At 36.7% G+C, this 72,089-nt stretch overlaps 2 protein-coding genes and 1 pseudogene across 3 annotated transcripts; all 3 read left to right on the top strand.

Moving 5' to 3' along the window:
• Nucleotides 1-13,102: 13,102 nt before the first annotated feature.
• Nucleotides 13,103-15,608, top strand: LOC149183692 (vignain-like). The gene is made up of 4 exons (XM_089417217.1): nt 13,103-13,630; nt 13,849-14,081; nt 14,934-15,080; nt 15,175-15,608. The coding sequence occupies exons 1-4, from the start codon at nt 13,156-13,158 to the stop codon at nt 15,439-15,441; spliced, it is 1,122 nt and encodes a 373-aa protein (XP_089273343.1). The 5' UTR covers nt 13,103-13,155; the 3' UTR covers nt 15,442-15,608.
• Nucleotides 15,609-23,731: 8,123 nt separating this feature from the next.
• LOC149183691 (vignain-like) lies at nt 23,732-40,114 on the top strand (annotated as a pseudogene). Its single transcript, XR_016257199.1, has 4 exons — nt 23,732-24,206; nt 38,563-38,795; nt 39,529-39,675; nt 39,770-40,114. The product of XR_016257199.1 is annotated as a vignain-like (transcript).
• A 15,822-nt stretch (nt 40,115-55,936) lies between these two features.
• On the top strand, nt 55,937-61,947 carry LOC149183690 (cysteine endopeptidase RepA-like). The gene is made up of 4 exons (XM_089415033.1): nt 55,937-56,085; nt 56,294-56,324; nt 61,326-61,472; nt 61,568-61,947. The coding sequence occupies exons 1-4, from the start codon at nt 55,937-55,939 to the stop codon at nt 61,715-61,717; spliced, it is 477 nt and encodes a 158-aa protein (XP_089271159.1). The 3' UTR covers nt 61,718-61,947.
• Nucleotides 61,948-72,089: the final 10,142 nt, after the last annotated feature.

Raw genomic sequence — 72,089 nt, 5'->3', positions numbered from 1 at the left:
GGTCGCCATTTTTTTAGTGCATGTAGTATTGCCAACATTTCCTTCTCATAAATAGCTTGCTTGAGATGTAGCAGTAAAAATACCCATTCACCTACATCAAAACATTTTTCACTACGATGTTGATCTACCTGTTGTTTCGTTTGATTTTGCACCGAAGTGGCATTATCCTTTAAAAGTTGGAGAGCTTGTTGTTGATTCTCGATGTGATCTTTCACTACTTGAACCTTTTTCTTCTTGATACGTCCTTCTATCTCTAGAGTTTGAGTAGTGGTAATATCTTCCAATCCTTTACAAGATATGGTCGGATTCATTTCTTGATGCTCGATGTGATCTTTCACTTCTTGAACATCTTTCTTATTGATATGTCCTTCTATCTTGATAGTTTGAGGAATGGTAATTTTGACCAATGAATTACAAGATATGGTTGGATTCATTTCTTCTTTCTCGATGTGATCTTTCATTTCTTGCACCTTTTTCTTCTTGATATGTCCTTCTATCTTGAGAGTTTGAGGAGTGGCAATTCTTGCCAAAGCTTTACAAGATATAGTCTGATTCATTTCTTCTTTCTCTGGGGTGGGGTCTTGGCGTATATCTTCTTCTTTTGATGTTTCTTGATATTTTTCTTCCTCCTCTTCATATTCTATGTAAAATAATTTCTTCTCAGCACACTTATGACCTTTATTGCATTTGCTATCACAATTGTAACAAAGCCCTTTTTCTCTTTTTTCTTCCAATTGTTGTGGTGTAACCCTTGTAGGTTGTGGAAGGCTAGGAGAAACAACACTTCCATCTTAATAGTTGTGAGGGGTATGCTTCCTGGTTTCCATAATTTTTCTTTCCACTATGTCACAAAGCCCTTTTACTCTTTCCAATTGTTGTGGTGTTTCTCTAAAGAAGGTGTTGCTCTTTGTATCCTCATAATGTGCTATCATTTCCTCCATGAAAATTGACCACGTAACAATTTTTTTACGAGAACAAAGCCCTTCATACCATAAAAATTGATCCGGTTCTAAATATGAAGATGCAATACATACCTTTTGTAACAGTGGTACACCATGTAGATCAAAATATTGCTCCATTTGAAGTATCCAATTTACCAGATCCTTGCCATCAAACTTCCTCATCTTACTTTTTCTTGATTTTAGGAGCTCGATCTTGAAACAACTGTAACTCTGTACTTTTGGATCTTTAAGTTCTAAAATTGCGACTTGTAGTAGCCCTCTGTGTCCTCTTTCCAATGCCACCAGTCTGATCCAAATTGGATTCTCCAAGAAAGAGTTATGCACAATCTCCCAAGATGACCTAATTATAGACCTTTCCAGAAGAGCGAACTTGTATGAAGTGCCACGTGTCACTGTTTCGACCTTTGGCTCTGAAAAATATATAAAAGAAACTAAAATTTGTCCTATTTCTGTACCTTCTTACGAAATTTCAATCCGATGCTCAGAGAGAAAGTTATGACGATTTTCCCTAGGTCACCTGTTTGGAATGTAATTTAGGAGTCTGCAAAAAGACCAACTTCCTCAGATCATATCTCCGCAAATATAGTGCGAAAAGCTCTGAAATTTGGACCCAAGGTTCAGCGCAATTTCTTCTGAAATGGATTTTGTTTTTAGCTTCTGAAACATCACAAAAAAAAAAAAAAAAGAAAAAAAAAGGAAGAAGTTATAGCGAAAATTCCACGATGACCTGTTTGGAGTAGCGAAACCCTAGAATCCAAAGCTCTGATACCAAATGTTATGAAACCAGTTCAAGAAAAAGATAGAAAAGATAGATCAATGCCTTAAAATTCAACCTCTTCGAGGGGGCAACCTCCTTTACATTACATAAATGAACAATTCTTGGATGATACAAATGAAAAGACCTCCTTTCTACATATAGGAGTCTAAGGGGTCATAACATAATCAGAGCCGACATAACAATAATAATGTAAGGGCACAATAATAACAATAGTGGGCTTCCATGGGGCACAATAGTAACAATATGGGCACTACATGGGTACATCAATATAATAAGTGGGTTGTAGTAATAACAATAAGGGGTTACACTAGTAGTATAGGGGCCTAACATCATCACGTTCCAGGTACTTTAAGGGATATTGTTTTGCTTGCAATATGTTTGGTCACAAAGCTATTGATTGCAATAAAAGGAATATGAAACATGTAAGATGTTAAGCATGTAACAAGTTTGGACATAAAGTAAACGAATGTAGGAGCAAAATTCAGACACCAAAGCAAAAGGATCATACATCATCGCAGTTCCAGGTGTTGAAGAAGACAGAATTAGAACCAGAAAGATGTGGCGTAACTCAGTTAGCAGACATAACAGACACAGGGGAAACTGAAAGTGTATACCTTCAGTATTCCAATTTACATATGCAGATATTATAAAGATAAATCACGTATATATGCGAGTTAGAGGCTACAGAGTCGCGTATATGGAGCTCTGAAGAAAAATTTGCAGGGTAGACTCAGGGAAAGAAGTTTGATATGGTTTAGTCATGGTATGTGTTGGTTGGTATAAGTTCAGGGGGAGCATATGCTTCGAATAATTGTTGGCATTGTCGGCATTATGGTTAGAAGACTTTGGTGATAATGCTTATGTGGCTAAATGATACATCTTGCTACTTACTGTTGGTTGGCCAAGAGAATGATATTATAGGTTACAGGTTGTTGATGTTGATGAGAGATGCTTATAGTGCAGATCATATGGTGTATGATAGTTGCTGATGATTATCATGGTCTTGTTTAGATTCGGCATATGCTCAGGGGAGCATGGACGGATTGATACATCTTAGCATATACAAAGGGGGAGCTCAATTAGAGATTTCAGCATGTACTCAGGGGGAGTATGGACAACAGAATGTATATCAAGGGAGAAAATATCTTGGTCTGCCCTTTTCCCTTGATGTCAAAGGGGGAGAGTGACTTGGTGTGGTTGTTGCCATCAAGTACAAAAGGGGAGATTGTTGGCATTATGATACAAGTATGACTCAAGTGTTGTCCTTGATGGCAACTCACTCAGATGACAGATCACAGTTCAGACTCACAGAATGAAGAAAGAAAGGTATATGCAGGTTCACTATATACCAACTTGTGTATATACGTAGGTTCACTATATACCAAATCGTGTACACACACAAGTTCACTATATACCAAGTCGCATATATACGCAGGTTCACTATATACCAAGTAGTGTATACATGCAGGTTCAATATATACAAAGGTGTGTAGAATGTACACATGCACTTTCATAGAAGGAAAGGTGCATACATGTCGGAAAACTAAGTTTTGGTCTGTGGTATTTGGTCCATGGTATTTGGTCTGAGGTATTGACCCCATGTGTTGGGTCCAAGGTATTGGTCCTACATGGTTTTGGACCATTGAGAGAGGCCTAAACCTATATAAGGAGAAGAAGATCATTAGGCCAATGGGAAAGTATTCAAGTAATGAATATCTGATGAAGTGTGAGATCTAGTATGTTAGTTATGGGTTTGTGATGCTTTGCTTGATCTGAACCAAGGGTGCACCTATGTGGTTGATGAAGGTTGATGGACAGGGATCATGAAGACTAAAATGCATTATCATTATATGGTATGATCATGAATAGATCTAAATACTAATGCATGTCTTATCCTTTATATCTTATGTTCTGAGTATATCTGAAGTTGAAATGCAGCGATGGTATAAGTAATTATTTTCAGATCTGTACGCGGGTTCCTTTTGGTGAAAGAGCATATACATGCTGGTTTGACACAGTCAAGTAGCATATACATTATGAGATTTGATATTTGAGGTTGATGTTGGTTCTAGTGGTTATTGCAGAGTTTTGGACTCTGCTCTGTGTTCTGGTGACTGTGTTTTGATGACAAGGTTTCAGTGATTCAGTTGTTGGATGATTTAGAGTTGATGGTTGTATTGCAATGGTGATTGTTTTGTATTGATGGATCCAGTATGAAAATTTATGAAACGTGGTCCCTAGAAGAGAAGAGTAGGTTGTAGCCTTCTGTAGGTCAGCACCTACGTACTAGTACATCAGCTAGAACAAGAGTTAGGGGGTTGTAGCTCCCTTCCAGTAGTAGCTGGAGAACAAGAGAAGGTTGTAGCATTCTGAAAGTGGGTGCCTGCGTACTGGTATGAGTCTGTTCCAGTACAAAATTGTAAAAAGAAGTTTCTTAGTAAGAGGAAGATAGAGATGATTGCAGCAGGTGGTTTTCACCCACACTGGGTTTCCACCTTATATCATGGTGTTCATGTGTGCTTCTTATGTGTGATGATCTGTTCTGTGTTACTACACCTATTTACTGTTTATATGGTTAATAATGTTCAGATGCACCCATTAAAGATCAACTAACTGAATCATAAGTTTACTGGATATACGCTAGTTGCATTAAACGCAGTTGCGTATACACACTTGTTGCCTTAACTGAAGTAGCGTATATGAATCTGATAATGGAAATGAAAATATTATTGATTTTCTAATACTGATTCACACCCCCCCCTCTCAATATTATTTCCAACAGATTGTAATAGAGTACCTTAAGAGCCATTAACATCATCGATGCTTTCTCTCGCTTCTGTTAAAAAATTACATCGTTGGCCGGTAATCAGATGATGCCTACCATGTTCGACTCCAGCTCACTGATTCACATGGTTAGACTCGTACATTGGTTGGTTGTGTGAATGATATAAAAGACCCCAGATCTAGTTTCATCCATCCGGGTTGTGATTTCAGGAGTAATACAAGATCGCAATGTATGATAACTATGATCATACAGACAATTATCTAATCATGGGTCCACCATCAGTCATTCATGGATGTTTATTTTGATCATTATACATGTAATGTTAGCTTATGTGTTGAGTATGGGTATGCCCCCCTCAGCAAAGATATCATGATGTAAATGTATTATAACATATGGTTATCTCATGGGTTGTTCTTGATCCCGACTTGTCACAAGGTAAAGAACTTCAGTCATAAGTTGCCATTTCTAACTTTTCACTTTAGGGGGTAATCTATTATAGGTAATTTTGTCACATCTGGTCAATACGCCTTCACCTAGATCAATCAACATCCTTTTACCCCCTTTTCATCATCCTTGCACAAAGCCCTAAGCATGACTCATTCTAATCCATGAGCTTTTTCTTGAAAACACCTTGTTTCAGTCATTTTAAGGACCAATGCTCTCTAGCCTCCTATTGGACAATTTCGACTACCAGGTTTCTCTACTCTACACCTGTGCTGATCACCAGTAGGTTGATTAGTTTTAGGGGTGCATTGATTCTAGAAATTCAGGAAAAAGAGAGGGAATCCTGAAGCCTCTTCTTCCTGAAGCTTCCAGGATCTATTGTAACCATTTACCTCAAATGAAAGTCTTGAATCATATCTTATCCTACCTTGGAGTTTTCATCCCTTATCCCTTGAGTTAATCCTCCCATCAAGAGTGGATCTCGAGCCCATATTGGTAAAAGGATAAGAATTCATGAACTACCTCCTTCACCTGTATATTTATTGTCATCCATAGGCAAGTGGTTGGCTTCTGGAGAGTGATTCTACCCTTATGTTTCCCATGTGAGAGATACATTTCCATGCATTAGGGTGATCAGAGGTGCACTTTGTGACAAAGAAATGACAAGTCAACTTGGATGATCTTTTTTACAGGATCAACACCTATTTTTTGTTGTAACTCACTCCATTTCTATTAATGCAAAGAGTTCTTTGTTTTCCTATATATGATGTTATGATTTCATATATTTCAATACCATGTTGATCTATAGATGATGTTGCATAGATTATGTGAATCATTGGCTTGTGTTATCTAATTGTGCAAGTTCTAATTATAGCGATCAGAGTGAGGATTGGAGCATTCAAGCCAAGGAAGGAGTGAAGCATATGATAGATCCCACATAGACTTCATCTTGTTATCTATTTACTTTAAGGAAAACTTTAGTCCCTTTGTCTTTCTGTTGTTCTAGGTCAGTACGCAAGGCCTAGGGACGATACTTCTGTCCGTAGTCGCAGATTCTGCATAACATGGATGATGGTCGCATTTCACATTAAATAGTGTTTCCACTTTTTGACAACTTGTACTAGAGTGTAGAGCTATGTGTCATAGGTAGGGTAGTTGAGAACTACTCCATGCAATACTTTGGAATGGTAGCATGCAAGCTTTCCTCCTTGCACTAATAGCACTCCCATGGCATACCCACTTACATCCATATCCACTTCAACGGACTTATGCAATTTTGGTAATGTAGTAATTATTGCCTGATTGATTTTCTTTTTCAACTCTTCAAATCCTTCTATTGACTTTTCCACCACTTGAATCTCTGACTACTTGTTTTTATGATGTGGAGTCATGCAACTACTATTGAAAATGAAACTATGAACTTCCTCATGAACAATGCTACTCCAATGAAAAGATCAAGCTTAGACACATGTGTAGGAATCAACCACTTCATGATGGCCTCCATTTTCATAAGATCTACTTAAGCTCCCTTTCACTAATCACATAGCCTAAATACACCAAACAATAGTAGGAAAACTCATATTTCTTGAGATTTACTACTAGCTAGTGCTTCTTCAATGTCTCTGGCACTTGCATCAAATGTGAAATGTGATACTTATAGCTAGCATTGTAAACAAGTATATCATCCAAATAGACAATAACAAATGTATCTAGATGGGGGCATAATACATCATTCATTAGTATCATAAACATAGTTGGCACATTGAATAAACCAAAGTGGCATGACTAAACACTCATACATACCTTGTTTGGTTTTCCAATATGTCTTCTAGGTGTCTTCTTCTTTGGCTCAAACTTTGTGGCACCTTGATTTGATATCCATCTTTGTGAAGTATTTCCCTTACTACAATTGATTTAACAAATTGTATATATTGGGTTTAAGTGTACATATTTGAGTGTAATCTTTTCTAATTTGTTGTAATTGATGCACATTTTCCAAGTCTCATTCTTCTTTGGGACAATTATAATGGGTGACCCACATGGTAAGGTACTTGGTTCAATCAAACCCTACTTTGGTAGCTATTTAATCTATATATATATATATGTATGTATATGTATATATATATATCTATATATATCTATATATATGTATATATATATCTATATATATCTATATATATGTATATATATATATATATATATATATTTATATATATATATATATATATACATACATACATATAGATATATATATACATATATATATATATATATATACATATATATATATATATATATATATATATATATATATATATATATATATATAGATATAACAATGGCGAGTTTGGAAATAATTGAATTTTTCGCTCCACTTCCCTCTTGGGTGGTAACCCTTTAGGCTTAGGGAACACTCCCCTGTATGGATATAGTAATCCCTTAAGTTGATGTTTCTATTCTTTAGTACACCCATCTAGGGATGCCCTTTCCGTCATTGACTCATCACTAGACCTATTTTCTCTTTAAAAAATTAAAACATATATTTTGCTAGAACTAGTTATCTTCTTAGCTTGATTTAACTTGGAATTGCTTTTTTTTGCATTCATGCTTAAGGATTTCCCGTCCTTGTTGGAGTAGCGCTAATTGGCTCTTTTCATGAAGATTTCATCCCTCATATAAACGTAAGGACTTCCAAACATGACTCCGTGTGCATCAAGTGGTACTACATTCAATCCTACTTCATCAATATAATCAACACTTATAGCAAATTTTACATTGCACTATTTTTTTATCTTTATCTCTGCATCCTTATTTACCCATCCTAATAAATATGGGTGAGGATGATCATTAACCTCAAATCCAAGTTTGTTTACTAGATCCACTACTATGAGATTAGCCCATGAACTTTATTCAAATAGAGCATCTCTCTTAGTCTTCTTGAATTAGATTTTGATGTAGAAGAGCTTTGTTATCTCTTTTTCTTCTTGTTGATGAAGGCTACTTAGATTCACCTCCTTCTATACTAATGTGCAAATAATCTTTTCATCCACATCGTATATCATTTTCACCTAATTGCTCGAATGTGTGGCTAGAAGATTCTTTTTCTTTCCATACTTCTCTCTATTTTTTGGGTTCAATTCGTGATGCAGTGTCCAACACTATTATGTAAATGTGAGTTTGCATAGTAGTTTTTCGTGTATTTAGGCTATGTACTTGGTGGAGGGTATCTTATGTAGATCTTACAAAGATGGAGGCCATCATCTTCAATGGCTAGCCATTGTCCACTCATAGTTTAATATGAAGTGTAAACTCATATCATTCTAATTCCTAAAACAATTATGAGTCACAAACTTTCTTTCTCCTTACCCTGAAAAACCCAAGTAATGGAATGTCCTTCTCTGGCGCATAGTCCCTCAAGTTATCCCATTTCCCTCCAAGGCTCTAGAACAAATTGGTTAACTAATCTCTCTACTATGGACTCCAAAAATACTAACCGTAACAAGAATTCTCACAATATCAACTCACTTGATCACTCAGGTAATTTCTTCAATTAAAATCTCACTCACAAACCTATAGACAAATTCTTCATGCCTTTACTAGCTCCAAAAAAAAATTCGCAATACCCAGTGTGGCTATCGCCCTTCTTCCCGACATTGAGCTCTTGTTTTCTCTCTTCTACCCAACTCTAAAAGTTGTTATCCTCCCTATTTGAATTTAATTTTCTGCCATGTATGTTTGACTTTCAAAATTCCCCTATAACATTGTACTCAACCTATACTTTCAATTATGTGAGATGACTTTTCCATTAAAACTCATACATAGATTCAACTTTTGAAATAATCAAAAAAAGAAATAGAAAGTTCATTAAAAGATTAAAGTGGCTTGAGATTATTAAACATACATAATTTTTCAGTTAGACCCCCTCTTAGCCCACTCTCTTGAAAACATAACCCATAACTCTATCCATATGTATATGCAACCACATATATATATATATATATATATATATATCTATATATATATATATATATATATATATATATATATATATAATTTTATTATTTTCAATTATAAAAATAATATTATTACTAGTTCAAGCTTGTTTACCTACACAATTATATGCTCACATGAAAGTTCATATATATATATATATATCTAATTTTATTATTTTTAATTATAAAAATAATATTAATATTATTTCAAACTCGTTTACATGATTAAATTAATAATAATATTAATCTTTCTCAAAAAAAAATTAAATGATTATACATAATATTGTATAAACTTTATGTTAATTTTTTCCTTAATCAATTTCTAGTGGGGGCCCCTTTTTCCCTAAATATTTCAATAAACCTCCCCTCATTTGGAAAATGAGAGAGGGAAATGAACGATCAACAATAATTAATCACACTTCCATACCCACATTAAAGTCAAACAAATTTAGACTTACAGTTCCCATCAACAACAACAATAATAAGTGGCAACCATAGGTATGAGATAGCGTATGGTGTAGACAAATTGCATTTGAATGAGATAGAGTGTTAAGTAAATAAATAGTATCTAAATGTTAAATGGAAATAAGTTAATAACACTTGTTCGTTTGAATGTCTTAAGGTAATTGGTTTACATGGTTGTGGCATCTTCTTGGTGGTTTGGAAATCAGCCATAAAGAAAGAGGTCTGCAAACCTAAAAACAAAGCTAAAGTAAACCGAAACGCATGGATGTGAACATATTGTCAAAAACTCTTACCCGTACCCAAGACGTAATCTAAGCAAATCAATTTCAATAAAGGGTACCCAAAAGAATCTGATTAGAAAAACCTATCAAATGGTCCAAATCATTGATGGTCTAGGGTGGTTCATTCTATACCTCTTGATACAGATTCCAATACACTCGCCATAGGCCGGTAGCAGTTCAATACACTTTAATACAGACGACATCGACAGGTAGTACGCAAGTGCAAGTTTGGCCAGTTGTTTTATCAACTTTATGTGATCTGTTTGAGTGGTTTCACTTAGATATTAAGTATCGTGCAAGTTTGGCAGAGTTGTTTTATCAATTTTATGTGCTCTGTTTGAGTGGTTTCACTTAGATATTAAGTATCGTGTAGTAAGTTAATGATTAAATAGTTTTTATATTTTGTTAAAATAAATAAAAAATAAAATGATATGTAATTAATAAGATGTAAAAGTAGCTTTATTATTAGATAAAAATAAATTGATATAAAGATAGTGAGTTAATTGTTAACTTATTTTGTCAATTGTATGTGATACTTTAGATGTAATTGTTTCAGTTAAATATTAAACACCGTGTACTAACCGTTTGTATATTTTGTTCAATAGACAATAATAAAGTGATATCCTAGTTATAAGATGCAGAAATACTAAAAAAATCATTAACTTATTGTAGATTAAAAATAAAGTGAGATTCAAAGATAATAAATCAAACATTAACTAATCACTGGCTCACTATCTATACATTATGACGTAGCTACCAAATACGCCCGTATCGGAGAAATAAATACGGAAATCGGCAATTCGATTCGAACATCGAATAATTAGATGAAAATTCGATTCGGTTCATGGTAACTTCGTTTGGATAACAGAAAATTCACTATTTATAGTTTATTGCACAGATTTATTAATTTGTCTTTCAGATAATAGTAAGTTTAGTGATCTTTGTTAATTTGCGTTTTTGAGAACAGTAAAGTAGTAATCTTTAAGCATAAAATAGATAGGTGCCTTATTGCAGGTAGGAAATGGAAAGGCCACCGGATTGTAGGTAGGAAATGGAAACAAATTTTGAGTAGAGAAAATTTCTTATTTTTAATTTGAGTATTGCTTCAAAGGGTTTAGATAATAAGGAAAGAAGCAAAATCTGGAAGAGTAAATCTTATAATAATTAATTGATTTTCTAAATATAATATATTTATATTAAGAGAAATCTTATAAACATATTTTTGAATGTTTAATTTTTAAATATGTATTAATTATAAAAGATTTTAGATAAAATTTGAAATTAAAGAAAAGTAGTTTTGAGTTTAGAATATTTAATTTTTAAATAAATATTAATCATAAAATATTTTTAAATAAGATTTGAAAGTAAGAGGGAAGTTTTGAATTTTGAAAAGAAGAGATATCTTGGAGCTAAGACAAATGTGGTTATAGTTTTGGTAAGTAAACTCTAATTTTAAAATTGTCTATATTGATTAAAATTATTAAAAATTATTTAAATTCCAAAATGAATGGGAAAAATTGAAAGCATTGTTGTTACAAGAAAAAGAGTATATATATTTAAATGTTTAAGATATATACTTTCGAATTTTTTCCGAATTGAAATTTTTCCAGTCGAATTTTTATCGTATCGTATCGAATTCGAATCCGAATTCGAATTCGAACTTGGTAACTATGCATTATGATGTTGACTAGACAAGAATAAAGATATGATGTAAAAGTAGTGAGTCAATCATTAACTTATTGTTGAAGGAAGGTAAAGTGGGTTGTAAAGATCATAATCACTGGCTCACTATCTTTACATTATGATGTTGACGAGACAAGAATAAAGTGATGTCCCACTGATATGATGTAAAAGTAGTGAATCAATCATTAACTTATTGTTGAAGGAAGGTAAAGTGGGTTGTAAAGATAATAAATCAATTATTAACTTATAAGTTAGTGTAAATAGAAGGCTATCTTTTGGGAACTATTTTGATGAAATTTTACAGAATTTTTTAAAAATTCAAATTCAAATTATAAAATTTCTGAATTTTGAATACTCCAAATAATTTTGAAAATGCTGAATCTATTTCCACTGTTAAAAAAAATATTCAAACACTCCAAAAATAAAAATAAAAAAATCACTAAACACCCCAGCTTAATCCCCTTAATATTTCGAGTTAACTCATAAAGATACTTTTCTGTATTATATAATTAATACCCTAGTCAACAAAATTTCCTTCATGTTTCGTTATTGTCTAGTCTTCATTCCTACTGGCTAAAACAACCCCTCTTCTAGCTTGCTTGTAGGGACGAAAGCCTACCTACGTAGACACACATATCTAAGCATTTGCGTGGGACTCGCACTAACTATTGTAAAAAACGCTGCCGTGCCTGAGAATCCCTTACACGTAGGGGATTCATATTCCATATTCATATTCTACTGAAAATTCCTGGGCACAACTTAAATTTGCTGCCATGTTATTGCTTCCCAATTCGTGGCGTGAGTCAAATTTCCTGGACTCTGGCTGCTACTTCTTACAGTTTTCTTGTTGTGACAGATGCCTACCTCTGCAAATCGTATACGTGGCACTCTTACCCACTATTGTAAAGAAAGAAAGTTACCGTGCCCGATAAGCCCTTAAATATAGGGAATTATGATTTTATATTGGATTGAGTTTCAGCATGGTAAAATTTTTATTAAATTTTCTTTATTAAATTTAAATAGAAAATAATGATAAATTAAATTTTGATTTGTGTTATTTAAATTTTATTATATATTTAATATTTTTAAAAAAATTTAAAATACTTAAATATTTTACTTATAATTTTAATAAATCGCTAAATAAATCAACAATAATTCATTTATGAATAGCAACTGTATGACGGATCATTGCGGGTATAATGACAGATGTCCGGGACCAAATAACTATTATCTTCTTTTCTTCTTTTATGTTTAGATTTTTAATTTTCCTCAATGAATGATTAGCCACACAAGAATTTTTTTCAGTGAACATGTCATGATCAATTACTTTTCTTTCCCTTGAAGTAATAAGCCGACTAAAAACACCAAAATAAAGAATAAAATAAAGAATAAGTTAGGAATTATCATAGAACAAGTACCTTACTTAATCAATGAAATGTTTATCCATCAAATCGGAAAATAAACTGTCAACCTTTCAAAAAAAATCACACCCGTATCGATACTTTACTGAAAATACATGACAACAACTTAAATCTTCGGCCATGTTAACGCTTCCCAATTGGTGCCGGGAATCAAATTTCCCGTGTTTGCTTATGCACCACGTTACCTCCCGTGTTTGCGTATGAACCACGGTAGCTCCTAACTAATCGCACACGCTTTCGTATGTCTTACACTGAGTCGGAGGTATTATATAAGAAAATCGTCTTCCCCTTTCTCCACACAAATTCTCATTATTTCTCTCTGTGAGTTTTGTTGTTATTTCGTGATGGCGAGTGTTTCAAAGGCAACCCTGTTACTCTTCCTTGCGACCACCTTGTGGACTTTATCAGCCAATGCTTCGGATTCTTCCCCTGGATTTACAGATGAAGACCTCAAGTCCGAGGAAAGTCTGCAACTCCTTTATGATAAATGGGCACTTCGGCATCGCACCACCAGAAGTTTGGATTCGGATGAGCATGCCAAACGATTCGAGATATTCAAGGACAATGTGAAATATATCGACTCTGTGAATAAGAAGGATGGTCCATATAAACTTGGATTGAATAAATTTGCAGATCTGAGTAACGAAGAATTCAAGGCCATGCATATGACAACTAGAATGGAGAAGCACAAGAGTCTGCGCCGAGACAGAGGAACACAGAGTGTATCATTCATGTACCAAAACTCCAACGACCTGCCAGTGTCTATTGATTGGAGAGAAAAGGGAGCTGTTAACCCTGTGAAGAACCAAGGCCAATGTGGTATGATCTTGAATTTTGCAGAATTAGTTTCAATTTCAAAATAATATCTACTAATTTTTTAGATTGTTTTTTCAAATTTATCACAGTATCAATATTTTGATCGAAGCTTTTAACCAACTAAATTCATTTTAATTTTAATTTATTTAGTAGCTGAGCACATAGGTTTACTTTGGTATATGTTGTAGCTGATATATTGTTTAATTTTTTTTATCTCGCAGGAAGTTGTTGGGCATTTTCAACTATAGCTTCTGTAGAGGGCATTAACTATCTCACAACAGGGAAGCTCGTTTCTTTATCAGAGCAACAGTTGGTAGATTGCAGTAAAGAGAACTCAGGCTGCAAAGGAGGGCTTATGGACAACGCCTTCCAATATATCATAGATAATGGTGGGGTCGTTGCTGAAGATGAGTATCCATATACTGCTGAAGCCAGCGAATGCAGTCCCTCCAAGGTATGTTAAGTGGCAATACTGCTTACCTGTGCATTTAGATAGGATAGTTAAATCCTAGTAAAATGGAAAATGTGAGTGAAATGGGTTTCAATATAAATTTTTGAATAGTTAACCAGTAAAAAGGCCCTCTAAATTGTGTGTGGATTAAGATGCTGTATTTTTGGAAAAATTGTAGGTAGAGATGTGGAATATTTGGAATTTTAGCTATTTGCATGTTTATGTTGGTATATTTTGATTCCGATTAGAAAAGTTTAAATAATATTTGATAGATTAAATTTAGGTAGAAATTTGTGAGAATTGAAAATATATGCAGTTTTATCTATATATAAAATAAAATTTAGATAATTATATAAATTATTAAGATAACACATTCTATTAACTAGAAAGATAAGCTTTTTCCTTGAAAATGACAATATTGATTGTTTGCCTAGATTCCCTTCTTATACCATATGAATCCAAATTTGTGAGAATTGAAAATATATGCAGTTTTATCTATATATAAAATAAAATTTAGATAATTATATAAATTATTAAGATAACACATTCTATTAACTAGATAGATAAGCTTTTTTCTTGAAAATGACAATATTGATTGTTTGCCTAGATTCCCTTCGTATACCATATGAATCCACATATTTAATTCTCAATCAATGTGTGTGTAAACAACCTTGAGTTTTTATTGGCATTGAAAAAAAAACAGTTTCTATAAATAACAGTAAACATCATCATAATATTTTTAATAATGGTGTGTTATCATGTTTGTAAGACTATTGAATTTTTATTTCATTTTATTGTTTTAATAATAATCAATATTATATTTTGTAAGATTATTAAGTTTTGTTTTTTTTATAGGTTAAACCAAATGCAATAGCAGCAACTATTGATGGTTTTGAAGATGTTCCTGCTAACAATGAAAAAGCTCTCAAAGAAGCAGTGGGCCACCAACCTGTGTCTGTCGCCATTGAAGCAAGTGGTAAAGATTTTCAATTTTATTCAAAGGTAAGTGGTCATAATCTATTACATTGTTCTTAAAAATGAATATATTAGAAATGAATAATTTGGCATCTACACTAAGAAATTTTTTAATATACAGGGAGTATTCACTGGTGAATGCGGCACTGAACTTGACCATGGAGTTGTAGCGGTTGGTTATGGCGAGTCTCCTGAGGGAATTAATTATTGGATAGTTAGGAACTCTTGGGGACCTAAATGGGGAGAAGAAGGGTATATAAAAATGCAACGAGATATTGAAGCAGTAGAAGGGAAGTGTGGTATTGCCATGCAAGCTTCATATCCTACCAAGAAAACACAAGACATTGATATTGAATTGGATGTTGATCACATTAGTGATGAATTGTAAAAAACGTCTCAACAAAAGATTAGTCTGAAGATTCCTTCTTCATTTATTAGCTAAATTTGGTCATTATACTAGATTATTGTTGATAGGTACTTCTCACTTGAGAGTTTAAAATACATTATCATATTGCACTATTATTGATGATATTGAATAACTTAAATTAAATTTTCCATTGTTTCAAAAAGTGTGATTGAGATCGTGGATATAATTTTGTTGTATTAATTTGTATGTCTAGGCTATTAAAATCATTCTTAAAATAAATATTACAATTATTAAATTTAAATTCTAGGATTGAGAATAACAATGAGCATTGAAGCACACACAAAAATTATTTAGAAAGACATTCAAATTCTTAAGAAAGATGAGGCACAACTAGCATCATTAGTGGGAGATTCTTGAATCATTTTTAGGCCACTCGATAACAAACTCCATTTCAAAATATTTTTATATCGACACATAATATATACAAGCTAAGCCTAACAATTTAATGCACTTGAATTCTTCCAACTCTTACATTCTTAAAATAAAGCCATAGACCTTTTGGAAAATGGTGGCACAAGTACATATGAGGTGCTTTAAGAATAAGTTTGGGGGAGAGTATCTTCTCTCATCTCCCCTCCCATGATTTTAGTTGAATTTAAGACTTGATAATAAAAGCACCATATACAAGTGTTGTTATTCAAGTTAGAAGGAACAAAGTTATGGGTCATTTCTCTCTAAACATATAGATACCTCTCCTCTTTAATGGTAAGGCTTATTAACTCCATGATGGCTTAGGATTGCAATGCATACTGTGTTTAGAACAATCTAGGCTTTGGAATGTTGGTGTTATTCATATCTATGGGTATCTCAACTATTCTTCATAAATTAGTGATTAGTCTTGCCATCCTATTCTTAGCTATCCTATAATATCATATTTTCTAATCCCACAAGTTTTGTAATGTAATTAAAGTATGATAATGCTAGAGAACCAATATGGTTATATGGCCAAACTGTTTGATGTAGATATCTTTGTTGATTTAAATCACAAATTGTTGAAAATGAAGATGAGGACATGCCTATACAGATCTCGATGTCTAGAAATGTAGCTTTCTTAGGGAGTCTGCGAGGGAGATTGGAAAGTTTGCAATCTTCCCTAAATTTAGTGTTCAAACCCCCATGATTATGTGCTAATTGAGCTATCAACTTCCCTAGAAAATTATAAGGAATGAGGAAAGAGGTATAAGAGATGAGCATGTCTAGGTTGTGTGCCTCATAGTCGCCAGAGTGACTTTGCATCATGTAATACCCCTACCTATTTTGATGTAAATGTTTGCATTCTTTATATTAGGCTTGTGAACTCAGAATACTTTTTACTATTAGGCTGGTGGGCTCGATACTATTTGATGTGGTATGCGTGCCCATGTAATGACATTAGATAAATTTTGGGGCTATTTTCCCAGGTATTTTTATGTCATTTTTGGCTAAGTGGCTAAGAATGCCAAGATGTAAATATTGTATAATTGTACATATTTTTCACTATATTAGTAAAAAATAAGGTTGGTTGTAGAGCCCACTCCATGGAAAGAGTATGGGGGACACAACTCCAAGGCAAAAGGAAACAATTGAGTTTGGCAGAAGTGTGCACTTTGGTGGCCCACGTTGCTTCAGTGAATGCCACATGCCAGTTTGGGCTATGCATTTAAAAAGGATGGTGGCTTTATTCTCAGGATTATTATTATGCATTTATTTTAAGTACGGGATTCAGGGCACTGAGTCTAGTATCTCATGGCCAATGAGTTCTAGGGTTTGACTCTAGAACTAACCAAGGTGCAACTATTAAGTTAACCATACTGGATAGATGCTTTCAGGTTTTTATGTGAGCTCTGATGGCTCTTGTTATCACCCCAAGAAACTCTCCTAGGTTATATCTTAGAGATGCTTAGGAACATTACAAACTCAACAAAAAATGTTGAAAAAATGTGGATGAATCGAAGGAATGATGCATATTCAACCCAGATAACCACTTCTACTAAACTTAACCCCAGACATGGGTGAACACCCCTAGACTACAAGGCCTTAGACCACCAATTACTCATAGTTTGAGGAACAGGTGAAGATGGAGAATATTGACCACACCAGCAGATGCACAGGACCTTGTGATGGCCGGCTGCAACCAATTTAAAAGTCTGTAAATCTATTTCCTAATGCACAGACATGATGACAGCTCTCTAGCATTAAAATAATAGAAACCTGCATACACATTCAATGATACATGTTAGATTCTAACACAGAGGTGGGATGATAGCCTCTCTAATGCTAAACATCAAGAGCACATGAAAATTGCATAACAGGCACAGCTTGGAACAAGAAGAAGTGGAAAGTGAGCAATTAACAACAAAAGAAGCTTGTATTAGCTGAAAATGAAGACCAGACGCTGCAGATATCACAGTAGTTACAGTCTCCAGAAGTTGAATCTTACATCAAAAAAATATCCATCAACCCTCATTACATCTTGTATGTGGGTATATATAGAGGTTGATTACAAAAATATATGCTATCCTATGCGTGGAGGGGTCATAATGGACCACCAACCACATTAACTGTCTGATATGGGTCTCTGCTGCGATCTGTTGTTTCAAATCTGTGAATTTGACATTCTCTGGTATTTTGTTGTACTCCTCGAGCAGGTGGAGTGTTGTATGAATAAATTTCCATAACTGTTGAAGGCGTTTAACTGCTCGAGGATTGTCCTTCTCTCTCTCGGCCATGCTTTCTGTTGAATGCAGTGGTTGAGGAATAACTGTGCTAGGTACAGGTAGTTGATCAGGGTTGTCCTTCAGAAGCACAGCTCAGTCAAAGGTGGTGAAGACTTCATGGCGAACAAATGAGTAGAACCGGGAGTAAACAACAGCCGTTGGATCCAGCAAATGGTTGGCAGAGATCTATCGGTGGGAGGTGTCGGGAGGAAATGGAGGCAAGAATGATTGTGAGCCGTCGGATCTTGCAGATGGACGGCGGAGATTGACTTGTAGGGGCTATCCAGAAGAAGTGGGAGCGGGCGAACGAGGGTCGTTGGATCGCGGGGTGGGCAGATCCAAAGGTGATCGAGGGTGGAAGCTGTGCAGGAATTAATCGGCGGGGACGGGCGTGATGGCGGTAAGCGATTTCCCCGCACCGCTTATCAGAGGTGAGTGGTATCCGTATATGGGCTAACGATCCAAAATAACAGCGACGCGTGGCGGATGGGACCGACGGCAAACCACTTTCCCCGCAGATTAATGCACATGCAGGTTTCGGCAGCGAGGAAGGCGAACGACGTTGGATCGTGCGGCAAGAACGATCGGACGATGGAAAGGGATAATGGGTTAACAAGTGGGAAAAGCAACAGAGACCATTAGATAGGGATGAAATGATCGAACGGTGCGGGTTAAATGGAATGGGTTACCATAGAAAAAGGCGCGCGGTCATGCTACCGTGGTTACATGGGTTTAATCCTTAGTGCCTGGGGGACCGAAAAACAAAGGCTTTCATAGCAATTTAGAGGTGAAATGGAGGAAAACACATGCAGGGGGGCTATGGGAGTACACAAATATGGAGGAACAAGATAAGAAAAACTGATGCACATCCCTTTTTGAGAGCAAACGACCCGATCAGGCCTGTATTTGATCCTCGAACGTTGAAAACAATAGTAGAGCTAACAGCTCTAAGGTTTTGTTGGCCTTGATTATGGCTTGGTGCCATGGAGTTCTGGTGGGGAACTCAGTTCCGAGATAGTCGGTGAGTCCTAATTGGGGCTCTAGCAACAGTGGTCGAGATTTTGGTTTGGTTGTTGACACTTGGACACTAGATAGCAGCAAAGCTCCTAATGTTGCAGGTTGAGACTATTCTAGCCAATCGTAATTTGCCTTGAAAGGTGGGCACCACCAAGGGACTTGGGTTGTGCCACTTGAGTACCGAAGAGGGGATCATGAGCATGTGGCTAGAGACTAAGGTTGTTGGGGTCGATGTCATAGCCATGGTTTTTGTTGCCAATGGTCAATTGTTACCTATGAAGTTGTTGTCCTAGCTCGGGGGTGGCTTTTGGTTGAGCTGATGAACCACACGGTCTAAGGCTAGAAGGAACATGGAGAGCCCATCGTCATTCGTCTCCTTTTAGCAAATAAATACTTGTATTATTGTTTATGGCTTTTATTTGTGCATTATGTATGGTTGATATTTTATTTTAAGCTTTCGTTGAGATGATTAAAATGCAAATGAAGCATGTTGAATAATGTTAATATGTTTTCTGTTGGAATTAATTAATTGCTTATATGTAATGTATAATATTACATGGCATATAGTGTGGAATATCATTTAATTAAATGGTCAGGTCTAGGTTTCAGGATGGTAGAAATGGATATGTATGCTTCAACAATAAATGAATGTTATAATTAAGCAGTATTGTAAGAAGGGAACATTACATATTGGAATCAGAGCCTAGTTTCAACACTAGGTCTCAATTGGGCCAAAACTACAGATCAATTGCCATTTGTTTGATGAAAGTATCAAAGATGAAAATAAAAGAAATTTACAATAACTCTGAGAATAGATAACCTCAGGAAGATAATTGGAAGAGTAATATAGAAGACATTGGGCCCCAACCTTAATCGGTGTGTTCAGGCTTAGCTGGGCAAAACAAGGTTGAGTAGCCGACCCCGACCTTCGTTGGTGTAGTCAGTTGTGCGTATAATTAGTTTGGTAAAACAAAACCAACCTCTGACTAGTTAACTGGAGCCACAAAGGTGGAGTGGGGTAGTGCATGGTAGGTCCTGTTGGCGAAATTCGTGGGCGTGGGCGGTCGATGTGGTCATGGAGGTGGACGAGGAAGGGCCCGTGGGTTACCCTTTTGCTCATATATATATATATATATATATATATATATATATCACCTTTGCACAAATTGGGAATACAAGTGTTTCAAACTAATTTATTGGAAGGACATGCCATTTGTTTATATTATTTGGTTTGTGGAGGGTTTAATGCAGACGCTGACGAAGAAGATATAAAATAAATATTAGCAATATTAGCAATTGTTCTAGAAGTTGCAAAGTGAGGTTAATAGGAGTGCTAAATTGAAAATAAATTGAAAAGAATAGTTTGATTTGAAATAATAATGGTTATACTAAATTTAGAATATTTAGTGTATTTGTGTTTTTGTTTTTTAATTTATAATTTGCAATCATATGCATCTCTCAAATAAATATGATGTTTAATGGATATGAATTTAAAAGTTTTTTTAAATTTTCACTGATTTAAATAATGAAATATTAATTTTGTTCACTAATTAATTATAATTTTTTTACCCTAAAATCATCTATATGAATTTAGTAATATAGAAAAATATTATAATTCTTACTTTCTTGGAAATCAAGGACATTAATTATTCTTAACCAAAATCTAAAAATTCTGCAACAAATTTAGGGTGGGTTTTTCCAGTTTTAAATTTTGGTTTTATTTTTTGTGAATTTTGTTCCTGGTCAATTTTGTAACAAATTTAAAAATTTTACTGTATTAAATTTAGGTTTTGTTTTGGTGAAATTTTTTTTGGCTTTCATAAGGATTTTTTTGGCTTTCATAGATACAGAAATCAAGTTCTTTGTTATGCCAGGCACATACATTACATTATAAATTTGTTTGATATTACCATCAGGTAGAATAACAGAAACTTTCCCACATCCTTTGATCTAATGACTTTTGTCATCACCTAGGTAAATTTGTGCGCCTTCGTTGATTTCTTTAAAATCCTCCAGCCAGTGCTCATTCCCTTTCATATGTGTTGATGCTCCTAAATCTACATACCAGATGTCTGCATCAACATTTTCATCACGATCTGCCATGAACAATCTTAAATTCTGCACTTGATCACCATTTGCAAAATGACCTACATGTCTCTTTATCTTCTGTTGTTCTTCATGATATTTCTTTTTCCTACACTCCCTGGCAATATGACCCAATTTTTCGCAATAAAAACATTTAGTTTCAGAGTACTTTTTTTTCGGATGCATACCTTGGGTCAGATTTGGCCGTTTCTATGACCTTGCTTCGTTTTGTTGTTGTGGACCTCCTTTCCCTTTGTAGAAGTTTTTCCTCGCCATTAATGCAAGATCAACGCTCTGGGGCTTCAGAGTCAATCTCCTCTCTTCTTCCTGCATCAGTATACCTATCAGCTCTTCAAAATGTGGGATCTTCTCTATGGGATTTATCCCAGTGATGAACATTTGATAATCATCAGTGACACCATTCATTGTAATGGTCACAAGATCTATATCGTCCATTCTATGACCAATAACTGATAATTTGGTTTTTAGATCCTTGATCCTTGCTACGAATGAAGCAATTGTTTCATTCTCCTCCTTCAGGGACAGGATCTTACTCTTGAGGAACAGAAGAGGATTTGAATTCCTGATCTCGTACAATTCCTTCAGAATTCCCCAGATCTCGTTAGCTAACTTACCTTCTCTGATGTGCGATATAATGCAGTCTTTCACTAACATTTTTAACGTTGTCCTTGCTCTACTTTCTCGTTTCTCCCAATATGGGATCGATGTTGATCCAGCCGCGGGCCTCGACACATCCATTCACAATCGTCCAAGCACTCTGTGCTTCTAACAGAGTCTGCATCTTGAATTTCCAATTTGCATTATTAATTGGAACCATTGAGCTTGTTATGCTTGTTCATGCATGCTTCAAAACTATTACTATTAATCTTAACGATTTAGAAAAAAAAATCGACAGGTAAAAGATGTTAAATTACCCCAGATCTGTGACAGGTACAGATCACCGATCTTCAATATTGTCTGATCTCGCAACACACGCGCAGATCACTGTGGCTTCCTTCTCAGCCTCCAGACAACCTTCTGTTGTCAGCTACAGCCTTGTTATTGGCTTCTCCACGCAACTTCTCTGACAGCGATAGCCTTGTTCTTGGCTTCCCCTCGCAGCTACAACGTTGTTCTTGGCTTTCCTCATGCAGCTACAGCCTTGTTCTTGGCTACACGATCGTCGCAGAAGTCCCTGTTGTTTCTGCAACGTCGTTGTAGGTGTACACGTCTTTCCTGCGGCAAAAAATATAAAAAAATATGTGCGAAGGAGCTACAATGCACTCGTCGTAGAGGTACACTCAAAACCAGCAACGATTTCAGAATCGTCGCAGTTATCTGCCTTACAACTGCGATGATCTCAGTTCAAATGACCACATCAGCGAGCGTACATGTTCCTCAGCCCTGACGCTCTAATACCATGATAAAAATGGCAATGTTTGTATTAAAAAAATAAAACCCACTGGTCAGCTCTACGAAAGAGAGTCTGACTCTGCAGAACGCTCTACATTGTTCATCCACATTACACATTAAATAGAAAACATGGTTTTAGGGAAGTTAGAACAACATCCTAAGAAATAGAAACTAATTCCTATCCTGAACCAACTCTACCTATTCTAGGATATTCTCCATTATCTTCAACAAGTGCGTGAGTCAAATTTCCTGGACTCTGGCTGCCTACTTCTTACAGTTTTCTTGCTGGGACAGATGCCTACCTCTATATAGATATATCTAATTGTATACGTGGCACTCTTAGCCATTCTTGTAAAGAAAGTTACCGTGCTCGAGAAGCCACTATTGTAAAGAAAGTTATCATGCCCGAGAAGCCCTTAAACGTAGGGAATTATGACTTTATATTGAAGTGGTTTAAAGTGCGATTTGTTTGTGGAGTCATCTAACGAGGCGAAGGAATTGCTTGGACGACCAAAAGTCGCTGAAATCCTGGCAAAAATAATTCAAAAAATCTTGTAGAAGCAGTCGTGTCTTTGATGGTGGAAATGGATTCAGCACCATCAAAAACGTCTAGGACACCTAAAATTTTGAAGTTTAACAACTATAACTTAGATTTACAAAAATCCTCACCGGATTTTCTCTAAAATAACCAGAATTTCCATAACTTTCTGGGCAACTACTAAGACTCGTTAGACTACGCATTTGTTAAAATGTGGTAAATTTTTTATTAGAGTTAAATGAAAAAAAAATTGTGATTGTGAAATTTAAATTATTTATTATTATTATTATATATATACAACACTTTTTTAAAATTGTGAGTAATTCACCTGTAATTTCAATAACTTAAATTTACTAAATTTCCGGCCATGTTAACGCTTCCCAATTGGTGGCGTGAATCAAATTTCCCCCTAACTAATGCCACACGCTTTCGTGTGTCTTACACTGAGTCGGAGTTATTATATAAGAAAATCATCTTCCCCTTTCTCTCTGTGAATTTTGTGATGGCGAGTGTTTCAAAAGCAACCCTGTTACTGTTCCTTGCGACCACCTTGTGGACTTTATCAACCAACGCTTTAGATTCTTCCCCTGAATTTACAGATGAAGACCTCAACTCTGAGGAAAGTCTGCGACTCCTTTATGATAAATGGGCACTTCGGCATCGCACCACCAAAAGTTTGGATTCGGATGAGCATGCCAAACGATTCGCGATATTCAAAGACAACGTGAAATACATCGACTCCGTGAATCATAAGGATGGTCCATACAAGCTTGGATTGAATAAGTTTACAGATCTGAGTAACGAAGAATTCAAGGCCATGCATATGACAACTAGAATGGAGAAGCACAAGAGTCTGCGCCGAGACCGAGGAACACAGAGTGGATCATTCATGTATCAAAACTCCAACCACCTGCCAGTGTCTATTGATTGGAGAAAAAAGGGAGCACTTAATCCTGTGAAGAACCAAGGCCAATGTTGTATCTGGGATCTGTTTTAACAGATTTGTGCAGATTTGCAAGTGGCTCTGTTATAGACAATTTTGTGCCTTGCAGCATCAGGCATGAATTGTCAATAATCCAAGGGATCCAAAGTCCCTAAACATGATGTTCCTACCCCTAGAGGAACAAGGTCAGCAAACCAACAGCTCTCAGATCAGTTCTCCACCTGAAAACACTCAAAAACAAGCAATCCTGAAATCAAAGCAGGTGCTCCACTAGGCTTCTGCGCTGAAACTCAACTCCTCCATGGTGTACCTGCGTTGCAAAGCAGGTAGAACAAAGGCCACCTGCGCTGAGCGAGATGGGACAAGTGGCACACTGAGTCATTGCTCTAGAATCTTCCAAAAATGACACTTGGATCAGGGATTTCGCCTTGTGATGAGTTAGAGGCTCTGTTTCTCCAAGTGGAAGCAAGGTTCTCCAAGTGGACTCAAGAACTGAAGATCAACTGAAGAGAGAGAGGACACAAGGCAGCTACACATCAGTTGCAAGCTGACTCATCCTTTCTCAATTCATCTATATATTGAGCTCTCTCCTATGAGCTCAGGAGGCTGGAATTTTGTGCAAAGTAATGATATGCTGTTGGTTTCACTATAGAACTATTGGGTGATTGCTTGAAGGAGGTGAAGAGGAGAAATTCTTTCTGCTGGGAGGTGTTGCTGGATTGGGGCCTTCAATGGTTGTAACACTCTCAGAACTTTACTTCTTCCATTAATAAAAGCTATTGAGGTTCTTCTATATGCACTTGTTTCAATGATGTATTGTGATAATTGTATATTTGATTTATGCTAATCCTTGAATCAGTTATGATTGCATGCTTCTTGTAGTTTCCTTCTTTGTTATTTTGCAGGATCTCATTGTAGCTGGGCCAGCAAAAGAGCAAGGAGCTGGGAGCAAGCAAGCAAAGAGAAGAGTTTGGATTCGACATTAAGCGCAAGACAACGGTTAGTGCATTTCTTCATTCTCTCTTGCTTTCATAAAGAAGTAAACCTTAAGTAGTTTTCTTTACAGTTGTTGCTGAGGTACTATCACCCTTAGAGTGGGATAGGGTCATCCGAATCAGATTCTTTTCCCTACAACAAACTGGCGACTCCGCTGGGGATCGTATCTGTTTGATTGTTTGTAGTATTTTGCTATTCATTTCCTGAACAAAAGAGTACCAAATCGAAAAGCTTTTGACTATATCAAAAGCGAAGTAGAGGGCAGCTACTCTAGCTCATTTCTGAGCATGTTCATGATTTGAAGAGCTGATCTACAAGGATCCTTGTAAGCTCTTAGTGATAGCTTTTCATCTTCCTTGTCATCCCTTAGTGTGTGCTTGACTGATTGCTTCTGATTTGAGCAAAAACTGTGCATTTTTGAGAAAATTGTGACCCGGAAACTGTGAAAACGAAACTTTCGTTTTCCAAAGCAGGTAGTACACAGGCTACCTGCTTTGCAACGCAGGTCCCGAAGGGGCTACCTGCGCTGAGAGCCAGATTGGCTGTGCAGCACCTGCGTTGGCCCAAATTTGCCTTGTGCATTTGGGGTTTCCTCCCTTTTTCTTGCCTGTTTTCACTATAGATTTTGCAGCCAGTTACCAGTCTTGTACCTGTTCTGAAACCAACCTTACTTGCCATCATTCCGCCTCTGTTATATAACGAAATTGTACTTGTTCTTTTGTATTTCTTACATCATTTACAATTTCCCATAACGAAAGTAAACTAGTCTTGCTTTGGCCTCTTAGATCTGAACCTGTGTTAGGCATTTTGCTGGTCTAAAGAGTTAGCTTGTTTGCTGTCCATAGCTGATTAGTCTTTTTACTTTCGTCATTATGGTTTGATTTCATGTATTTCCAGTGATTAAACAAGTAAATCTTAAGGTGTCTTTTGATTTTGGACAAGCTTGTTTGTTTTCGCTTTAAATCGAAATCAAAGTTATATAACAACTTTCTTTTTGTAATACATCAACATTAAGAAAGGGAAAAGAAAATACATGCATTGTGCATTTTGCATTTGACTGCTTGCATGACGATTTAGGAAATTTTGCATTAGTGTGTGCTCTATGATCTGTGTGAAAAGATTTGCCTTTCTTCTCCCTCAGTAGTTAAGATTTTCAAAGTTGAAAGATTGAAAAGTTTGCTTCTCATCTTAGACTGCATCAGGAATTTGTCATATACATCTCGTGGTGATCCTTAAAGGCAAACTGCTAAGCAAGATCAACATTAAAATAAATCCAATTTACATAACAACACTTTGAAACATAACGCAAACACATAGAGGTCTAGGTAGAGACGTGTTCCGGCGTCGTTAAACGTAGTGACTGTCGATCTCTACGAAGGTGGGTGATTCCTCCTGAGAGTCGGTGGCACTAATACGGACTTGTGCTCCCACGTACCATCGCGTATATATTGGGAGACCCCTATAGGAACAAAGCCTTTATCCATAGGAAGCCGTGTCGGCCGCCCTACTGATCGCGATGCAGTGAACACAGCATTCACGAAGATCGACCACCCGTACCGTAAAACGTATTCTGTGGTTTCGCGAAAAGTTTGGCACACCCTCTGCCTAGAACTCCAGAGTAGTTTCTTTTGGCCTTTTTCAAACTCTATAACTGAAAAAGTCCATTCGAGCATTTGTCACTTCGGGCTCGTTAAAACATCGAAGGAGACTAGAGTCATCTTTAGCTTTTTCTCGACTCTTAAAACATGAAAAAGCAAAATTGTGTCTAAAGCGTCGTTAATAAAATTTATTTTAATCGGAACATAATCACCTGTTATTCCCACGTTGATCTTTCAGTTGAAAAGTATGGAGCCCACCAACCAAGGAAGTCACCTTGGTGGAAGTCCCAATCCCTTCTCCTCTTGGGGAGATGTTGGTGCGCCTCATATGGCCACATTGTCACTTCCAGGACTGACAATTGGCCTACCTGTATGGCTCTTTTCAACTAATGTAGTTCAAATCGCCACTAATCCTGAGCAGTCGAATCAACAGTCAGACCAGTCTCGAGCTACCCACCAGCCTTCCACCTCTTACAATTCTTCCTCTGATCCTTCATCTTCGCAGGGTAGAGCCGGCAGAAGTCAGCCTCCCATGGAGAAGAAGGAAAAGAAGAAGAGAGAAAAGAAGCAGAAGGGGCCTATGGCGAAGGCGACTGGGGGCAAGCAAAAGACATCTGACAAAAATCCACACACTGCACCGACCGGGCGTAAATCACCATGTGTCATTTGCAAAGGGACCCACTTCCATCGTGATTGTCCTTGTATTCCCCGGATACTAAGGGACTGGTCCCCCAGGTTGCACAATCCGGTAGCATCAACCTCTGGTAGTCATGTTGATTGCAGTCCATCAACTAGCGAGAGTGAAGGACGAAAAGGGAGACCAAGATCACCCTGTATGTTGTGTGAAGGCGATCACGCCATCCACCGATGTCCATTCTTAGATGAGGCGAAGAGAGTTTTGGAAGATCGTCCGGTATCACCGTTACGACTTCCTCCTGGATACCAAAAACTCGTGCCTAATCCCTCGATAGTTGAAAATTCAGCTGGCCCGCTCAAGTGGTCAGCTGAAGTGTCCGTCATTGAGAATGAACCTACTGAATCCAGACCAGACGAAAGTCTAAAGGTCGAAACGGCAGTTGACCCGGTTCTTCCTTCAGAGGTCTCATCCTCAAATGACACCGTCGTTGAAGATTCATCTTCGAATGACACCCTCACTGAAGAGAATAAGGATGACACCATCCAGATTCTTTTCATCAACACAGACTCTGATGAGCATCAGGGCAACGTGCCCATTCCTTTATCGCAGGAAGGAACATCGTCAGGGTCGTATCCGACCGTGTATTCGGTCCCACCACCAAGCAACCTGGTTGTGTCCTTTGATTGGAATCAACTAGGCAGACCCCGGTTACCAGCCAGTATCCCATTCAGAATCATCGTCCAAATCTACAGAATGGTGATGGCTGGAACTATCATTGATGAAGGGGCTTCTGTGAGTATCCTTTCCTCTATTGCTTGGAAAGCACTGGGTTCCCCGGCGCTTTTACCTGAGATGAGAAATCTATCAGGTTTTGATAAAGGAACCAGTCGCCCGTTAGGGATTCTCCCCAATGTTCCTGTTACATTGAAGGGGAAGACAGTTCATATGAACGTCATGGTCGTCCAAGGACCCTTGGTGTATAACTTACTCCTTGGACGAGACTATATATATTGCATGGAGGCAATAGTGTCCTCACTCTTCAGAGTTATGTGTTTTCCGCACGAAGGAAGGATGGTCAAGCTCGTAGACCAACTTTCATTTCCAGGATCACGCATCGCAAATAGTCAAATACCATCCCTTAACGGTTTATTCACTCAAGGAATGCCTCCACCCCCGGTTCTACTTCCCGATGAATGCGAGTGATTCGGAAAGATGTAACTGGGACCCAGGGGGCATGCACCCTGGCCTGCCTTGGGCAGAGGAAACCTTGGGTATAAAGTTGATTTCCGCAGAAGAATATGACTAGTCCGTACCCCGTCCGAAGGAAGGAAGAGAGGGTTGTTCTAGAATAAGATTCTTTTGTCAAAGTTATGTGAGTGAGATAATCGGCTTCTCGCTCCCCTTGTCTAGGTAAGTAGGCTCTCCTGAGGAAGGAGATCCATTTGTGGCAGCAAGTAGCCACCATCTTTGAAGGCAAGCCTCACCCATTAAAACATATGTTTTGAAGGATAAGTAGGGGCAGCCTCCAAAGAAAGAGATGAAATTGCTGCAACAAGTAGTCACCATCCTTAGCAACCTAATGATAGACATCGCCGAAAAGAGAGTTCAGTTTGCGGCAGCAAATAAAACCATTTTTCGGATAATAAGAAAGAGGCAGCGCCTCGAAATTATACTTTATACCTGGGGGCATGCAAACCTTTTGGAATGCAAGCACGGGACGACTATTTATTTTTTAAATTTTTAGGTCCTCCCTTTAAACCTGTAGGTCTAACCCGTTAAACTCGTAGGATTAGCCGTTTCCAGCTTCCATAAAGAAAGGATGTGGGGCAAAAGTCAAAACTTGCCAAATAGGAGCATAGCTTCGTGAGATAAAGCTCCTTAAAAAAAATAGCTATCTCACCTGAGGTGTTTCTTGTATTATGACTGGTATATTCGAGCAGTTTTAGCACACAGTTCATGCTCGTTAAAAAATAAACGCAAGATCCGAGCAGTTTTAGCACATAGTTCATGCTCGTTAAAAAATAAACATAAGGTTGAGCAGTGTTCAAGCTCGTTAAAAAACGAACCCAGCCCGGTAAATAACCTTGGTAAATGTAACCTTTGACAGCCATATTAAAGCCCTTGGTCGTGTTCTTGCAGTCTCACCTCCATTCGTTCATTTGGCCAATCGTTCATCTCCATATGTTTGTTTACCCATTTTGAGGAACAGCTGCGAAGAGTGATTTCACTTAGCCATCCTTGTGACACTGCCGTGATTGGAATATTCCAACCTGTACCTGGAATCTGCTGCTATCTCTGTTTATCACTCGTTCCTCAAAAGACGAGTCTTCTTTGAGCTCTTTTCTCCTGACTCGTAAAATATGAAAAGTTTGCCGAGTTTTGGCCTTCCAGCTCGTTAAACGACCGGAAGAGCTATCCCTCCTCTAGATTTTAATCTTTTTGGACCTGAGGGATTATTGCACAAAAAGATCGAGCGCTTGTTTTGTTCGGCTCGTTAAAGCAATCGAAAATTCATCCCTTCTGTATTGTTTTATACTTTTTCGGACTTAAGGGATTAGATGACGAAAAAGGAATTCAGGAGTTGACTTTATGTACCTTTTCAGACTCTCTAAAAATGAAAAGGACCGAGTTATCCTTGTCGTTAGACTCGTTAAATTCATTAAATAGCGACAAACTTGTCTTTAGACGAGAACGAGTTTCCCTATCGCTAGGCTCGTTAAAACATAGCGATGGGCTTGCCGAAGGGCAGGTTATAGAACAAGCATATGTTATCCTCCTCAAGCTTGATAAAAATAAAGAGGTACTGGTCAGCAATGACTGGGGAAAAATTGGGAGAACCTCACAGCTTTAATGGTAGCAAGTCGCTCTTGAACATGACACTTTGTCCTCCGTATCACATCGGGTTGGGTTGTTTCATTCACCGGTCTCATCACCATGGTCCTCGCCACACCATCCACATTTGGGGTAATGCTACCAATCCATCACATCAGTGTCGTTATATGTTCAAGAGATGTTGTTCTGCAAAGAGTCAACCGTGTCCCATCCACTGCCATACATTGTCCTTCATCCATTTCATGACCGCCACCCTGAATCATACATCACAGTTTGTTTTCACCTCATCACAATCACTAGCTCCATTCCGTGTCAATGATGTGGGATTCATTAAGGCCCTCCTTTGACGGATCGCTCCTTGTCGACATCAGCTCATTATCCAAGGAGTTGATCTAGGAACAACCCCTTCAGTACTTTGAAGCTTGCATGCCTCAATGGCAAGTTTCTCACTTCCGGCGACAGGTATACATCAATGACCTTCGACCAGAGGATTTTGCATGGTGGTCGACGCCAAGTCCTTTATTCCCACCATGTGAATTGTACTGTTGTACCTTGAGGGTCATCATCCTTATCGGTGATTCCTCTCGCGCTTGTTAACGGTTTACATCATTGACCGGTAATCAAGCGATGTCTTTCCATGTTCGACTTCAAGAAATTCTCACATGGATCGACTTGTACATCGAGTGAAGATCGAAAGAGATTGAAGACCCCGGATCTAGTTTCATCCATCCGGGCTGCGATATATATTCAGGATATAAAGACATTTGATGTGTACATCATTGCAGCAGATGATCATCCTTCTCAAAGGATGATAATTTCAGCAGAGAATTATCAGTCTACCATCAGACGATCGTCTGTTCTATGTACCAAAATGAATTTATAAAGCTGAGCATGGGAATGCCCGCCTCAGCTAGATCATGAAAAAGTATGAAAAATAATGTATTGTATTGTATCTTATTACAGGACACTTCTCAGCAGATTGAATGAACTTCGGATCCTCCTAATAAAGCATTTCACCCGATAAACGACCTCATACTTTAGGGGGCATCTGTTATAGACAATTTTGTGCCTTGCAGCATTAGGCATGAATTGTCAATAATCCAAGGGATCCAAAGTCCCTAAACATGATGTTCCTACCCCTAGAGGAACAAGGTCAGCAAACCAACAGCTCTCAGATCAGTTCTCCACCTGAAAACACTCAAAAACAAGCAATCCTGAAATCAAAGCAGGTGCTCCACTAGGCTTCTGCGCTGAAACTCAACTCCTCCATGGTGTACCTGCGTTGCAAAGCAGGTAGAACAAAGGCCACCTGCGCTGAGCGAGATGGGACAAGTGGCACATTGAGTCATTGCTCTGGAATCTTCCAAAAATGACACTTGGATCAGGGATTTCGCCTTGTGATGAGTCAGAGGCTCTGTTTCTCCAAGTGGAAACAAGGTTCTCCAAGTGGACTCAAGAACTGAAGAGAGAGAGGACACAAGGCAGCTACACATCAGTTGCAAGCTGACTCATCCTTTCTCAATTCATCTATATATTGAGCTCTCTCCTATGAGCTCAGGAGGCTGGAATTTTGTGCAAAGTAATGATATGCTGTTGGTTTCACTATAGAACTATTGGGTGATTGCTTGAAGGAGGTGAAGAGGAGAAATTCTTTCTGCTGGGAGGTGTTGCTGGATTGGGGCCTTCAATGGTTGCAACACTCTCAGAACTTTACTTCTTCCATTAATAAAAGCTATTGAGGTTCTTCTATATGCACTTGTTTCAATGATGTATTGTGATAATTGTATATTTGATTTATGCTAATCCTTGAATCAGTTATGATTGCATGCTTCTTGTAGTTTCCTTCTTTGTTATTTTGCAGGATCTCATTGTAGCTGGGCCAGCAAAAGAGCAAGGAGCTGGGAGCAAGCAAGCAAAGAGAAGAGTTTGGATTTGACATTAAGCGCAAGACAACGGTTAGTGCATTTCTTCATTCTCTCTTGCTTTCATAAAGAAGTAAACCTTAAGTAGTTTTCTTTACAGTTGTTGCTGAGGTACTATCACCCTTAGAGTGGGATAGGGTCGTCCGAATCAGATACTTTTCCCTACAACAGGCTCAGTTCACGTTTCTGCATTTGCTTTATGCATTTGCTCTATGTAATCTTCTTATATGACTGTTTTTGCATATGCTTCTTGCATTTGTTCTATGTAATCTTCTTATATAAATATATTGTTAAGCTCCATTGATTTTACACAAAAGCTACCTTGATTTATGGAATTGCAGCTTTTCTTAACTTATGGAAACCAACTGCAGTAGTTTCCTTAAGTTAAGAAAATCAACTGCAATTACTAAATTTATAATTGGGAGCTACTAAAGTGGTCCATCACTTTGATCTGATCTCTACCTTGATTTGTGGTTTTTCTAACACATAGCTTTTAGAAGCTTTATGGAAGCTTAGCTATATGTTCATCTGTTTGGTCCCCAAGCTCGGATCTCAACCCCCTTCAGTTTTACACCATCTAGCTGAGATAGTAGAGCTTGGAAGTGCCTTCATAATTCTTGTGTTCTTTTTCTTTTGCTTGGATTGAAGCTATAGTGCTGAAGAAGTAGCAGGCAAGTGGACTGTGGCTTTCATCAAACATCACCAATGGCTGGAGGTAACTCGTATCCCTGGGTATTAAGTTTCAGTGATTCTTTTCAGTTCTTTCCGCATGCAGAGTCGTTGTTTAAATTTATTAGTTTTCTAACAGTTGGTATCGGAGCCTCTATTACCTCTACCTTGGTGTGCTCTCGCCGCCCTTTTGTCTTTCTATGCACCTCAAGGGCGCCACAGTCGAGCTGCATGCGCTCCCAAGACAAGCTGCATGCGCTCCCAAGCCAAATGGCATATGACTTTGGTTTTTGGAATTACCTTTCGTTTCTGTTTTAAAATTTTAAAATTCTCTTTTTTATTTTGTTATATGTTTTAAGGTTGAAAATCATAAAGGGAGAGTTTTTTAATTGGAAATGGTATAGAGTTTTATTCAAAGCCGATAACAGGTGTGTTGGATCTTTCTGTTGATGGGTTTTTTAATTCTGTACAAGCTGAATTCACTTGCGTTAACTTCAGATTTTATTTCCCCCAGATTTTATTTCCCTCTTTTCGGTATGCGATTGCTTTGTTGTGTAATAGGTTGGGTTAAGTTTGGAATATTCATAAAATAACTTATGCTTCTTGTGAGATCGATCAACTCTGCGAGAGTTGAAACCTGAACGTATTTGCACTCATTGCGATTATTTTTTAAAGAAGTGAGGGCATGGGATGGGGTTTGAACATGCAACCTGTGCTATGCAACTGAGCTAAATATTAATCTGCCATAGTATACTATTGATTTAAGATTATTTTGTTTGTGACATTATTATTGTTTAATTTTAAAATTATGGGCACTACCATTGACTATCGAAAGTAAATTCAGAAAGGTGTGGAATGCTCATTGTTATTGTCAGGCATATTCTTCACTGCATCTCCAAAATGTATGAAGTAAAGTTAACTATTAATTTTGAGTTTGCTTCGTAATGATTGGATGTGGGAATCTGCCATCCGCATGAAGTCAGTTATGAAAATCCAAAGCTCGGAAAGCTTGTTCGTGTTCATGGTAATTTAATTGACTATTTAATCTGAGATCCCGAAATCAATTTCAATCACGGAAAGTGGAGCAGAGAGGTGGTCTATGCAATTTAGGACATTATTCATTGCATTATATATATGAACTATGCATCCCACCGTGGAAATGTCGATCAACAGAAATTTTATTGTTTTGTCCCTTTTCGTTCTTCCGTCTGCTTAAATTTGTATTCCACGTTTTCTGTTTGAAATTTATATGGTATTGTGACTATATGGTATGGTAAATTGTTACCTGTCCGATGCAACCATTATTATGTTTATCATAAAACACACTATGGATTATCCAACGTTTACCAAATACGTTTATGGTATATGGTTAACCAAATACGTGGCATGGTATATATTTACCAAATACGTTTACCAAATACGTTTATCCAACGTTTACCAAATACGTTTATGGTTTACCAAATACGTTTATATTGTATTGGTTTACCACTAAGGTTTCAATCAAAAACGATATTGGTAAAGAGTTATAAGTGAAAATTGAATACAATATAGGTTTACCACTAAGGTTTAAATCAAAAACTTATATGGGGGCAGAAATGCCTGTCTTTGTGTTTTTATTTTTGAGTTTATAATTGGAACTGTTTGGAGGCTTTTAGAACCCAATGATATGATAATCTCCTGCCCTGAAGCCCCGGGTCCGGCATGAGATCTATGACATGGAGTCCATTCTTTATTTATTTAATGGTAAGCTCAGATGGATTTTTCCAATTGTAAATCGCTTTGATGTGCAAAGTAGTTTTGATCATGTTTTAAGAGCAAGCGTCCAACTCTTATTGGGATTATAGCCTAAGAGGTTTCCTTTTGATAAAAATAAACACGAGATCTTTAAAAGTGCTATATGAAGTTTTTTAATTATATCACTTTTTGAAGAACAAAGTTTTTTTTGATCATGTGGTAAGAGCCAGTGCTCCTTAACTTTTTAAGGTGATAGAGCATTTTTTATTATTTGATAATTATTTTTATGGAAGAATAAACTTGGCCATATTTTCAAATGGATGTCTTTATGTAGCAAGGCTTCTGGCTGACACATCTAGTGGTGCAGTTAGCAGCCTTAAAGACTTGCACAATTTGTGTGTTAGCGTGTGCCATGCTATTCAATATATGTTTATATGATGGTTCTTGAATTCGTTAGCTGCGTCTCCTGATCCCATCATTATCAAATAATGGCACTCTGTAAATTTTATAATTGATTACATATTCATTGTAAAATTTACGCTGAACTTAAGGACGGAGCTTGAAGTCAAGCCAGCTAGCCTTCGAACTGCATTTGCTATGCAAGTGCAAAGTAGAACAACGCTGCTTCAGTCAATCTCCGGGTTAAGTTTTGTTTATGCAACAAAATAATGTCTAGTGATCCATATGATTTTAATTAATTAGAGAATAGCCACAGCATCTTTAATTAAATAAAATTATATATTTTGATTGATCACATGAAGATTATTTAGACATTAAATTGTAATTAATTACACTGAATATAATAAATCTTATCCCACAGGATTTTTTATTATATTTATGTAATTAGTTAGGATAAAATTTCATAACCTACCCACAGGAGTTATGAATTAATAAGTTTTATCATAAAGTTTTATTGAATCTATTTGAATTGAAAATTTAGCCCACAGGCAATTTTCATGTCATTTGATTCAATTCTTTTTAGCATGTTTTACATTGGTAAAACATGAAAGTTCATAAAGTTTTATTGCATCTGTTTGAATTAAAAATTTAGCCCACATGCAATTTTTATGTCATTTGATTCAATTCTTTTTAGCATGTTTTACATTGGTAAAACATGAAAGTACATAAAGTTTTATTGAATCTGTTTGAATTGAAAATTTAGCCCACAGGCAATTTTCATGTCATTTGATTCAATTCTTTTTAGCATGTTTTACATTGGTAAAACATGAAAGTTTATTAAGCCTCAACATAAGCATGTGATTCTTTATTTTGATGCAGTAGTACAACCTGCAAATTTCTCTGAAATTCGTTCTGACATTCCCGAACTTGAGGAAGTAATCTCGTTTGTTTGTTATGAATCTGATATGGTTAATGTTAATATTAACACATGGTGGATTGATTCTGGTTCAACAATTCACGTTTCGAATTCCTTGCAAGGTTTGCAAAACCTAAGGAAACCAGTGGGAAGTGAGCAAAGCATCTTATCAGGAAACAAGATGGGCTCGCATGTAGAAGCTATAGGAACATGTTATTTAACTTTAAGTAGTGGTTTTGTTTTGGAGTTATGTTCCAAGTTTTTCTAGAAACTTGATTTCAGTTTCAAGGCTTGTACCTTTTGGATATTCCTTAAACTTTTCAGAAAAATCTTTCAGTCTATTCTATAAATCTGATTATGTTGGGAATGGTATTTTGTCTAATGGTCTTTACTGCATTAATTTACAAAACAAAGTCACATATGATTCAATGCATGTTCACACTGGCACTAAAAGATGTGTTATTAATGAAGTTTCCTCTAAATTATGGCACCGGAGACTAGGTCATATCTCCATAGATAGAATTAAAAGATTGGTAAATGAAGGAATACTTAATACTCTAGATTTTACTGATCTTGAGACTTGTGTGGACTGCATAAAGGGAAAGCAGACCAACAAGTCAAAGAAAGGTGCCAATAGGAGTTCAGACATATTAGAAATCATACATACTTACAGATTTTATTGTCCATCTCACAGCACTAGGATTGTGGAATCAAGAAATGCAAAGTTTCTTGAAAATGACTTGATCAGTGGGAGCGATCAAACCAGAAACGTAGTTTCTGAGAAAGATCATTCAGAATCTCAACCTTCCACTTCAAGTGATAGATTGGTTATTATTCATAGCACCCCTCAAGTACAAACTGGTGTTGAACAACCAATTGTTGAAGTTCCACAAGCTGCTGACGATATTCCAGTAGATCAAGGAGTTCAAGAGTTGCCAAGAACTTTTGAACAACAAGTTGAACCACATACTTCTCAGGAAGATGATGGTACAACATTAAGAAGATCTACTAGACCTAAGAGATCAGCAATTCCTAATGATTATGTTGTGTATCTACAAGACCTGACATTGCATTTGTTGTGGGAATGTTGGGACGATATCAGAATGATCCAGGTTTAGACCACTGGAGAGCTGCAAAGAAAGTAATGAGGTACCTTCAAGGGACCAAAGACTACATGCTTATGTATATCCTGTTTGAGGCTGCTTTACATGGTGTATGGCTTAAGAATTTCATTTCTGGGCTTAGAATTATGGATTCTATATCTAAGCCATTGAGAATATATTGTGATAATTCAGCTGCTGGTTTTATGGCTAAAAAAGTGGGAGTCGAAATAAACACATCGACATTAAGTATTTAGCTATAAGGGAACGTGTTAAAGAAAATAAAGTGGTCATTGAGCACGTCAGCACTGAGTTAATGATCGCTGATCCTTTGACTAAGGGCATGCCACCGTTTAAATTCAAGGATCATGTATTGAATATGGGACTTGGTTCCATTATGAAGTTTTTCATTGTATGGACAATGATATTTTAATGAAATTCTTAATTATTGTGATGTTTTTTCTCATATTTATGTGCACTTTAAGTTGATTTGAGAAAATTCATTTAAGAAGGACCAAGAATAAACATAAGGTTTATTCATTAAGAAATTGTTGCCACATAAATTATAATAAGAATAAATGCATAGTAATACATGGAAGATAATACTCGTCATAAGAGAACTTATCGCCATGATTCATGTATCTATTACTTAATACAGATTATCAATGGTTTTTAAGTTGAGACATTAAGTTTGGAAGTATGGACCAAGTGGGAGAATGTTAAGCTCCATTTATTTTACACAAAAGCTACCTTGATTTATGGAATTGCAGCTTTTCTTAACTTATGGAAACCAACTGCAGTAGTTTCCTTAAGTTAAGAAAATCAACTGCAATTACTAAATTTATAATTGGGAGCTACTAAAGTGGTCCATCACTTTGATCTGATCTCTACCTTGATTTGTGGTTTTTCTAACACATAGCTTTTAGAAGCTTGATGGAAGCTTAGCTATATGTTCATCTGTTTGGTCCCCAAGCTCGGATCTCAACCCCCTTCAGTTTTACACCATCTAGCTGAGATAGCAGAGCTTGGAAGTGCCTTCAGCATTCTTGTGTTCTTTTTCTTTTTCTTGGATTGAAGCTAGAGTGCTGAAGAAGTAGCAGGCAAGTGGACTGTGGCTTTCATCAAACATCACCAATGGCTGGAGGTAACTCGTATCCCTGGGTATTAAGTTTCAGTGATTCTTTTCAGTTCTTTCCGCATGCAGAATCGTTGTTTAAGTTTATTAGTTTTCTAACATATATTACACTTTTTCTTCTGACAAAAAAAGGCCAATGTTGTATGATCTTCAAATTTGCAGAATTAGTTTGAGTTTCAAAACAATATCCACTCATTTCTTTTAGATTGTTTTTTAAAATTAATCCAATTATCATTATTTTAGTCAAGATTTCGAACTAATTTATTTAATTAATTTATTTACTTATATTAAATTAATAGTAACGCATTGTTGTTGTGTATTAAATCAATAATAACCAATTACAGTGATTCATCTTCATTTAATTATATGCTTTGGATCAATAATAGCCTAACATATACATATACTTGGTATATGTTGTAGCTGATATATTGTTTATATTTTCGTTTTTGCAGGAAGTTGTTGGGCATTTTCAACTATAGCTTCTGTAGAGGGCATTAACTATCTCAAAACAGGGAAGCTCGTTTCTTTATCAGAGCAACAGTTGGTAGATTGCAGTAAAGAGAATGCAGGCTGCAACGGAGGGCTTATGGACAACGCCTTCCAATATATCATAGATAATGGTGGAGTCGTTGCTGAAGATGAGTATCCATACACTGCTGAAGCCAACGAATGCAGTCCCTCCAAGGTATGTTAAGTGGCAATACTACTTACCTGTGCATTTAGATAGGATAATTAAATCCTAGTAAAATGCATTTAGATAGGATAGTTAAATCCCAGTAAAATGGAAAATTTTAGTGAAATGGATTTCTATATAAATTTTTTAATAGGTAACCAGTAAAAATCCCTCTAAATTGTGTGGATTAGGATGCTGTATTTTTGGAAAAATTGTAGATATAGATGTTGAATATTTGGAATTTTAGCTATTTGCATGTTTATGTTGGTATATTTTGATTCTTAATATTTGATTAGAAAATTTTAAATAATATTTGATAGATTAAATTTAGGTAGAAATTTGTGAAAATTGAAAATATATGTAGTTTTTATCTCTATATATAATTAAATTTAGATAATTATATAAATTATTAAGATAACACATTTTATTAACTAGATAGATAAGCTTTTTTCTTGAAAATGACAACATTGAATTGTCAAACCTTAATAGTATGCCTCGATTCCCTTCCTATACCATAAGAATCCATATATTTAATTCTCAATCAATGTGTGTGTAAACAACAAGGAGTTTTTATTGGCATTGAAAAAAAACAGTTCTTATAAATAATAGTAAGCATCATCATAATATTTTTAATAATGGTGCGTTATCATGTTTGTAAGATTATTGAATTATTATTTCATTTTATTGTCTTAATAATAATCAATATTATATTTTGTAAGTTTACTAAGTTTTGTTTTCTTGATAGGTTAAATCAAATGCAATCGCAGCAACTATTGATGGTTTTGAAGATGTTCCTGCTAACAATGAAAAATCTCTTAAAGAAGTAATGGGTCACCAACCTATGTCTATCGCCATAGAAGCAAGTGGTAAAGATTTCCAATTTTATTCAAAGGTAAGTGGTCATAATCTATTACATTGTTCTTAAAAATGAATATATTAGAAATGAATAAGTTGGCATCTACACTAAGCAATTTTTTAATATACAGGGAATATTCGCTGGTGATTGCGACACTGAACTTGACCATGGAGTTGTAGCGGTTGGTTATGGCAAGTCTCCTGAGGGAATTAATTATTGGATAGTTAAGAACTCTTGGGGACCTGAATGGGGAGAAGAAGGGTATATAAAAATGCAACGAGATATTGAAGCAGTAGAAAGGAAGTGTGATATTGTCATGCAAGCTTCATTACCTACCAAGAAAACACAAGACATTAATATTGAATTGGATGTTGATCACATTAGTGACGAATTGTAAAAATTGTCTCAACAAAAGATTAATATTGTGAAATCCAATAATATGAAGATTCCTTCTTCATTTATTAACTAAATTTGGTCATTATAATACATTATTGTTGATAGGTACTTCTCACTTGAGAGTTTAAAATACATTATCAAATTGCACTATTATTGATGATATTGAATAACTTAAATTAAATTTTGCAATGTTTCAAAAACTCGATAATGGATGGTTTGGTTCAATTCCAAAACAAATTTGAAAAATGGATTAATTTAGCCTCAAAAGACTAAGGTTCACGAATTAATTTAGCCATGGAATTTGAATGGGGCCAAAGTGTATTATGATTATATATATATATATGTGGGGGGTTTGTTTGTGTTGTGATTTATTGCGTGAATTTTATTTTATTTTTCGAACTAAGGTTACTTGAATTCGAATGGGGTAGGCCCTGTCGGCGAAATTCGTGGGCGTGGGTGGTCCATGTGGTCATGGAGGTGGACGAAGAAGGGCCCGTGGGTGGGGGCATGCTAGGGGGCATGCTATTTAATTCTTTTTTCTGTATATATGGTGGTTGCGTGGGGGTGACTGGAACCGCGAGCCGTTGGATGGGCAATTTTTCCAGTTTTAAATTTAGATTTTTCCTTTGTTCGAGGTCAATTTTGCAATAAATTTAAAGTTTTTACGGTTTTGTTTTGGTGAAATTTGTTTTGGTTTTTAGTAAAGATTTATTGGAATTGTATATTTTAAGTTTATAAATGAAAAAATTTAAATGTTTTAAATATTTTCAAACAATAAATTTATAAATAAATTTGAAAACACATTTTAAATAACTAAATTCACAATCTTACAACCAAATTCCATAAAAATTAACCTCCAACATTTTCTTTTTACTAGACATTTAGTGATTCTTAGTGCCAGGTTAACAATATATTAATCGCTACTTCAAGGTTAGCATTATATTTAAAAATAAATAAATGATATTAATTGTGAACCCTCTGTATTTCTCAATTGTTTGGCAAAGGTATTCGTTGTTTGTCCATATCATACTCACCCCACACCAATAGTGTATTCATAAATGATGTACAGAGGAATTGCCATGACAGTGAAAAGTGATGGGAATTTGGGGAATTTTTTTCACTAAATCTTGCACTAGTAGTGTTTGAATCATGTTTTTTATGGTGGAAATGGATTCGACGGCATGAAAAACTTATGGGGCACCTAAAATCTTGAAGTTTGACAACTCTAACCTGAATTTACAAAAATCTTTACCAAATTTTATCAATCTTACCAGAATTTCAATAATTTTGAGAGCAAAACAACAATCTCATTAAACTACGATTCATAAATTGTACAATTCAATAATTTCCAGGGAAAAATAGCAATCTGCTTAAACTACGATTCATAACTTGTAGAAAATAGGAAGGCTACCACTGAGTCGGTAATGTTCAGCTAAGTAGACTCTAACTGTTACATGCGAGAAGTTTAACATTTGAAGAGCAAATTCTAATCTCAATATCACTCAGTTTCTTCTATAAATTCAATGATTAATGGTAGTTATAGTAATTTGTATAATAGTTATTTCAAAACTTTATAAGGAAAAATATATGTATAAATGAATTGATTCCCATTTATTAAAATGCACAAGTCGTATTTGTACATGGATACAAATTGTTTAACGGTTATTGTTATTATTGAATTGATTTCCAAATATAGACTTCCTTCACATTCTCATAATCAATAATATATATTGTTGAATTAGTATCATTGACCTATATGAAAGGCATATGTATAAATGAATGGATTCCCATTTATGAAAATGTACAAGTTATATTTGTATATGGATACAAATTGTTTAGTGGTTATTGTTATTGTCTTTGAATTGATTTCTAATTATGGACTTTTTTCGCATTCTTGAACCAATAATATAGTTCAATATACACTGTTGACTTAATATCATGACAATATTTGAACATTGAAATTATCTTTATATTTTTTTTGCTTAAGCAAGAGTCAATTTTTTTTTCCATTAATTTGTATAAAGTAATTACATAAAATACAAAAATTCCAGATCTCTGGAACTTACGCGTGGGAAAAAATGAACACTAAAGCAAGTGTCCCCTCCCGACTAGCAGTGAGCAAAAGAGGAGCAATGGCCCACAAAAAAGAAGATGGCTTGCCCACTACGGAAACCTAGGCCAGCGATCCGCCAACATGCACGGTGAACCTAGGCCGTTGATCCGCTGCTGTTAGATCCAACGGTGGAGAGGCATATCGGGTGAAGAAGAAGCCAAGAGAATACCCGCCCGATGTAGGCGGTATTCTCTCTCCTGTTGGAGCCACGTGTTGAGGGATGAGTGGCATCGGGCTCAATTCGAGAAAACCGCTTCCGGAGTTGAAGGCGCCCGATGAACCGGAAACCACCTTGAGGGCGGTATAGAATGAAAAGTGGTGGACCTAAAGATGGATTAACTTTGGTATAAAGAAAATTCCGGGTCCGCTGAGGGGGCATCAAATAAAACTCGTTGACTCTTGGCCATTGATCCTCGTCTGCTTGATCCAACGGTTGAAACAGATGTCGGAAGATTGAGTAGCAAGAGGAATACTCGCCCGATACAAGCGGTATTCTCTCTCCTTCCTAGGACATGTGTTGATCGATGAGAGGCATTGGGTTTATATCTAGAAAACCACTTCGGGTATTGAGGCTGTCCGAAAACCCGTAAACCATCTTGCCTGTGGTTTGGCTCACAATACCACCGGTTCGTTGCACCCATTGCCTGCCAAACATCAGAGAGCCACGAACATGCCCCTGCCACCTGCTATTGTAGGAATTCCACGGCTTCTTCTGACTGGAAGCCCTCCACTCCATCTCCCTGCGGAACAAGGCAGAGTTAAACTGTAGTGAAGGATCGTTTATATAAACCCTCTTGTTGTAATTCATCACCCACCTAAGAACCCTGGGTCTAAGCTGATCTATGTTGATATATCTGACAAAGGCCTTACTGCTCCTTTCAAAATTCATCCAAGACCATATATCTGCTAAACCCCAACTTATGCAATCTGCTGGAATCCCCTGTTCTGATAAAGTTCTCGGTCCGCATTTGCTTGGCTGAGACAATCATCCCTCAACCTACCCTGGGGAACCTCATACCATCTGTACTTATTGCAACTCTTAGAACAAAGAACACCTTTATTAGCTAATATATCTGCTAATTTATTGGCAGTCCGTCGCACATGCTTGAAACTTAAGGTCCTCATGTTCTGAAGGTGGGCATGGATCCTTTGATAGACCTAAAGAAGCCTCCAATGTCTCGAGACTTTTTTCGGAGCCGAGCCACAGCAGATTCGTTTAACTGAATTGATAATCAGCTCAGAGTCTGCTTCAATTATAATGTTTTGAAGATTGTCATTCTTCAGGATTTCTAAACATTGCTCTAGGGCCATTAGCTCCGCCATATTGTTTGTGGCTCTTCCCAAATTACAATGAAAAATGTATAGAATACTGCCCTTTTCATCCCTTATCACTCCCCCATAACCAGCCAGGCCCGGGTTTCCTTTTGAGGCTCCATCTATGTTACATTTCAAATATCCCTGAGGGGGAGGATGCCAAAAGTCTTTATTAGTGACCACCTGATCTACAATTCTTTTGTTACCTTGAGGAATAAGCCCCTGCAAACCCAACTGAAGTAGAATCTGCACATCAGCAGCTGAAGGGGGGTTCTTAGGGGGGCTTGCAATAAAGTTCCAACCGTCTCCTTGAGCTGTCTTAATATTTGTTCCATAATGCTCTGGGAGGAACTCTTTTGATTTTTGAAAATTCTATTATTGCGTTCTTTCCAGACATCCCAAATTAAGAAGCTTGGAGCTAAAGCCCAAGCTTTGTTTACTGTATCATACTCAGAGAAGTTTCTTCTCCAATTCCTTAGGGTGTTGGTAATGCTTCCTCTGTCCCTATCTGTTTGTCTGAATATTAAGGCAATCCCATCCCATAGCGAGGAAGTAAAAATACAACTGTTGAGAAGGTGCTCCATGGTTTCATCTTGTAATTCACATAGCTGGCATCTGGATGGGCCAGAAACACCCCTTTTCCGGATGTTTTCCCATGTCAGAATTTTCTTATGATGCACTAACCACATGAATAGTTTGGTTTTCATCCATCCTTGGTGCTTCCATAGTTCCTTCCAAACCCAATCCGGTTTTGTGGAATCCAGCTTAAGGGCTATGCGCTTTGCCTCTTTAAGGTTAAAGTTACCTTCATTGTTATTACCCCATCTTAGTTGATCTGAATCTTCTGATATCAGGATCCTTCTTTGATTCAGGATGGCTGTTAGAGCATCAGCTTGTGCTTTCAAGGTGGCATTGTTCTTGTATTCCATCTCCTTCCAAATTCTCCATTTTCCTCCGCTATTAGTCTGATCCCAAAATTCATTTACTCTGAGTAACCCTTTGGTGTCAGTATCATTCTTGAGATTTTCAAAGTCTTCTCTTAACAGTTTAGGTTCCTGTTGCCATCTGTCCTCCCAAAACCAAGCGAGGTCTCCAGCTCTTATTTCCCAGAAACTGTTTTTCTGGATTATATCTCTGTTTTCCCAAGCTTTATTCCATATGTGGGAGCCCTTTATGATACCAGACATTCTTATATGGTCCTGGGCTTGCCAATTATTTGCATATTTTTGGTTCCAAATTTGTGCCCAAGGAGCATCTGGCTCTTTTAACCATCTCCACCATAATTTTTCCCCCAACACTTTGTTTAGCACTTCAGGATCATCCAGTCCTAACCCTCCATGTGTTTTAGGTTTGCATATCTTGTCCCAGGCTACCAAGGCCCATTTTTTCTTTTCTTCCCCTTTGCCCCAAAGAAAATCTCTTTGGATATTTCTGTAGTGTTGCATAACCCCTTTTGGAGCTGGAAGGGCTAAAAACATGAAGATGGGGATTGATTGAAGGACAACCTTTGTGAGCACCAGCCTTCCAGCTAAATTCAAGGATCTGCTTGTCCATTTTCGTGCTTTGTCCTGTAACTTATTAATCACAGGCTCCCAAACTATCTTGCTTAGAGGTTTATCTGTGAGAGGTACTCCCAGATATTTGAATGGTAGCATATCTCTTTGAAAGCCTAGTATTCTGGAAATATTTCTTTGAATAGCAATGTTAGTATTGAAAAAGAAAATCTTTGATTTAGAGAGGCTTACCTCTGTACCCGCAGCCATAGCAAAGTCTCGCAAGATTTGTTTATAAGCTTGCGCTTCCTTGACCGTAGGAATGCCCTGTAGCATGGTGTCATCTACAAATTGTTGATGGGTTAAAGCATGTCCGTTCCCAGATAGTTTGAGACCCTGGATTTTACCTTCTTCTTTAGCAGACTTGATAGCTTGTCCTAGTCCTTCCATCATAAGAATAAAGAGAAAGGGGGAGAGAGGGTCTCCCTGCCTGAGGCCTCTTGAAGGAGTAAATATCTTAGATGGAGAACCATTTACCAGAATTGAAAAACTGGAGGTAGTAACCAAGGCCATTATCCATCTCACCTAGTTGTGGTCAAATCCATAGGTTAGAAGTACTTTCCTAATATAGGCCCAATTTAACTTATCATAAGCCTTTTCTAGGTCCAATTGCATAATCATTCCTGCCTACCTTTTACTTGTTAGAGAGTGAACCACCTCATGAGCTTGAATGATGTTGTTGAGAATTTGTCTGCCCTCCACATACCTCGTTTGCTCCCTGGAAACCAGAGTTGGTAAAAGGGGTTTAAGCCTATTGGCAATTACTTTTGAAATTATTTTATACACCACATTGCATAAAGCTATAGGTCTGAATCTGTCAGGTGTCATAGCATTGTCCTGTTTTGGAATCAAGGAGATGAAGGTTGTGTTGAACGCTTTCAAAACAGTTATGTTCTTCCTGGAGTCCTCCACCACATTCAGTATATCTTGCTTGACAATGCTCCAACAAGCTTTAAAGAAATCCACATTGAAACCATTCGGGCCTGGCGCTTTTCCATTTTGCATTTCTTTGATGACTTCACTGACCTCCTCTTCATTCACCGACCTATTAAGATTATGATTGTCTTCTCTTGTTACAAGCTTAGGGATGTGCTTTGTGAAGTCACTGATGAATTGTGATCTGTCTATGAGAGGTTCCTCCGCTATGCCTTGAAAATGTTGAACCAACATAGCTTCTATGTCCTTGTGGGTATTGAACTGGTTACCTCTGGAATCCTTGATAGTTGAGATCCTGTTGTGAGATCTGTGCTCTAGGGTAGATCTGTGGAAAAACCTTGTGTTTCTATCTCCTTCTTTTAGCCATTGTACTCTTGACTTTTGTCTCCAAAATGTTTCCTCTTGTTTACATAAGTCCTCCCATTCCTGTTGATGCTTATTAGCTTGTTCATTTCTTTCCCCATCAAAGTGATTAGGGTCTGATTCATATCCTGAATTTTCTTTTCAACAACTTTTTTTGCTTCAAAAATGTTGCCAAACTCATTCTTATTCCAATCCTTGAGCCTGATTTTGATATGTCTCAATCTTTTTTGCAAAATGAACATTTTGGTGCCCTGAATTTGCAATTCTTCTTTCCACCATTTTTCAATGTTGCTAATGAAGTCTAGATGGGTAAGCCAGATATTTTCAAACCGAAAAGGTCTATTTCTTGGGGTACCTATACAGGATGCCTCAAGTTGAACAGGCCAATGGTCCGAGCCACCGAAGGGGAGAATCCTCGCCGTCATATCAAGGCCTGTGAGCATAAGGTCCTCTGAGATTATGAATCTATCAAGCTTTGAAGCTACTTGAGACTCTCCACCTCTTTTATTGTTCTAGGTGAAGAGGCCATTACTCGTATCAGTGTCGACTAGCTTCATATTGTTAATAAAATTCTGAAAAGCTATAGAGTCTTTTCCTAGTGTTCTAGTCCCACCCTTTTTTTCCGACAGGGACCTGATCATGTTGAAGTCCCCTCCTAAAATCCATGGTATTTCTGAATATCTGTCTCTCAGATCCTCTAGAGAGTTCAGTAGTCTAAGTTTGTCATCAGGCTTCTATGGACCATAAACGTTTGTGATTAAATAAACTTCCATGTCTCCCACAAGCTGGATAACCACTGATAAGTAGTTTCTAGATGCTTCAGCATCCACTATACTTATTCTTTGAGGGTTCCAAAGTGTGAGAATACCTCCTGCTGTTTTGTCTGCTTTGACTTCTAGAAATTCATATTTATTAAGCCATTTGCTATGTATTTCTCTTATTTTTTTTATTGAACACTTAGTCTCCTAGATGAAAATCATATCAGGTTTCTCTTCTTTCATTCTATTGCTAAGATTCCTTTGTTTCCTTTTACTTCCTAGACCTCTAATATTCCAAGATGTGAGCTTCATTCAGTAAGATTTGTAAAAGAATAGCTGGTTAGATCTTTCATCTTACCTGAATCTATCATCAGTTTTCCACATTCTATCAGTAGCTCGTTTTGCTTCTTTCTACCCCTTTTCCTGCCTGGGTTTCTGGGCGCTAGTCCTGCTGTGGTTTTCATGGTTTTCACCCCTTCGTTGTCCTGACTTTTGAGGTTTCTTTTACCTCCCGACCCTTTAGCCTGAGTTCTCCACAGAAACAGCTGCTGCACTCTGTCGAACTCTTCTTGAGGTAATGAATCCATTCCTTCCGTGGTTCCCTGTTTCAGGAATTTTTCCAGATCTAGATGTTCTCTGTCGAGAATATCCTGCAGTTCATGATCCTCCATTTCCACCTCACTCGGGGTTATCTCTTGGTCCTTATCAAGTTCCATGTTACTCATCATAGTCTCCTGTTGTTGGTTTATATTCTGAATCTCCTCCATATTTTTTTCCTTTTCCTTCTCCCCTGGGTTGTCCTCCATAGACTGATTTGCCTCTTCTAACTCCTCTTCTTCTTCTAGTACCTTGTATCTGTTCTGGCTTGTCTGCTTTTCCTCATTGTTTTTTTTTGTAACCTTTTCCCTCCTTTACCTCTATTACCCACCTTGTGAAAGCCATCAGTATCTTTCCCTACTATGGCTTTAGTTCTGCTCTCTGATTTGTTGAGAGGGCAGTCCCTAAATAGATGCCCATGTTCATGGCATTTGCGGCATCTGAAAGGAACATGTTCATAGTCCACCGCTTGTACCCATTCTTCGTCAAAAACTTCCAGGATCACTTCATCCGGTAGGGCTCCCGAGAGATCCATCTCCACACATATGCGGGCAAAGGAAGTGTACTTTCCCCTTCTAGTGGCCTCAGATATTTTAACAAAACGCCCTAGTTTATTTCCTATAGCTGATAAAGATTCTGGTTGCCAGTAATCGAGAGGTAGGGAGTAGAGTCTTACCCAAACCGGGACTGAAGTGAAAGTCTCATGCTTCGGGACAAAATTCATCCTCCAAGGCCACATATAGAGGCCTGCTGCAACATAGAAGTAGGGCTCACCTTCGAACACCCTATCTTTGTCCTCAATGTTAGTGAAAACTACAGTGAAGAAACCCTTTGAACCAAGGTGTAGGTCTATACCCCCTTTAGGTTTCCAGTGATTTTTAATCCATGCCTGTAGCGCCTTCTCCGTTGGCCATAACCCCATGAATTTACAAATGATTGCGTAAGTCGTCATGTGATCCCTATGTGCCTGCAGCGCTGGATCACTTAAAACTACTCTGGGTGTAATAGTAGTCTTAGGCTTACACGGACCATTATGTTTTTTAGTTTCTGTATTCTGATTATTTTTCTCAGCTCCTATCTCTCTTCTGACTTCTTCTCGACTATCACTTTGTTCCTGTGTGTCTCTGTTGTTCTGTTCTCCTCCTTCTGAAAAACCTTTTACAGTCTCCAGCGGTTTCTTGCCGCGGCTAGAGACTGCTTGACTGTAGGAGGGAGTGGAGCTCCCCCCCCTACGACCTTCCATGGTGTCCAACGCTTGATGTTTTCCTGTAAACCCTAGCCTCTGTTCAGCTCTCCTTCTAGAATATTATCCTTATATCACTCTAAATTGCAATATTTATTTATATAGACATATTGTTGCATTAATTTATTTTATATTAATAAAAATAATATAGAGATATTTAATAATTTAAAAATTGAATAAAACAAAATAAAAAATAGAAAATGGGGGAGAATCTGAAGTTATATATAACAGTTTGAACCATAGAGTATTCGAATCTTTGATATTCCATTATAGATAACATATAACTGCATGTATGCATTGAGTTCTTGCAAGTTATATTGCGTTAGAAGTATTAAGGGCAGTTGATATTTTATCATAGGAAATGCTCTCTATATATGTTATAGGAAATGCTCTCTATATATGTTATATTCAGCTCCAAAAAAATTATATTAGATTAAAAATATGATAGTCGAGCAAAAATGATAATATAATGCAGATCATGTCCAACCATATATATGATGCATCCAACTCTTGTGAGCAAGAGTATGTGGGATTAACATATGACAGCTTGCGCATAGTCACTGTATTAAAAATAAGGGGTTCAAATAACCAAATCTCGACTGCGTATAAAATGATCTACATTTAAATGCATTGAGAACATTGGATAAAAAGTAATATAAGCCATCGTACCATAGGTCAATACCAACTATGCAAATCGAGTTGGAGTTCACAGTACTCCTCGATTAATAACATGCTGTTAGCATAGCCACTGTTAGCTTGTTGAGTGGTACAATATTGAGTTATGAGGTGGGCCATAGATTATGCTAACCACTCGATATTCGATATTCGGGCAGATTGTTACTATTCACCAACAATTTTTAATTGAAGTTTAAATTTCAGCAAAATTTCAAAGAAAATCTACTAGAGTTTTATGGTGTAGAAAATGCGTAATAGACTGCACACATTCAAAGGCCATCCTTACCTCAGGATCAAAATAACACAAACAAGTATTTAATAGAAAGCTATTGGCAAGGATTACAATTTGGAAAACTCATAATTTAAAATTAAATGAGAATTTTGGATGAAAAATGGCAGGAAAAGATACATGTAACGACTAGGAAAATTGCATAATGGCAGATAGGAGTTCAGAGGTTGCCTAAAGGCCTTAGAGCGAAGAAGAAGAGGTTAGGGTTGCGAACATAAGCACGAGTAATGTTGAAACCGAGTCTAATGGCCATCTAGTGGATCAAAAGATTTGGAAAAAATCCTTAAGATTCTCAAATTGGAAATGCTCAGTTACAAAGCTAACAATGAGAAGTTAATGCCTCTCTCGATCTGGAACCATTTTCGAGAAGTTTTGAATATTAGTCTGCTCTTTTTTCCACAGTCTCCATGTTAAGCTGTGCTATCTGTCATCCCTCTTATGTGTTTTTTCTCAATGATGTCTTGATATGGGGCTGTTCAAGTCATCCTTTTGTATCTAATCATGGTTTTTATATTGACTTAATATAATCTATGGCGCTTTTTCCTCTGAAAAAAAAAAAGAAAAAACAACAACAAATTAATAAGACAATTTTATGCCATTTGAAAAAAATTTAAAGAAAATTATAGCAACAAACTGAGTCCAAACTAGCATTTAACCATAATGTTGAAGTTAACTAGAAAGATGTAGAATCTCAAGGCATTCTAGGAATGCTACTCATCAACGCCATCACTTAGCAAGGATAATAAGAAAAAGGGCTTACTCACTTCTGAATCTGGCAGTAGCCCTAATGTGTCACCACTTAGAAAGGCCAATAGAAGACTTGACCGGGATAACTTACAAAGGGAGATGAAGAAAATCAAACCTCCCACGTTCAGAGGAGAAAATAAGAGAGCAAATGAGGCAGAGACCTCGTTGATAGAGATGATAATATATTAAGCTGTACAATTATTCCTCAAACTTGGCGCTAGAATTGCCATGTACCGTTTGAAAGGAAATTCCAATCTCTCGTGGGAGCATCTCAAAGCAATAAAGCAACTTTATGTGATATGTTTGAGTGGTTTCAGTTAGATATTACGTATCGTCCCATGAGTTAATGATCGACTGGTTTTTATATTTTGTTCAAATGAATAAAGTTAATCGATTATTAATTTATTTTCTCAATTTATGTGATTTTTTTAGATGTAGTTGTTTCAATTAAATATTAAGTACTTTGCGTTAAATTAAAGTTAATGGTTGGTTTATTGTTTTTACATTTTATACAATAAACAAGAGTACAATAATATTATTAAGATGTAAAAGTAGTAAATCACTTATTAATTTATAAAAGTAGTTGAATAAAAATAAAGTGAGATTTAAAATTAATAAAATTTACTATTTTTACATTCTGTTTAATAGACAAGAATAAAGTGATATCGAACTGATGCACAATTTTGATGAAATCTTGCAGATTTTTTTTGGAAATCCAATTTATAATTGTAAAGTGTTAGAGTCAACAATGCACAACAAAAACAAGAGACAACAATAGCATATACAATCATACAAAAGACACAGAAGATTAACGTGGTTCACCCAACCATTCTGGGCTACGTCCACCAAACATAGGCATCGGCCATCTTTATTATCAAACAGGAGATTACAAGATTTTCAATTTCCTCACAAACTCTCACACACACACACCAATCCATATGGACACCAATTTTATAGCTAAGAGAATCTAACTGCCTCATAAATCCTCTTACAACAAATATAGGTTGCATTAACTCTCTCCCAACAAAATAGAGCTAATATAGCAACACAATCTGATTGTTGTCACCTACTAAGATTTTTGCCTATTTTATTAAAACCAAAAATCTCAACAATCTCCACCTTGATAACAATTAGTCTGATGCCCTGTTTCTTTATTACTTATTTTTTCTGTAAGCCAAGAGAAGCCAAACACCAACGTAGCTTCTCTAACAAAACTGGTTTCGTGAACATGTCTGCACAGTTTTCCTTTGTATGCACCTTTTCAAGAGAGACTCCCCTTTCAGTGATCAACTGTCTTACAAAATGGTACTTTATTGGAATATGCTTTGATTTACTATGATAGGTCGGATTCTTAGCCAAATGTATTGCACTTTGACTATCACAAAGTAACTTGATGTTGTCCTGTAACCTACCAAACTCACCAAGCAAACCTTTCAGCCAAACCGCTTCTTTGCAAGCATGCGAAGCAGCAATGTATTCTGCTTCAGTAGTGGATAAAGAAACAATGTTTTGTAGCTTTGACATCCAGCTAATAGCTCCACCTGCAAGAGCAAAGACATACCTTGAAGTTGACCTTCTCTTATCCAAATCACCTGCAAAATCAGAATCAACATACCCGCAAACAGATTCACTACTCTTATTGTAAGTAATACAATAACTACTTGTGCCTCTCAAATACCGAAGCACCCATTTCACTGCTGACCAATGTTCTTTACCCGGATTTGCCATATACCTGCTGACAACCCCAACTACGTGTGAAATATTTGGTCGAGTACACATCATCGCATACATCAAACATCCTACTACATTGGCATATGGAATTCGAGACATATATTCCTTTTCTTCATCTGTATTAGGACATAAACTGGAAGAAAGCTTAAAATGGGAAGCTAAAGGGACTGACACAGGCTTCACATTGTTCATACCAAACCTCACAAGTATTTTCTCAATATACTTCTGTTGTGATAGCCACAACTTACCATTGCTCCTGTCTCTGAAAATCTCCATGCCCAAAATCTGTCTTGCTGCTCCTAGACCTTTCATATCAAATGTCCTTGCCATCTGAGTCTTTAAACTGTTGATTTCTTCAATGCTTTTGCTTGCTAAAAGCATATCGTCAACATACAACACTAAGATAATGAACATGCAATTACTTAACTGCTTAAAGTAAACACAATGATCATATTCACTTCTTATATATTTTTGACTCAACATGAAATAATCAAATTTCTTGTACCATTGTCGAGGCGACTGCTTCAGACCATACAATGACTTCTTGAGCCTGCAGACAAATTTCTTATTGCGATGCTGAAAAAACCCTTCTGATTGTTCCATATAAATTTCCTCATCTAAATCTCCATGTAAAAATGCAGTCTTAACATCTAGTTGCTGTAATTCTAAATCAAGCAAAGCAACTAACGCTAACACAATTCTAATTGAAACTATTTTAACAACTGGTGAAAATATCTCATGAAATTCAATGCCTGCTTTCTGAGAAAACCCTTTTGCAACCAGCCTCGCTTTGTATCTGTCCTCCGTATCATTCACACCCCGTTTCACCTTGAAAACCCATTTACATCCCACAGTTTTCCTGCCTTTGGGAAGTTCAACCAGATCCCATGTGCCATTCTTACCTAAGGCCATCATTTCGTCCTTCATAGCTACTTTCCATTTGTCACTTTTCGAACCTTCTATAGCTTCCTGATAGCACAGAGGTTCATCGTCATTAGCTGTAAATGCAACTGAAGTAACATAATCATCATACCTTTTCGGAGGGCGTTTGATTCTTGTAGACCTCCTTAAGGATGTTTCTGGTGCTTCCACAATTGGTTGACTACCATCTGTAGGAACTTCTTCATGATCACCATCTGAGACCTGTTCATGACCTACATCTGAACCCTGTTCATAATCTGATTCTGAAACATGTTCATGACTAGAATCTGAACTATGGTCATCATGACTATCATTAGAAGAGCTGTCAAACTGAATGTGCTGAAAATCAGATACATCATCCTGTTTTAATTTATTATCTACATCTAACTGTACAAGAGAGGATTCATCAAACTTTACATCTCTGTTGATGATGATTTTGCGAGTAGTAGGATCCCACAATCTAAATCCCTTTGTTCCATCACCATACCCAACAAAGATATACCTTTTTTATTTTGGATCTAATTTAGTTCGCTGATGTTTAGGTACTAGAGCATATGCATCACAACCAAACACTCTAAGTTTAGAATAATCACAAGGGTGACCTTTCCATACCTCTTGAGGAATCTTGCAACCTATCGTTGTCGATGATGACCGATTTATCACATAACAAGCTGTAGCCACCGCTTCTATCCACAACTCCTTCTGCAAACCAGCGTTACTCAGCATACTCCTTGTTCTCTCCAAAGGAGTTTGCTGAGGAGTATAAACAATAGTCTTATGTCTCTCAATCCCTGCATCCTTGCAATAGCTGTCAAACTCCTTGGAAGTAAACTCACCACCATTGTTAGTTCTTAAACATTTTATAGTTCTACCAGTGATGTTTTCTACCAATGCTCTAAACTGCTTGAAAACTGTAAAAACATCAGACTTCCTTTTCAACATGTAGACCCACACTTTCCTAGAAAATTCATCAATAAATGATACAAAATATGACGAGCCACCATACGAGGTTGTAGGTGCTGGACCCTAAACATCTGAATGGATATAATCAAGTATTCATTTACTAGTATGTTTGCCTGTTTTAAACTTTTGTTTACTTTGTTTGCCAAACAGACAATGTTTATAGAAATCTAACTTTCCAGACCTTAGATTAGGAAGTAACTTGCGATCAGCCAAAATCTTCAACCCTCTTTCGCTCATATGGCCAACCTTTGATGCCATAGGCGAATGGAACTACTGTCATGTTCAGACACTGTAGACACATGAACTGACCCCGTTCTTCCTTCTAACTGAAATAGATTTCCTACCTTCTTAGCTTTCATTACTAGTAAAATACCTTTGTAAATTTTCATTACTCTACCTTAAATTAATTTTTTATATCCATTTGTGTCAAGTGCTCCCAGTGAAATGAGATTTTTTCTTAAATCTGGTACATGTCTTACATCAGTTAACATTTTAGTTGTTCCATCAAACATTTGCAGTTGTATACTCCCTATTCCCACAATATTAGATGTGACATCATTACCCATGTACACGACTCCATCATTAACTGATCTATACGTCTTAAACCATTCTCTATGAATACACATGTGGTTTGATGCACCGGAATCTAACAACCAATGTTGATCATGATTTGACAAATTAACTGATAAGACTTCGTCGCTCATACCTGAACCAGATGCCGAACCTGTATCTGTCGTGTTTGCTTCCTTCTTTTATATCGATGAAGGTTCTTTAGAAGTTTCTTGTCTCTTCCAGCAATCCTTCTTCAAGTGCCCCGATTTGCCACAAAACCAGCACTTTACTTTACTCTTCTTCCCTTTCGATTTTGAACGCGAATCCTTGTGCTTACCAGAGCGTCTTTCTCTAGAACGGCCTCTAGCCATCATTGCCTCTGATGTAGAGGTGTCAGCATTTGACCGCTTCCTGGTCTCCTCAGACAACAAAGCTCCGACGACATCATCAAATTCAATGGTTTTGGATGAACTAAGACTTATAGAAGTAACAAAATGATCCCATGACTCGAGCAACGAGCACAATAAAGTTATGGCTTTATCCTCGAATTCAAATTTTACTTCTATGCTTTCTAATTGCACCAGTAGAGTATTAAAAACATTCAAATGATCAGTAATTGAAGTACCTTCCTTCATTCGCAAACTGTATAGATGTCGCTTCAAGAGAATCCAATTTGTCAAGGATTTTGTCATATATAGCTTTTCCAACTTCGTCCACAAACCAGCAGCAGTTTTCTCTGACACGATGTTAAACAAAACATCATCAGCCAAACACAGTCGAATACCGCTCAAGGCTCTTCCATCCAATTCATTCCATTCATCATCTGTCACGGGGTAAGGCAGTTTGGATCTTCCCAACAACGCCTTTGCCACGCCTTGTTGTACCAGGAGATCATGCATCTTTACCTTCCAGATCTCGAAGTTATTTTTTCCATTAAACTTCTCGATTTCAAACCGGGCACTCTGAGTTTTCGCCATCTCGTTTAAAACAAACAATCTCCAAATCCAACTTTTAAATAAAAGAAGTTAATATATACAAACCGCCTATGCCTTATATTACACTGCCTTTGCTTTTCAAAAAAAAACTTTTTGTTGTGCAAATTACAATAAAAAACCCAAAAAACAATTGCAATTTTTTACCAACGCAATGTTTACCAATTTTTGGCGCGTTGGCGCTCTTCTACCAGCTGACAATCCGCGCCGGAGAGAAAAACGCTTAGAGTGGCAAAATTGGCGCGTCTATCCCCTTCGGATCCGCGCTAATCAGGATTTGGGCGCACTGGCGCGTTTAACAAGGTCGTATCCGCGCTAATCTGATTATTGGCGCGCCTGTTTTACCATATTCCGCGCCAATCCCAAAACAAAAACTCAGCACAAAATATGCGACTGTCACTCATTAGGTTGTTGCGAGTTCTGACAAAACACGCAATCAATACGCACCCTCCACAGCCATTTGATGTCGCGTGGATTTTCAACGGTTTTGTGAACTTGATGGCGTGCGTAGGCGCAGAAGAGATGACACCGCCGCCATTAAGGTTCTGTAACTGTTTTCTGAAATACTCAAACCAATGTATCTTTCTTTCGCCTTTCTCCCCTTCTCAGCACTCATTCATATATATATGTACACACGCATTAGCGCCAAATTAAACTTTAACGCGGATGAAAACCCCAGCAGTACGCGTTGGTTAACTGAGAAAATCGTTGTAATATCCCTTCCCTTAATAATACATAATAAATAATAATATAATAATAAATAATAAATAATAAAAATAATAAATAATACAAATAAATAATAATAATATAAATAATAAATAATAAATCACTTAATAATAAATAATAAAAATAATAAATCATAAATAATAAATGAATTTAAAAATAAATAAAAATAATAAAAATAAAAATAGTAATAACTATACTAAAACTCTAAATCAGAATAAATAGAAATAAAACAAGAAAACTATCAAAAAGAAGGAAATAAAACAAGAAAGCTAAAAATCAAAAGAAAAGTAAAGAAATAAAACAAGAAAGCTAAAAAATCAAAAGAAATTTGCATGTAGACACATGGAGTGTGTGCATGTGGTTCCCCTTCCAATGTTGTTCTATTTAATAGATGGTGAGGAAGATGAGAGGCATTCCTGCATTCTCTCATTCCGAGATTCTATCTTTCATTCTCTTGGGAGAATGGTATACTAAGACTTAGGAGCACTGGCAGTAGTATGTTGATTGAGGGCTCGGGGTGGCCAGTTGTAGCAAGATGTTGCACAATTGAGCCTACGGTTGGGTGGAGAGTCGTCCCCAAAACCTTGTTGCGGTAAGCCTACTTCTACCACAGGTAAGTACCACTCTGATTTAAATTTAATGCTAATTAGGACAGTTAATTAGATATTTATTAGTGGGGGTGGATTGGAATTTTAATTTCAAATTTTGATGGCTAGTTTAAGGGTTGTGTTATTAGTAAGAGATAATATTTATTAGATTTTTGCTAATATTATCGAAAAATGTAGTTTCCTTTACGAAATAATCATATATGACATGAATGTGACCTATAGATGTATATGAATAATTGAGGAGAATGGTGTTTATGAAACCATTGTGAAAAATTAAGATGTATTGATGTAATAAGAGCATATTACTAGGGTATATTAAAAGTGAATGGGGTAGAATGCTACAATGAGACATGTGACAAAAAGTTAAATCTTAATTAAAATAAGTGGCGATAAGGTAAGTCTTGGAGTCGGATTCTATGACTTGTACAACCCATTAGAATATAAAAACATGTAATTAGACATGATTTTGATGAGAGGTAATGATGTATACGTGGTGCTTATTTATTGATTTGTTATGATAATAGCGATATGCATAGGTATTATGTATATTGACACATTCATTTACTAAGTGATGATAGGTATTTGATGTTGAATACTCATGATGGATATGATATGCATAATGTGATGCTATAATATGAGATTTATGTGATGCTATAATATGAGATTTATTGACATGTGGTTCATTTATTATGTGAAGTCATGATATTTTTATTGCAAATATGTTGATGTTATAACTTATGATGGTATTTCATGAGGTGAAGCAGGCGATACTTCCGTAAAAATTTATGACATGCATGAGCATGTAGTTCGTTATTATTCATAATGTTGCGATTAACAAGGATGAATGTTCTCATGATGACATGCAAGACTTGGCATGTGGATTATATTTTTATGATACTATGATGGTATAGCTAATCTATTGGTTGCATGTTGAGGTGTGATGATTGACAGGACTCCACAAATGGGCCAAGAGGGCCTGTTTATTTGATGATATGGTTAATGCATTGGATGCATGTGGAGATGTGAGGATTCACAGGACTCCACAAATGGGCCGAGAGGGCCAGTTTATTTGATGATCTCGTGTGAGCCCATACGCACGAGGGAGAATAAGTAACACCATATGGGCTGGGGACAAACTCAGTCAACACTACATATGCCAGTGGTTACTTTGTCTTGTGTATAGCTCTTGATGGATAGCTCTTGAAGAGCTATGAGACCATCTTGAGGAGGCCAAGTGCCTGATGTTCTAGGCTTGGTGCCTAGTATTGGATTGGGATGCCGAAGTCTGGAAGGGTTGTATAAGACTTCGATGCCTGGGGCTGTGCGCCTTAGTAGTTGTGGAGGGAGTGGGCCAGCCTTGCCAGATGCCCGGGGTCATTGAGTACCGGACCGGATGCCTGCCTTGGGGCAGATGAGGTCTGAGTCAGGTGCGAGCCTTGGGGCCAGCCTTGGACTAGGATACAGACCGGGTCAGGCTTAGCCTGGTGCCGAAAGTGGGAAAAAGGACAGAGATTCCTTGAGATTTCCCGGGGTGTTGGGGACTTTCGATGCCTGCTGGTTATACTAGTTCAGCAGAGGGTGTTGGAAACAGGAAGTAAATAAAATAATAAATAATAAAAACAATACATAATACATAATTCAACATAACTTCGGGACGAAGTTCCTTAAAGGGGGAGAGTATGTAATATCCCTTCCCTTAATAATACATAATAAATAATAATATAATAATAAATAATAAAAATAATAAATAAGACAAATAATAATAATAATATAAATAATAAATAATAAATCACTTAATAATAAATAATAAAAATAATAAATCATAAATAATAAATGAATTTAAAAATAAATAAAAATAATAAAAATAAAAATAGTAATAACTATACTAAAACTCTAAATCAGAATAAATAGAAATAAAACAAGAAAACTATCAAAAAGAAGGAAATAAAACAAGAAAGCTAAAAATCAAAAGAAAAGTAAAGAAATAAAACAAGAAAGCTAAAAAATCAAAAGAAAGTTGCATGTAGACACATGGAGTGTGTGCATGTGGTTCCCCTTCCAATGTTGTTCTATTTAATAGATGGTGAGGAAGATGAGAGGCATCCCTGCATTCTCTCATTCCGAGATTCTATCTTTCATTCTCTTGGGAGAATGGTATACTAAGACTTAGGAGCACTGGCAGTAGTATGTTGATTGAGGGCTCGGGGGTGGCCAGTTGTAGCAAGACGTTGCACAATTGAGCCTACGGTTGGGTGGAGAGTCGTCCCCAAAACCTTGTTGCGGTAAGCCTACTTCTACCACAGGTAAGTACCACTCTGATTTAAATTTAATGCTAATTAGGACAGTTAATTAGATATTTATTTTTGAACTGTTACAATCGTTGACCTGCCATGTTCAGATTTCTGTAGGCTGCGCAGTTTTATTATGTGTTTGTTTGGTTGGGAGCGCCGTTCAGCCAGCCACACAAACGCATAAAGACAGCCACGTTACACGCTGTTAAGAGCCAACGAATCGCACGACACCTCCGAACAGCCAGCACCACTGTTTCCTGACCCAACGCACCAGGCACCACCGAACAGCACGCAGGACGTTCAATCCACAGTACCTCAGTATTGCTGCGTGCTCCTCCAACTTGCTCTGATACCACTTGTTAGAGCCAACAGTGCGCAGCAAAAACAAGAGACAACAACAACATATACAATCATACAAAAGACACAGAAGATTAACGTGGTTCACCCAACCATTCTGGGCTACGTCCACCAAACATAGGCATCGGCAATCTTTATTATCAAACAGGAGATTACAAGATATTCAATTTCCTCACAAACTCTCACATACACACACCAATCCGTATGGACACCTGTTTTATAGCTAAGAGAATCTAACTGCCTCATAAATCCTCTTACAACAAATATAGGCTGCATTAACTCTCTCCCAACAAAATAGAGCTAATATAGCAACACAATCTGATTGTTGTCACCTACTGAGATTTTTGCCTATTTTATTAAAACCGAAAATCTCAACATAAAGTTTCAGAATTTTAGATGCTCTAAATTTTTTCGAAAACATTAAATCTATTTCCACCATTAAAAAACATATTCAAACTAGGCAAATTATTTAAAAAAAATTCAAAGGCTTCAGACTATTTGAAAAAAATAATAAGATAAGTCCATAAATAACCTTTAATATTTTTAATTCACTCATAAAATTAATTTTCTTTATCATATAATTAATACACTGGTCAAAATTGTTATTCCCTACTCTTCCTTCCTACTGGTTAAAAACAACCCCTCTTCTAGCTTGCTTGTAGGGACGGAAGCCTACCTACGTAGACACACATATCTAAGCATTTGCGTAGGACTCGCACTAACTATGGGACGCTACCGTGCCTGAGAGTCCCTTAATCGCAGGGGATTCATATTCCATATTCATATTTTACTGAAAATTCGTGGGCACAGCTTAAATTTGCTGCCATGTTAATGTTTCCCGATTCGTGGGGTGAGTCAAATTTCCTGGACTCTGGCTGCCTACTTCTTACAGTTTTCTTGTTGGGACAGATGCCTACTCTATATAGATATATCCAATCGTATACGTGGCACTCTTACCCACTCTTGTAACTAGTAAAAAGGCCCTCTGGATTAGGATGCTGTAATTTTGGAAAAATGGTAGATATTGAATATTTGGAATTTTAGCTATTTGCATGTTTATGTTGGTATATTTTGATTCTTAATATTTGATTAGAAAAGTTTAAATATATTTGATAGATTAAATTTAGGTAGAAATTTGTGAGAATTGAAAATATATGCAGTTTTTATCTCTATATATAATTAAATTTAGATAATTATATAAATTATTAAGATAACACATTCTATTAACTAGATAGATAAGCTTTTTCCTTGAAAATGACAACATTGAATTGTCAAACCTTAATAGTATGCCTAGATTCCCTTCCTATACCATAAGAATCCACATATTTAATTCTCAATCAATGTGTGTGTAAACAACAAGGAGTTTTTATTGGCATTGAAAAAAACAGTTCTTATAAATAATAGTAAGCATCATCATAATATTTTTAATAATGGTGTGTTATCATGTTTGTAAGATTATTGAATTATTATTTCATTTTATTGTCTTAATAATAATCAATATTATATTTTGTAAGATTACTATTATATTTTGTAAGAATACCAAGTTTTGTTTTTTTCATAGGTTAAATCGAATGCAATAGCAGCAACTATTGATGGTTTTGAAGATGTTCCTGCTAACAATGAAAAAGTTCTCAAAGAAGCAGTGGGTCATCAACCTGTCTCTGTCGCCATTGAAGCAAGTGGTAAAGATTTCCAATTTTATTCAAAGGTAAGTGGTCATAATCTATTACATTGTTCTTAAAAATGAATATATAAGAAATGTATAACTTGGCATCTATACTAAGCAATTTTTTTAATATACAGGGAGTATTCACTGGTGAATGCGGCACTGAACTTGACCATGGAGTTGTAGCGGTTGGTTATGGCAAGTCTCTAGAGGGCATTAATTATTGGATAGTTAGGAACTCTTGGGGACTTGAATGGGGAGAAGAAGGGTATATAAAAATGCAATGACATATTGAAGTAGTAGAAGGGAAGTGTGATATTGCCATGCAAGCTTCATATCCTATCAAGAAAACAAAAGACATTGATATTGAATTGGATGTTGATCACATTAGTGATGAATTGTAAAAAATGTCTCATCAAAAGATTGGTATTGTGAAATTCAATAATATGAAGATTCCTTCTTCATTTATTAGCTAAATTTGGTCATTATACTACATTATTGTTGATAGGTACTTCTCACTTGAGAGTTTAAAATACATTATCATATTGCACTATTATTGATGATATTGAATAACTTAAATTAATTTTTCCATTGTTTCAAAAAGTGTGATTGAGATCATGGATATAATTTTGTTGTGTTCATTTGTATGTCTAGGCTATTAAAATCATTCTTAAAATAAATATTACAATTATTAAATTTAAATTCTAGGATTGAGAATAACAATGAGCATTGAAGCACACACAAAAATTGTTTAGAAAGATATTCAAATTCTTAAGAAAGATGAGGCACAACTAGCATCATTAGTGGGAGATTCTTGAATCATTGTTAGGCCACTCGATAACAAACTCCATTTCAAAATATTTTTATATCAACACATAATATATATAAAAGCTAAGCCTAACAATTTAATGCACTTGAATTCTTCCAACTCTTATATTCTTAAAATAAAGCCATAGAACTTTTGGAAAATGGTGGCACAAGTACATATGAGGTGCTTTAAGAATAAGTTTGGGGGAGAGTATCTTCTCTCATCTCCCCTCCCATGATTTTAGTTGAATTTAAGACTTGATAATAAAAGCACCATGTACAAGTGTTGTTATTCAAGTTAGAAGGAACAAAGTTATGGGTCATTTCTCTCTAAACATATAGATACCTCTCCTCTTTAATGGTAAGGCTTATTAACTCCATGATGGCTTAGGATTGCAATGCATATTGCGTTTAGAACAATCTAGGCTTTGGAATGTTGGTGTTATTCATATCTATGGGTATCTCAACTATTCTTCATAAATTAGTGCTTAGTCTAGCCATCCTATTCTTAGCTATCCTATAATATCATATTTTCTAATCCCACAAGTTTTGTAATGTAATTAAAGTATGATAATGCTAGAGAACCAATATGGTTATATGGCCAAACTATTTGATGTAGATATCTTTGTTGATTTAAATCACAAATTGTTGAAGATGAAGATGAGGACATGCCTATACAGATATCGATGTCTGGAAATGTAGCTTTCTTAGGGAGTCTACGAGGGAGATTGGAAAGTTTGCAATCTTCCCTGAATTTAGTGTTCAAACCCCCCTGATCATGTGCTAATTGAGCTATCAACTTCTCTAGAAAATTATAAGGAATGAGGAAAGAGGTATAAGAGATGACCATGTCTAGGCTGTGTGCCTCATAGTCGCCAGAGTGAATTTGCATCATGTAATACCCCTACCTACTTTGATGTAAATGTTTGCATTCTTTATATTAGGCTTGTGAAATCTGAATACTTTTTACTATTAGGTTGGTGGGCTCGATACTATTTGATGTGGTCTACGTGCCCATGTAATGACATTAGATAAATTTTGGGGCTATTTTGCCAGGTATTTTTATGCCAATGTTGGCTAAGTGGCTAAGAATGCCAAGATGTAAATATTGTATAATTGTACATTTTTTTCACTATATTAATAAAAATAAGGTTGGTTGTAGAGCCCACTCCATGGAAAGAGTATGGGGGACACAACTCCAAGGCAAAATGCAACAATTGAGTTTGGCATAAGTGTGCACTTTGGGGGCCCACGTTACTTTAGTGAATTCCACATGGCCAGTTTGGGCTATGCATTTGAAAAGGATGGTGGTTTTATTCTCAGGATTATTGTTACGCATTTTTTAAAGTACACGATTCAGGGAACTGAATCTAATAACTCATGGCCAAAGAGTTTTAGGGTTGGACTCTAGAACTAACCAAGGTGCAACTATTAAGTTAACAATACCGAATAGATGCTTTCAGGTGTTTATGTGAGCTCTAGTGGCTCTAAGGTTTTGTTGGCCTTGATTATGGCTTGGTGTCATGGAGTTCTGGTGGGGAACTCGGTTCTGAGATAGTTGGTGAGTCCTAGTTGGGGCTCTAGCAACAACTGTCGGGATTTCGGTATGGTTGTTGACACTTGGACACTAGATAGCAGCAGAGCTCCTAATGTTGCAGGTTGAGACTGTTCTAACTAATCGTAAGTTGCCCTGAAAGGTGGGCACCACCGAGGTACTTGGGTTGTGCCACTTAGGTACAGAAAAGGGGATCTTGAGCATGTGGCTAGAGACTGAGGTTGTTGGGGTTGGTGTCATAGCCATGATTTTTGTTGTTGATGGTCAATTTTTACCTATGGAGTTGTTGCCCTAGCTCAGAGGTGGCTTTTGGTTGAGCTAATGAACCACACGGTCTAAGGCTAGCAGGAACATGGAGAGCCCATAGTCATTCGTCTCCTTTTAGCAAATAAATACTTGTATTATTGTTTATGGCTTTTTTTTGTGCATTATGTGTGGTTGATATTTTATTTTATGCTTTTGTTGAGATGATTAAAATGCAAATGAAACATGTTAAATAATGTTAATATGTTTTCCATTGGAATTAATTAATTGCTTATATGTAATGTATAATATTGCATGGCATATAGTGTGGAATATCATTTAATTAAATTGTCAGGTCTAGGTTTCAGGATGGTAGAAATGAATATGTATACTTCAGCAATAAATGAATGTTATAATTAAGCAGTATTGTAAGAATGGAACATTACATATTGGTATCAGAGCCCAGTTTCAACACTAGGTCTGAATTGGGCCAAAACTACATATTAATTGCCATTTGTTTGATGGAAGTATCAAGGATGAAAATAACATAAATTTACAATAGTTCTGAGAATAGATAACCTCAAGAAGATAATTGGAAAAATAATAGGGAGTAATTGGTCAAATTTAGTAGATTATGAGCTTGATTGGACCAAATCTAAGTGAGATTCAAGAAACACATCTTTCATGTCAACTATTTAACAAAAGTTATGATATTAGGAATGGTGACAATTCATCATAGAAACATAAAAGCTCGATAATAGATGGTTTGGTTCAATTCCAAAACAAATTTGAAAGATTGATTAATTTAGCCTCAAAAATTAAGGTTCATGAGAGATAAGTTCACGAGTAAGGTATTCCCATACAAAATAAAGGATTTTATTTTTTAAAGATTATATCTATATCTATATATATATATATATATATATATAGGATATCTCTCCATACAAAATAAGGGATTTTATTTTTTAAAGATTATATAATATAATATAAAATATGATAATATAATATAATAGGCCTCACATGGAAATCTTTTGTTTTGGGCAAGTGCCATGGAATTTGAAGGGGGCCAAAGTGTATTATATATATATGGTTTGTTCGTGGTGTGATTTATTGCGTGAAGTTTTGTTTTTTTTGTTTTTTGTTTTGTTTTTTTTTTTCGAACCAGCGTTACTTGAATTCGAATGGGAATCAAGTTTATTATGTGAATACATTTAAATAACTAATTTTAACTTTAACATGTGGTATGCCCACACTCATGTAATGTGCATGTGCTTACAAATAAATTTAGCTATGTAATTATAACAATATAATTTCTTCTCCATGGAAGGCGTAACACCGGGAGTGCATCGATTATACATTATGTAACAGACTAATCAACTCTGACCTCAACCAGCATAGTGGGGCCCAACCCAGGGAAGAATGGAGTGGGTAGTCGACCCTAATCTCAGTCGGTTTAGTCGGGTTTAGTCAATGTGAAATGGAAGACAGTTACTTGAGTGGTGGGCCCCAACCTTAATCGGCATATTCGGGCTCAGCTGGGCAAAACGAGGTTGAGTAGCCGACCCCGACCTCCGTTGGTGTAGTCAGTTGTGCGTATAATTAGTTTGGTGTGCCACATTTAAAACAAAACTGACCCCTTACTAGTTAACTGGAGACACAAAGGTGGAGTGGGGTAGTGCGTGGTAAGCCCTATCGGCAGATAAACAACTGATAATATTTTTGGGCAGTCACAGTTAGTTCCAAAGGGTCTTAACGGTTCCTAATACGATTTATGTGTTAAGTTTTTTTTTAGCAATTTCTGTCTTAGTTTCTATTAAGATTTATGTGTTAAGTTTTTTTTTTAGCAATTTCTGTCCTATTTTCCTGTATGTCCCATTTTATTTGTTAATGGAATAACAATGGTATGGTTTTTTTTTTGTGGTGGAAAAGGGTAAACAATTGATATATGGGGTTGTATTATTTAGTGCACAAAAAGGGCAGGTGGCATAAGAACTATTAAAAAATAAAAAGGGAGTTATCTCATCATCCCTTCACGAATCGAGAAGAAGCTAGAGAGGAGAAGGTTCCAGTGTTAAATAGGGTTGAACCCTCTAGAAGACCAAAGGGTTGGGTACAATTTCAATCTACTTTGGCAGCACTGCAAGAGGCAACAGAAGAGCCCATAACTATTGGAAACATGCAGAATGGAAAAGAAGCTTGCAACTACTGTGCAACGGAAGACCAAGCCAGCAAATTAAAGGAAACAGAGGCAACTGTAGTTTGACCTGGAAAAAAGTATTTAAAAATAAAAGTAGAATTTGGGGATTGTGTTGAAAAATTGAAAGTCCGATCTAGTGAAAAGGAGATTACCATTCTTGTATTTGTTGTAAGAAGGAAAGGCCTGGAGGCTGCATGCATATAATTTGATTTCCTTGTTAATTAAAATAGACCAGACCATCTATATTGTTTATTTAGCACCTGTATGTTCCCATGCATTTTTTCTCCGTCTTTGTTTCAATGTCTGCTGTTATGAACTGGGAAAGTCTTTGCTTCAATGTTCGTTGTTATGAACTGGGAAAGTTGTAATAGGGCATGAGGAGGATGTTTCATCCTACACTAGAATGTGTTTATGATAAACTCACCACCTAACTTTATTTTGGGCGCTATACATTTGGCCATATATCAGTCCTCCTGTCCATACACAATAGCTATCATGGAATACAAATTCCTTAAACATTCAGCTTAGATGAGGCTCAGACAACCATGAGCCCCTGTTAGCAGTGCAACAGGAATTTTGCTGTGTATAGAAAATTAGATATGACAAACCATTGGCCTTATTTACCAGGATTCTGAAAGAACATCAAGTTTAAATAAACACTGAAATAAAATCACTACCCACAAAATACAAAAATAAAACCACTGCACACAACAGATCTTGCCATAACATATCATCAAAATTTGGAATGCGCAACAAAATTTGGCATAAGGCATATAGCTTTTATATTACTATTGATGGAATCCAACAACGAAAATCTAGAATACTATAATTGAGATTCAGCCTCAAAAATAACTTAACGACAATTAATGAGGATATTTTGGAACCAAAATCTGAAAGACAATCAAAGAGACCAGGTGAAATCACAAAGCTAAATTTAGGAACTTCATTTAACTACATTAAGATGCCTACAAATGATGAAATCATCTGCAGTGATCGATTTGCAAGGGAAAGGAATGACACCCCACATTACAATGTACAAACATGGAGAGTTGAAACAAAGATTCCTGAGCAATCAAATGAAGCTATAAACATGAAAGGTGATGCAATCAAGAGAAAAAGGGCACGTCGTAAGAGGGCTATTTCGAAGTTTGAATCACAAATACAACCAAGGAAGATTCCAGAACAATCAAATGAAGCTATAAACATGAAAGGTGATGCAATCAAGAGAAAAATGGCACGTCATAAGAGGGTTGTTACAGATCCATTTGGGCACATCAACCCCAACCTACAGATCAATACTATTAGGGCCCATCAAACCCTAATTCAATTGTTACATGCCCTAAAGAAGTCAACCATCAGAATGCCTAGCTTCCTAAGAAGTTTCATGACCAAAATCATCCAGAAACTGCCTCTAAGAAGATCAGCGCAGGTAGGCCTTCATTAGGGTGCACTGCAATGCAAACCATACACTGACAGGGTGCTATGCAGTGCACTTGGTCCCTCTTTGGCCTGCGCTGGGCAAATTTGAGCGAATTTCCATTGGGGTTTGAAAGATTCCTTATCCATTGGATGCCTCTAGAAGTTTCTCAAACCTATCTACTCCTTTGAGCTCGTATTTGGATGAGGAAGGGAGTTAAGGAACATCAATCCCTTATCCCTTCCTCCATGGAACTAAATTCTAAGTTTGGGAGGGCATTCATTATCACCATTTATGGCATAACTTCCTTCATTCACCTATAAAAATACCACTCATCTAAGTGATCAGGGGCTGGAAATTATTGAATTATAGGGAGATGTTGTTAGTATGAGACTTGAGTTGATTTCAAGTATTGTAATGATGTCAAAATGTCTTGCTTGTTATGAGGAGAGGATGGGATTGAACTGGAGGAGTGATGCTGAATCGAGTAATGGGTTGTAACTCTTCCTTTTACTAATAAAGTGTTCAAATATTTTTCCATATGCTTGTTTTATTAATTTATGCTTTCATATGTATATCATGTACTTGATTCCATGCTATGTTTAATCAATAGATCATTATCATATGCTTTGATTGGTTGTTGTCTTCTGTCTGTGTGTAGGTACTCTTCAAGCGGATTAAGTACGGAGAGGAGTGACAGAATCGGTCAAGGTAGATAAGGAGCAAGTGAAGGCTACACGTAGGCTTCTTTGTCTCTTATTTAATCTATTGATCATAGGAAAAATAGGACTTTTTAAACTGTTGTTCTAGACTTAGCTAATAGTCTAAGGGTTTTAAGCGTTTATTCGCAGACACTAAAACTTCCCAAAACAAATTGGCGACTCCGCTGGGGAGCAATCGTCCATCCTAGTAGCTTATCAGCTCTTAAGACATTTCTACATACTGTACTTGTGGTCATTCATTGAATTTCAGTCTTTTGTCATTGAAAATTGAGCCGAAACTATGCCAAATTGTCCTCAAATTTGCTTACTGTCACTAGCGCAGTACAATGAAGGACACAGTGCACTGCAATGCACTTCCCACATAGACCTAGTGCGCTTCAGCGCACTGTCTCTCCCTGCTACCTGCGTTGATCACTTGAGGGTCAGTTTCTCATCTAGGTGCTGAAGTTTTTGAGCCAATTTTCTCCTGTTTGAATGATTTTTGAATGTTAATGATGTTTTGTTTCTGAAAATAGTGTTTCATCTCCTTACCTGACCATACTTAGACCGATTGATAAATTTTTTTATGCATTCACTTTATCATTTTCAATCTATAGTCGAAAGTTAGTTTTTTGATCAATTGATCTTTAGTGAAAGAAAGTGTCGTAAAATCGTCTTTTCCTTCGAAAATTGAATTGTCGTCAAATCTTCATTCATGAAAGATCGATTGATTGATGTGTGCAAATGATTAGTCTTTTCGTTGAAAGTGTCATAATTCCTCATTTCTTTGAAAATGAAAGTGTCATAAAATCTTCCTTTCCTTGAAAAGAAATTGTCACAAAATCGTCCTTTTTATGAAAAGAGATTTTTGATCAATTGTGCATATTTCCTTTTTGTTCATTCACATTAAGGGAAATTGAAAAGAAATACATGCATGTTGCATTGAAAAGTTTGTGTGTGTTGATAAGGAATAGTGTAGGGAATTTGCATTTAGATTGTGCTCTTTTCTCTTTGATAAAAAAGAAATCGGATTGCTTTATCCCTAAGTAGCTAGGATTTTCATCGTTAAATTGAATGGAAAGAATGCTTATCATGATAGTTGCATTCCTAGGAATTTCAGAATACATCACATGGTGAACTTGAAAGGCAAATTCTTAAGCAAGATCAACTTAAAATAAAAATCAATTTACCTAATGGAGCATTGTCATTAACACAAACATTTAGTGGTTCTAGGCTAGAGGTGTGTTCCGGCGTCGTAAAACAAAACAGCTATCGCTAACTTGTCTGCAATACATCCTGAGTGTGATACCTCATTCCACATATGTGAGTATATCGTAGCTCGTCCACGTACCTTCGAGTATATAGGGCGGTGTTACACTACGTAAAGTATATGGGAATGCTCTCATTGTGCGGTTTTGCATTAGACAACGCTTATACGGACTGGGCCTCCACGTACTTTTGAGTATATATGGGAGGACAACTCTAGGTTGTTATCCATCCTTAAGTAACCGAGTCGGCCGCCTTGCAAATGTGATACATTGAACATAGCATTCGAGGAGATTGCCTGCTCGTACTTCTTGGTTCGCCAGGAGGTATTCTACAGTTCACAGTTGCCTGGTAAACCTTTTTCCTAGTTACCCCTTTTTGTTTATTTCTTTTTTGATAATAAAATTAATCAGCAATCGTGGAGGAACATCAACCCCTACCCCGTCGTTCTCGGATAACAGCTAGCAAACCGCCTTTGCCTCTCGAAGCGACACCAATTCGGACAAATCGGTCTCGCTTAACTGAGTCTAATACATCAAGAACTCCTAGTTCTTCATCTGAGTTACCTGAATCATGTATTTCGGTAAGTACAGAGACTCCAGTTACTCCAATTATTTATGGTACATCCGTTCCTGAAGAATAAGTTTCACAATTACCTGAGAACATTAGCACTGATCCTAGTGAAACACTAACCGAAGTTGTTCAACCACAAGTTGATCCTCAACTTGAGATTGCTCAACAAGAAAGTACTTCTGAATTTGAATTAGCTCAACCAGAAGTTAATCCAGAAACAATCCTAGTTCAAACAAAAGTTACATCTGAACTTGAAGTTGTTTAGGAACCTCTCACTGAAACTGTTGTTCATTTACCGGAACATCTGGACTTCGAAGTTGAACACTCGGAAGTTATTACTTTACCGGTTACCCCTCAAACATCAGTAATTATTGAAACTTCAACTTCACCAACACCAAAAATCTTTTACGGACCGGATGGTAAGTTCTTCCACCAGGTTTGATTGCCATAGAGGAGGAATTGGAAGAAGATTCCACACCTGGAACCTCGTTTCATTTTGGAACTGGGCTTTATATTTACCCAAGTACTCCTGATTTCTTTGCTTCATTTGATCCTGCTTCTTTTCAAGTGCCCATAGAATCTTTAGGACAACTTTTGGCCTAGTTAACTATGGCTGAACAACCGTTAACATCTCAGACTGTATCGTCTATTATCACTTCTTCGATGTTTTCTACCACACCTGAGTCGCACCTCTATGGTGAATCGTCCGTCCCGATTGGTTACCAATCATTATCTGGAACCCACTCAAGGGTTGCTTCTACACCATGGTCATCACCCATGTCCTCAACTGGAATTTTACCTGGTTCTTCTCTAATGGGAACTCAACAGTTTGATCCTGCATATCAGTATCAAGCTGGGCAATCTGGTCAACAAAGACCTATGTATCCATTAAATACTGGATTGCCACCATATGGAGAGCAATATGCTTATTCACCGTATCCTCCTTATTCCGGGGGACTACCATATGGTAATATCCCACAGTATTTAGGTCAACTTGGAATTAGAGTTTGTCAATGGAAACCAACAATGTCAGTTCAACCAAGGCTTGTGTATCCAACACAACCAATGCAAACTGTGTCAGCTATTCCTATTACACCTGTTGTTACTACTGTACCACAGTCACAAGTTCAAACTGTTGTATCTCAACCTATTCAAATTGATCCTTCTACCTTGCAATCATAAGTGTCAAGTCAAGAAGTTCAAATCCCTCAAGTTGTTGTACAACAAACACTTGTTTCTGGAGTCCAACAACAACCTCAAGTTAGTGTACCCTTATCTGGACTGACCCAGGCTTACACTGGTATAGTTTATTCACAACCTGGCCAAACTCTCATTGCTGGACAACAACAACTATTGAATCCACAACAACAATTGATTCAACAACTGTGGCAGCCTCAATTTCAACAACCCCAATTCCAGCAGTACCAACCTCAGTTTGGACCTATTTCACAGGCTCAACCTAGTTTTGGTCAATCTCAAGCTTACCAAGGTCAAGGTCAACAAGGCTTTGCAGGTTATGGACAACCACTTATTCAACCTGGTTATCAACAACCACCTTACACTGGTTTTGTTCAACAACCATACCAAGGTTACCAAATGCAGATGCCCTATGCCGGTATGCAAAGACCTATTGCCCAAGCAATTCCATCATATCCTGGGTATGCTCAACCTGACTTGAATCGACAGTTGCCATTTGTAGCAACTTTAGAATTACCAGATTTAAATTGTCTCACTAATGATCCAATCTTATATGCACCTTGGTGGTCGGTAATTCCGCATAAGTTACCTTCTAACATTCCGAAGTTTAATGGAAATCCTGGAGAAGACCCATCAAATCATGTTATGAACTTTCATTTGTGGTGTTCATCTAACTCCTTAAATGATGATTCGGTCAGAATTC

This window comes from Pinus tabuliformis, chromosome 3_2, assembly GCF_031772625.1.
Source record: "Pinus tabuliformis cultivar Carrire ecotype Pingquan chromosome 3_2, CPIR1, whole genome shotgun sequence".
Taxonomy (NCBI): domain Eukaryota; kingdom Viridiplantae; phylum Streptophyta; class Pinopsida; order Pinales; family Pinaceae; genus Pinus; species Pinus tabuliformis.
Note: the sequence above shows the minus strand (reverse complement) of the source record. Positions and strands in the feature narration are given on the sequence as shown.

Bases quoted from the DNA above. Each gene is read 5' to 3' on its own strand.
- LOC149183692 (XM_089417217.1), top strand. From the start codon at position 13,156: ATGGCGAGTGTTTCAAAGGCAACCCTGTTACTCTTCCTTGCGACCACC. The intron at 13,631-13,848 runs GTATGATCTTGA...TTTATCTCGCAG, and splicing joins GAAGAACCAAGGCCAATGTG to GAAGTTGTTGGGCATTTTCA. The intron at 15,081-15,174 runs GTAAGTGGTCAT...TTTAATATACAG, and splicing joins ATTTTCAATTTTATTCAAAG to GGAGTATTCACTGGTGAATG.
- LOC149183690 (XM_089415033.1), top strand. From the start codon at position 55,937: ATGTTTACCAATTTTTGGCGCGTTGGCGCTCTTCTACCAGCTGACAAT. The intron at 56,086-56,293 runs GTCGTATCCGCG...TGGCGTGCGTAG, and splicing joins GCACTGGCGCGTTTAACAAG to GCGCAGAAGAGATGACACCG. The intron at 56,325-61,325 runs GTTCTGTAACTG...TTTTTTTCATAG, and splicing joins ATGACACCGCCGCCATTAAG to GTTAAATCGAATGCAATAGC.